Source organism: Crinia signifera, chromosome 1 (genome assembly GCF_055691185.1).
Source record: "Crinia signifera chromosome 1, ASM5569118v1, whole genome shotgun sequence".
NCBI classification, from domain to species: Eukaryota; Metazoa; Chordata; class Amphibia; order Anura; family Myobatrachidae; genus Crinia; species Crinia signifera.
The window spans coordinates 347,276,995-347,349,083 of record NC_139217.1 but is presented as its reverse complement, the minus strand read 5'-3'; the positions used below and the strand labels follow the sequence as shown (position 1 = coordinate 347,349,083).

At 42.8% G+C, this 72,089-nt stretch overlaps 1 protein-coding gene across 1 annotated transcript; it reads left to right on the top strand.

Moving 5' to 3' along the window:
• Positions 1–16,773: 16,773 nt before the first annotated feature.
• On the top strand, positions 16,774–69,974 carry PITPNB (phosphatidylinositol transfer protein beta). The gene is made up of 11 exons (XM_083146743.1): positions 16,774–16,916; positions 38,909–38,939; positions 41,199–41,344; positions 42,908–42,999; positions 44,704–44,711; positions 50,068–50,142; positions 52,019–52,102; positions 59,933–60,010; positions 63,856–63,966; positions 65,058–65,180; positions 68,262–69,974. Exons 1-11 carry the CDS (start codon positions 16,897–16,899, stop codon positions 68,310–68,312), a joined length of 819 nt encoding a protein of 272 aa, XP_083002869.1. The 5' UTR covers positions 16,774–16,896; the 3' UTR covers positions 68,313–69,974.
• Positions 69,975–72,089: the final 2,115 nt, after the last annotated feature.

Sequence of the window (72,089 nt, the reverse complement as noted above, 5' to 3'; positions counted from 1 at the left end):
CCTCGTTCAGCTTTACAGAAACACTGGGGGGATCCTGGGGCCAGCTCTCACCCACATTAGAGCTGTGAGCAAGGGGTGGGGAGAGACTGCGCCCGCGGGCCAGAAAGGAGTGTGGGTGGGGGAAATGTGTCCATGATCAGAGGGGGGGGGAGGGGGGGGGCAGGGAGACTGCCGCTGCGGGCCATGGAGCAGTGTTGGGAAGAGGAAGACTGCAGCCGTGTAGCAGCAGCTCAGCCAGTGAGCCAAGTGGAGCCGTAGGGGACGCGGCCGCGGTGGGACCGCAGTCATTTATGTGCGACTCCTAGTAGGCAGCGGCAAGTGACTGACAAGCGGCGCTGCTGCTGACATCGACGCCGCTGCCCGCTCCATACGGCCATCCGAACGCTCCGCTCAGCCATCCGATACCAGTGCTGCCACCTCAGGTCACGCTGTCTGACTGTGAGTAATAACACACAAGCAGCCTGGCTGTCTGCTGCCGCCCATAAAATGTGCCACCCCTAGGCCCGTGCCTCACGGGCCTAGTGTCAAATACGGGCCTGTCTATGGACCTTATTCTGATTGGATCGGGCGGACAGCCGTGCGTACGGACCGTCCGACCAGATCCCGCATTCTTTCGGTGAGCTTGAGTCCGTCCACAGAACATCTGCACACGGACGGTGTGAGAAGCCGACAATGGGGAGTGGCGTGCATATGAGTGTACGCTACTGTGCTTGTACGGTCCTCAGCTTTTTCGCTCGGCGACTCGATCCTGAGAGGAAGTGTACGTCCGAGCACGTTGTCGTACGCTTCACATATATGGTCCTGCAATTATTCCCTTCGGACTCACCTTCTGATATTTAACCAATTTGCCTAAGTGTTATTTTTTAATTGCTTTCAATTACCTCATTTGTATACCTTAATAAATGTATAATTGAACCCTCTTTACATGTATATTTCTTCTGTTCTATTGTGCTACTTTCTTCAATATCTAAGTGTACCCCCAAATGTATTTATTTTTATTACATTGATGTGGGTGTTTATGTGCATGATGGAAATAATGCCCATAATTATTATTTTCCTATTTATTTACATGTCTCGCTACCATAATGATATGTGTGATGTTTTACTCCACAAACAACTAACATTCATACATTGACATTATTTGTTATTTAACCCTAAAACTCACACATGCACACAACATTAATTCAATAACCTTCACTTTAAATGACATATAGAAGTTACATTACACATGTTACATGTACCTATGTCCACCTGCCCTCATAAACACTCTAACATGTTACTAGAAAAACCACAGACAACTTCTAACTTTTCTGAAACTTTTATTTGAAATAGAAAATTATTATTAATATAAAATTTAAATTAGGTCATGCAGGCGCCCATGGTGCATGGCAAGGTACAGGAATGCCCACTGCAGATCTGCCACTGTGTCGGCCAAGTTCTCCTGGTGCTGTAGAATTTCTGTTGGGAAACAAAAAAATGAATTTAGATTTTTATAAATTAAACTTTTTAATGAATACTAAGCTGTCAGTGAAATGTGTCGGCAACCCACAGTTGAAAAGAGGATAGAAGATGGACCTGTGTCACAACAGGTTTTTGTGGATCCACTATGGGTGGTTGCTCCGATACGGATGTGAGAGGTGGAAAAAGTACCGCCGGTCTGATATACTGTCTTCGCATAAGAGAAGCCCTCTAGGAGTTTGGTGGAACTCCCAACCAGAGGAGCGGAGTCTAACTGGGTGGCGGTTTTCACCAGTGATTCCCGCAAGGGAATTTGGACTCCGCTGCATCCACCCAGCAGGTCGCGGCCCTCTGATGGAAGCCTCCTTGGGGCACTTGAACACTGGCAGAGACCGGAAGGTAATGTTACCTTGGAAGAGCCGTATGGCGGGTCCTGGACAGTATAGCAGATTACTGGTGGCGTGCGAAGAAACAAACTCAGGAAACCCACTTGGCGATGTGGCGAAAACTCAGGATGCACTCTTGGCAATATAACGGAACCTAGGAATAACGGAACTCAGGAGGCACACTTGGCAATATAACGGAACTCAGGAATAACGGAACTCAGGTATACACACTGGGCAATATAACGAAACTCAAGACGCTCACTTGACTGGATAACGGAACTCAGGATACGCACTTGGTGGTATAACGGAACTTGAGTATAAAAGAACTCAGGAAGCTCACTCGGCAGTATACATGTAACTCAGGTACTAGGCTGCACTAGCAGACAGGAACACAACAGAGTAGTACTGCAGCAGGCTGTCAGCTGGTGACTAACCTAAGTCAGAAGAAGCATCAGCAGGGAGGGATAGGCATACGTGCCTTTTTTTTCCACCAGACTAGGAGCCGAGGGGACAGCAGGGACCAGTAGGGAGACCCGGCGGCAGAGCAGTGAGGTCAGCGCCCGTCTCGGTGAGTACGAGACACGGTGCAATGCCCTGCAGTAGCAGCGGGGTTTGACAACCTGCTGTGAATATGTAACAAACTACACACACAAACATATCACATGACTTCAAATAACTGCCCCTTGCCTTCTTAGCTGAATGTACTGTATGCAGCATTACATTGGAAAGGTTTGTGCTGTGTAAAACAGCTCAAACCTCGTAACTTTAGGTATGCAATGTAACAATGATTACATTTTTGATGCTTTACCAGTTTATCCTTCTCAAACTGTAGGACACTGGTGTCAAACTCATGGGCCTCCAGCTGATGTGGAAATGCATGTCCCAGCATGGCCTGCCACAGTATTAACAACCCAATATCTAAATGTATGTGGCCAGCTGGAGGCCCATGAGTTTAACACCACTGCTCTAGGATCTTGCAATGGATGTAATGTGTGTCTATCACTGAAGGGGTGCGGTATGGCTACACCAACGGACCCATTGTTCCTGGAGGAGGACACCCCACAGGTCATGGTGGGACTGGAGTGATGTGGAGGAACTAACAATGTTTTGGAGTTCACATATGTGGGTGTTGTGAATGTAAATGTGTATGTCAACATTAGGTATATTGTTTACTTACATCTGCCGTCGACATTCCGCATTTGTGGTGCTGTAGGTGGCCTGGTTGGGGATGGGGGACCAAGGAAGAATGGGAGTAGGGATGAAGGTAGTGGGGTATGTTGGGGACTGGTAGGGGTGGGGAGTAATAGGGGGGTTGGAAATGGGGTGGGTGGGGAGTTGGTGGGGGTAGGGGATGGGGTGGTGGTAGGGGAGTTGGTGAGGGTAGGGGATGGGGTGGGGGTAGGATAGTTTGTGGGGGTAGGGGAGTTGGTTGGGGTAGGGGATGGGGGTTGGGGAGTTGGTGGGTGCAGAGGAGTTGGTGGGGGTAGGGGAGTTGGTGGGTGCAGGGGAGTTGGTGGGGGCAAGGGATGGGGTGGGTGCAGGGGAGTTGGTGAGGGTAGAAGAGTTGGTGGGGGTAGGGCATGGGGTGGGGGAGGGTGAGATGGGGTGGGCAGCAGCAGGTTCAGCTGGCATATTTTCTTCCTACTCCTCCTGGTGGGCTTGTCTGGCCCGTATACGTGCCCTGGCGCGGGCTGCAATGTAAATGTTGATTGTAGTGTCATTGAAGGTGTTGAGATAGGGAATGGAAATTTTTTTTTTTACATTAATTCAAACAAGAAACACATTATATGGTATTTCTTTATTATTGTTGTAAATTACAAAAAACACATACATATACATACATACAATTTGACCAACATTTGCTAACTTTAGCATGTACATTCCATCTTAATAATATACATTACTTACATCGGTGAACATAGCGGCGGATCCTCAACAGCAAATCTGGCTGCCTTCTTCTGAGGTCTGACCACCTCCTCTCCAGTTGGACACTCTTATTTGGTATACACTTTATTAATCCATTCTGTATTAACAATATGTGTGCGTTTTAATTTATGCAACCCTGTATAATCTACACGTCCATACACATGCTTACACACCTTCCATGTAGTGTGCGTTGACTGTTTTGGTGTCCATTTCGGTAAAGTGTGCTTTGACATCACGAAACAAATATCATTGTAACAGTAATGCACTTGTTGATATCATTGTAACAGTAATGCACATAACCACATATATGAAACCTTTCATTACATTGGCATTTAGGAACTTCAGCACAGTGGGACATGGAGTTCACATAAAACTAAGGCTGATTGTGTTGTCCAATACACACGTGTAGTAAGGTCACGTAATGTAAGCAGTACTTACGCCCTACTGACGCCGTACTTACGCCCTACTGACGCCGTACTTACGCCGCACTTTTAGTGGGAATTTGTACAAATTTACCCATAAAAAAAAAAAACACAATAAAAAAGGGGGCAGAATGTTGCCTATATATAGCTCACCAGCTAGAATGAAAACTTACTGCTAACATGTCTGGCTCAGGGTCTGATGGATCTACCTCTGACAACGACCTTATTTTAGCAAAACTACAAACCATGACAGAAGCTACACAGAGGAAGGAAGAGGAGCGGAGGAGGAGGAGAGAGAGCCGCAGGCAAATGACTCAGCCAGCCCAAGGGTCAGGCTCACAGCCAGAGCCAGGCCCAAGTTCTGTGGCTCAAGCAGGGCCAAGCAACCAGGCAGAACAAGATGTGCCATTACTTGGAACATCTGAGACCCAGCAGATGCATTCTGAGGTGACTGGTCGCCCCAGCAAATGGCCTGCATCATCTAGGAGGAAGCGTGCAAGGCAGGATCCCAGCAAAAAAAGCAAGAACCTGCATGAATTACAGATTTTGGTACCCCGAGCATGGGAATGGATAGAGTTAACCACCAGGAGGCTGACCCCCTCTGCAAAGGACAAGATTTGGGGACAAATTACAGATGAAGTCAATAAGGTGGCACCACTGCAGAGGGATGTGAAGTCTGTGCGAAAAAGGCAAGTGTGTTGTTTTACCTGATATGTACTTATTTCTCTAAATATGTACACATTTTATGTACCATTTACTATAAAGGTGTGCTTGTTGATATGTTGTTACTTCATTGACACATGCGAGCACATTTATAGAGGGGAGTGCTTGGCTAGAGGTGACTTTATTTGGAACTAATTTATATAGATTTCACCATCTGTGCTAAGCCATGTATATAGCTGAAACCTTGACCATTGGGGTAATTTGAGGGCTGTGTTTGAGTTCCTGTGGTGTATGTGATGGTTCAACCATAATTGTGCTTCACAAATATATTACATCAAAAATGTGAGGCATGAATCCTCTTAATAAAACTTGTTCACACATGTTGATGTCGTTACCCTTCAATAGAGTAAATATGTGATAGTGTGATGGTTTTTTTATGGATACGAAAATGTGTGAGCTGTAAACTTATAAAGATTCATACCATACCAGGCACAATGATACATTTTCAATATTAATGCTGGTAGCAGAGGCCATGAGATATGTAGTAATTATACATTATTGTCTGTGGCTTTTTTAGGTGGCAGGACTAATCTGGCCTGAAGAGGAAACTGAGTGACAGGAGTATCCACAGCATGACCACCGGTAGTGGCCCTATGCCATCACACCTGGAGTTTACCCCCCTGGAGCATACTGCCTTAGAAGTTATCGATGAGGTAGAGATCAGGGGGGTATCTAACATGGATAGTGAACTCCCGGTGGAGGTTTTTGCTGCAGAGTTAGCAGGTAAATGTGGCAAATGCATTATTGTTGTTAACATACATTGTTTCTTGATGTGATGGTGACACACATAGCTGAGGTGGAGCCTCCAACGTCACCAGCAGCTTCCCCTCCAGGCCCACCCCAACAGCAGGGTCACAAACAGCCTGAGGAGGACATCGCAAGCCAGCTGCTGAATATGATCTTGCAGCAAGGGGTGGAGAGTGGCCAATGCAATGAGCGCCAAGTGGCATTTCTGGAGAAGGTGGATGCTGCCATGACTGATATGTCGCAGCAGTCCAGCCGCCAGAATGACATTCTGGCGGACCTTGCCAGCAGTACCAGGGCGCTTGTTGCGGGCCAGGCAGCCAATCCACCTGCTGTCCCACCCCATACTGCCAGAAGGGAGCCACCACCACCCCCTTCCTCAGCAGCTGAGCCTCCTCAGGCCATGGTCCGACGAGGACAAAGACCGGCTGCACCCAAGTCCCCAACATCCAAGGGGAAAAAAGGGTGGAAAAAATAATGTGGTGCCACCTTATTGACTTTGTGTGTGGTTTGCCCCCAAATCTTGTCCTTTGCTCTGGAGGGCCACTTCCTCTGTGAGAACTCTATTGATTCCCGTGCAAAGGGTACCAAATCCCAAATTTCACACTCTTGAAATGCAGGGTATTGTTTTGATGTTGTGGATCCTGGCTAGCATAATTCCTGGATGATGCAGATCCGATGCTGGTGTGGCCTTTGATTTCAGCATGCACCTGTTGGGTCTCACATGTTTCATTTAATGGCACATTTTGTTCTGTCTGGTTGTATTTTTTACTTTATTAGTACAAAGGAAACAAACTTCTCATTTTGTTGTGATGCTTAACAGCAATAAAATATTTTACAAAAACTTACATGAACGTGTTTAATGTGAAATGTTTTGTGTGCAGTGTTGAACATCAATAAATGATTTGTGTGTGTGTCACACACATAATTGTGTATGGTGTTGAAGTGGATGAAGTGATGGGTTAATCATGGTTGCCTACCTGACCCTCTCCATGAGGGAGAAAATGTTCTGTTCCTGGACTTCCCTGGTAATGGTTGATTGCCACCACCTGTGGTGAGCTAGTTAATTGAGAAGAAAGGTGTTTCACCACAGGTGGTGGCAAGCATACATTACCAGGTAAGTCCAGGAACAGAGCATTTTCTCCCTCATGGAGAGGGTCAGATAGGCAACCATGGGGTTAATGTGACATTTGTAAGAGAGGAATACAGATGTTTTCGTCACTTCCCAAACAGCAGTGATGGATGTTGATAGTGAGTGGTAGAGGTCAAGATGTGTGTTTCCACCAAGCATGAAAAATGGATAGTGTGAAACCGTCACCTAATAATGTTCAAAATTCCATCTGTCCAGATGTAGGAATCCTGCACCAGAGATAGGTGGTGTCAATCATGTCCTTCCTGCCATCCTACATACAGAGTTTGAAAAAGACAGTTAGGAGCAGATTGGCTGCTTACACATCAGTGCCCAAGTTATCAATTTGTAAGGTTGTTTCCCAGAATGTGTGCATGAGCAGCACGAATTTATTAAACATTGCAAGGAAAAAAGGTCTAAAAAACCACAGTGTTGTTGTTAGATGTGATAGAGGTGTATAATTAAATAATGTGAAGTGTATGTTTGTGTTGCATTGTGAAAGTTGACACATGTCGACTCCTATGATTTTTGTATCCTGTTGTCCTAACATGACAGGCACACTTGCTTTAAGGGTGTAGATGGTTAAAAGAAACCTAATTCCACATATTCCAACATGTGTCTTTGGACTAATAAACAATACAAATAATCCTACCTTGTAATGGTGACAAGTGTAGAAAGTGAACCTTCCAATGTATTTCAGGGCTGTGTATGGCTTGCAGGTACTCAAATGAGCTATTTCACTAAATTGCTTGCAGCATTGGTTAATATTGCGTTCAGGTGTAAGTAATTTAGGTGTGTTTCGCGTTAATTAGCAGACCCATTGCGGGCGGACTCAGGCAGATGGTCTAAGAGTGGTAAGGAGTCAGAAGCCTCCCGACCACTCTCCGAGTGAGGCGGATGCACCTCCGTGCAGTTTGAGTACACACCCCCGTGTACACCCAGGTATACACGCAGTTTTGCCCTCTTTTCTGGCCTCTCCCTGAAAAACGCCCACATTATGCCCACTTTGTCTGTATGTGAGCAGACAGGAGTTTTTGATCGTCAAGGTCCATTCGCGAGCAGTGTGCTGTCATCGCACATGCGCATTGCGAACAGTACACATGCGCAGAAGCAAAAAACAGCGTTCCGTCCAAATGCGGACAGAACCGATCCAACCAGAATAAGGCCCTATGTAACTATGATGCCTCAGTTTCTCTAGCTTCGAAAGAGAGATCCAAATCCCCAGCCCAAAAAGGGCATCTAGTGTCCTAGCTTCTAAAGAGGCACCCGTCTCTCCAACTCCTGTTGGAGTGTCCAGTGTTCAGATTCCAGAACTGACCAGTAGGGATACTGCATCTGCAAGCTCCAAAACAGATCTCCATTATTTCATCCCCAAGGGAGGTATCCAGGGCTAAACCAACAAATTTAGAGTTAAAAAACCATAAAGAAAGACATCAACATTTGTCAGTTATCTCCTCTGAGTGCATCCAGTACAGTCCAGCTTCCAGATGGGCTACCTGAACATTCTGATTTGGCTGTCTCTGGGCTCAACCCGGTTCTACCCATCAGTTCAGAGTTCCTTCCAGTCCCAGCAGGTTCAAGCACCTGTAGACATAATCTGGTTCCAGGCCCAAGTGGGGGCTCCCAGTCTCCAGCCCCAAGTGGGGGTTCTCAGTCTACAGAAATTTGGTCTGCATCTGGTCTCATCTGTGGGTCCAAAGTTCCAGCCAGTTCAAATGTCTCCAGATCCAGTCCAGTTCCAACCATCCATCTGGGGATTCCTTCGGTTCCAGTCGATTCCGCTGTCTCTGGATGCAATCTGGTCCTGTCCAAGGGTCCAAAGACTCCTACGGTTACAGCCAGTTCAATCGTCTCCAGGTCCAATCCAGTCCCAACCATAAGTCTGAAGATTCCTTCATTTCAAACCGATTCATCAGTCTCTGGACCTGATCTGGTCTCACCCGTAGGTCCATAGACTTCACCGATTCCAGTCGGCCCAAGTTTTTCGGGAATCAAGCCTGTGCCGGCTGTCAACTCAGAGACTTTATAAATTTTAACCAATTTAAATGACTGCAAGTACATTCCAGGTCCTTTTGATAGTCCGGGTCAAAAAATTATATCAGAGTGTACTAATACTGATTCATCATCTTCTAAGTTGTCTTCAAACTGCAAATTCAATTTGGAGCCATCCTTCCGCTGCCACCGATTCATGCTCTGTTTCATCAAGTTCAGTGTATAACTCAGGTGCTTTGACCCAAGTAGAGGCTACAAGCATTCTATCCAATCCAAAATATCTATGTACAGAGTTCTCCACCTTGTCCGTGAGCCCTTTTGCACATCCTCCGGTTACAAAAAAGAGTTGTTCTCGTCCATTGATAAAGCTACAGTGTGTGTCTAGATGGACAGTCAGTAGGTTGACATGAAAAGGTCTACAGGGACAAAATAGTGACAATCAAATATTTGACATTCAAAATGTAGACAGGGTCAATAGGTCAACAATCAAAAGGTCAACATGATACAAACCAGCCAGCAGTATTGTTACATGCAGAGACAGAGCCTCAGTTGATTTTGCGTTGAACAGACTCTGATCGGGAGTCACCAGCTCTGGAAGCTAGCCCCTGCCTGACGGGCTCAGAGGTACATCCAGTGCCATTTGCATTGTTTGATACTGATGGGACTGTTTGTGATGAAAGCACATCTTCTACCTTGTTATATTTACTGGAACCCTGTTTCTATCCTCCAACATATAAGAATGGCATATAAGGTGTAGACTTTAATCTAATGAGGCTTTTATACTCTATGGGCAGTATTCAATGCTGCTCACCCTATTCTATGTTCTGGTGGAATCCTTGCTGTCAGAGGATTCCCCCGAAAGGTGAGGTTCGAGTCTGCTGCATATAGGTGCGACCCTTGCCGTTTTGACAGCCGCACTTGCTGTTTCCACCTTGCTGGAAAAACCCTGCGAGGTGGAAACGGCGAGTGCAGGGGGGTCAGTTGAATTCTGACCTGCGAGCTGTGACGGCGAGCAATAGGCACTGCTCGCCTTCACAGCTCTCCATAGGGCATTGAATATACCCCAGTATATGAACAGGAGTATTATTATTATTATTTCTATGTATTTGTCAATTTTTTTATATTTGCTTATTATTTTATGGTATTAAATTATTTTATATTATGCTTACAGTGTCTAGGATGCATTGGTAGTGCTCCCATCCAGTAGATTGTAAGCTTTCTTATGTCAGTTTGTTACTACCCAGTTTGTTTTATCACTGTAGGAATTGGAAACAATTTATATATTTATCGTATTTATTTAGGTGCTAAATAAGTAAGAAGTCTGATTGGTTGCCCATAGCAACATCCCATGTGAAATAGAACTCCCATCTTAGTAAATTTCCCCCACTATATCTTAATTCCACACCTCAGACACTGCAGTAATTGTTGCAATATTATGGGGGAAATTTACTAAGGCAAATTTGTAAAAAATAGGTGTACTCGTATCCTGAAATACACCTATTTTTTACACATTTCTATTTTCGGAATTTAATATCCCAAAAATACGCAAATTCGTATTCGTATTCATGGCAGATTCGTATTTGTATTTACAAATACGAAAGGATACGCCATCGGAAGAACACGAATAGGAATCACCATTCAAAAGAATGGTGATTCCTAATATAATAAGCGGCCGTATTTAAATACGGCTGCTAATTAGTGTAAAACGACCATTAATTGCTGGCCAAATATGCCAGGAAAATAGACTTCAATTTCCTGGCGTATTTGGCTTTAACCTGCACGGATCAGTCAGATCCGTGCAGGCTTCACTGTGTAAAAAATAGATAAATAAATTTGGCCTGGAAAGCATACTGGGACTTGGAGAACCACAAGCATGCGGCCCATTAGTGGGCTTGCTGGGACTCTTAGTTCAACAAAACCAATGGTTAAATAAAAGCACAGTAGTAAAATAAAACTTTAATACACACAGAGCCCATACATACTGATACTTACCTTTCTTGAGCCCGTAGGTAGCCCTCGGACCCCAGGACACCGGACAAGGGCTACCTACGGGCTCATGAAAGGTATCAGTATGTATGGGCTCTGTGTGTATTAAAGTTTTATTTTAGTAGTGTCAGTGTGCTTTTATTTAACCATTGGTTTTGTTGTGGAACTAAGAGTCCCAGCAAGCCCATTAATGCTGGGACTTGTGGTTATTCAAGTCCCAGTATGCATTCCAGGCTTGCTGGGACTCATAGTTCCACAACAAAACCCAATGGTTTCTTCAGCCCGGTACCCACAGCCCAGGGGTACCGGGGACAGCACCAGGCTTCAGCCTAGCCAGGTAAATTCTGGAGGGAGGGACCCCTTCTTTGGGGGGTCCCCACTCCCCCAGGACCCCTGCCCAGGCTGACTGGTCGGTAGGGTTAATGTTTTGGCCGCGGGACCTTATTTAATAAGTGTCCCCCGGCTGTGACATTACCCTGCTGACTGGTTGGGCCTTGTTCTTAAAATACAGGGGGGGGACCCCTATTCATTTTGTCCCCCGTATTTTGGGAACCAGACCCAGCCCTGGAGCCTGGGGCTAGTTTTAAAAAAAATCAGCGGAGCCCTATGCAAAATTTTCCGTTTTTTTTTTTTTTAAAAGCGCCGGCTCTTTGAGCCTGGTGCTTGTTATATTTTTTTTATTTATTTATTTTACACAGTGAAGCCTGCACGGATCTGACTGATCCGTGCAGGCTGCCAATACAAGTAAAATACAAGTTCGTATCGGAATATATACGAATGGATACACCATGGGAAAATACGAATCAGTCAAATACGACTGATTAGTACATTTTCCTCCGGAATACGAATTTGTAGATGGCTAAAACAGCCGTATGCATTCGTATTAAGAATACAAATACGATTTTTCGTATTCTTAGTAAATTTCCCCCTATATGTCACAGTGCATACAGTGTATGCAAGCAGAAATTTGAAGAGCTGAGCAAATCCACATAACACTCCACATACCCCTTTTTACACCAAAATGCATGCTCCAACCCAGGTGCGACCCTGTGTTTGACCCCTTTTACACCGGCATCCCCACCTGGCATAATACCCGGCTGGTAATAGCTGCTGGGCTTCCCCCAGCCTCTGTTCGGGAGATGAATGGATACTGCACACAGACATCCATTCATCTCCTCCCCGGCTCCACTGCTGTCTGCATAGTATAGCAAACAGCAGTGGAGGCATATATGCACCCCTGCACAACCTCCAGACTGACTGCAGGACACTGCGGTCGAGAGGTATGGGCTCCCCATTGGTGTAAACGGGTCCTGGGTCGCACAACCCGGGTTTAACTATTTACACTGCCCCTGAACCTGGGTCTCTCCCGTGTTCAACTCAGAACATTTCCTGGGTTGAATTGCCGGGTAACAGGACCCAAGTAATTTTTTCTTAAACCCATTTACATCAAGCACTAACCTGGGTTGACTCAGTAATAACCCAGGTTATTGCTTTGGTGTAAAAGGGGTATTAGTAATAGTATTGCACATAGTATTTATGTATCCAGAGCGTCTGTGCTACAACGGCGGCTAAATATAGTCATCAGTCAAAATAGCAAACACTGTCTGTGGGGAGCAGAAGGTAACACAGCACTTACACAAACAGCTTGTCACATACATAACAATATAGTTTTTGTAGCTAAGCACCAGTAACAAAAATGTAGATGTACGTGTAAATACAGGAGTATAGCTCTACGGTGCCCTATAGCAAAGTTTCCAAGGGTGGTGGGGTTGGCTCTAACCAGAGGCGGTGGGCACTAACCAATGACGGGTTAAGATAAACCGCCCCCTAATTTACAGTTACAACCACATGCTAGAGCTCTAGGCTTGGTGGGGTAAGTTTAGAACGATGGGAGTTTTACTGAAAATGGGATTCTTATTTATTACCTTCTAGAACAGGCTTTCCCAACCACGGTCCTCAAGGCACACCAACAGTGCAGGTTTTAGTGATATCCAGGCTTGAGCACAGGTGACTTCTGATTAAACCATCTGTGCTGAAGTCTGGATATCACTAAAACCTGCACTGTTGGTGTGCCTTGAGGACCGTGGTTGGGAAAGATTAGAAGATAATAGATAGAATCTGATTGGTTGCCATGGGGAACATCTCATCTTAAATAGAACTCCCCTCTTAGAAATAAATGGCTACAACTGTACAGCTGAGTTCAGAAATACTTGAGATTAGATATTGGTCAGAATCACTAACTATCTGTAAATCGGGACAGGATTTATCTATACATATGGGACCTTATTCAGATCCGTTTGGTCCTACGTGCATTCGCAGAGATGACCGATGTTTTGCGCATGCACGTTTCTGCGTATGTGCAGACATAGGATGCGAGCACCCCTGGTGAACATTCAGTTTGCCGGGTGCACGCACCCTACACGGCGACTGGGGGGCAGAGAAAGGTGGGGGTGCCGGGCAGCCCTATTAGCATATAGGTAATCCCAGCGTTTCATGGGCGTTCTCAGGCTAATGAGGCCGTGACGGACATGTGGTGGGCGGGCAGCTGACATCACCGGATGCCAGCTGCCCGACCTGTCCTTGCACAGGGCGCTGGCAGTTTGGAGTCACTATACAGGTGTCTCTGCACTGCGAGCTCTGGAGAAATCATTTAAAGGTTGACAACCATCAAATGATTTCTCCCTGCCTGTGAATGGATGATTATGTAAATCATCCAATCACAGCCGTGTGGGGAGTTCAAGAGTACTTATTCTGGTTGACTCGCCAGGCTGCAAGTCCACCAAACCCCCAGCATTCTCATGGGAACGTCCATGAAATGTTGGGCTGCCCGACGCCCCCACCCTTCTCCGCCCCCATTCACTGCGTAGGGTGCGCCTGCACACAACATTGGTCCTCTGTGCGAATGTACGGAGGACCGAATAAACCAAAATAACCCCATACCGTATATTAAAAAATGGCAAGATGATTGATTCTAGTGCAAGTTCCAAAGATCAATCATATTTCTTTGCAATGTGGTAGTTCCAGTAGTTAGGGCCTGATTCAGAGTTGATTGCTGATCTGCAGATGACTGCGAGTAGATAGCTGCTGCCTACACAGAAAGATCACTGACAATGTCTAGGCCGACAGTCATAAGGTCGACATGGGGTTTTCCAATGTTTTTTGAGCCAACATGTGCCGACAGGCGGTATTTCATGCCCTACTATCCACTAGGGCGTGGTGGGAGAATAAAATAGTGTGCCCAACGCATTGCGAGCGCAGCAAGCGATGCGAGGGGATGCGGTGCACTTGAAACTGTCCAGGTCGACTGTGTTGACATTTAGGTAAAAAAAAACTTTTGACTGTCGACATAGACATTGTCGAACTAATGACATGTCAAACTAACGACCTGTTGAACTAATGACCATTCGACCTACAACCATGTCGACCTTTTCTCATGTTGACCTAATGACTGTCGACCATCATGCTGTAGACCAAATGATCCCAATCCAGCGAGTGGCGTAGAAGGTTGCTTCAACAAAATGTGGAGATGATTTTCATCAAAATGAATGATCATTTCTTCTGCGAAGACCAGCAATTGCCTCTAGAGACTAAAGAGGAACCTGTAATGGTGGATTCCAGCGGGGACAAATTGGTAAACTGTGAGGAGGAGGACATATTGCCTCTGTAGAGCCAGTTTATACAGGGAGAGATGATTTGTTTCACTTTTTGTGGGGGCCCAAACAAACCAATCATTTCAGCCGCAGTCATGTGGCAGAGCCTAGCGCAGAAAGTTTTGGTTTGTTAAAGTGTGCATGCCCTATTTACGCAACATAAGCGTGGGTGGAAGGGCCCACGGACAATTCCATCTTGCACCTTTTTTTTGTTTGCATTATGTGCTGGTATTGACCAGGGTTGAACACGGCTATGACCCGTGTCAAGTGCAGTGTGAACGGGTGCCTGGGTCGAGCGACCCGTGTCCCGTTCACAGTATGGAGGAGGCAGCACTCTCAGCTCCAAGTACTGCCTCCTTCATACTGTGACGCGCCGCCGCCCAGCTCCGCCCCATGTGACGTCACCGACTCGGCATTATGCAGTATCGGAACTTTCAGACCATAATGCCGTGTTGCTCTGGGGATGGGACCCGTGTCCTAATCCCGTGTGCGACACGCCATTTGCGGTCTGAAAGTAGTATGAGCATAGTCTTCCAGCAACCTTTTGGCCTAAAAACAACATTGCGAGGTATTCAGGATAGACTGGAAATTAATGTTATTGAGGTTAATAATAGGGTAGGAGCAAAAAAATAGTCGTTACTAAATAGCCTTGCACAGTCATTCTAAACGTATCCGCCTTGCAAAATCTGGGTGCAATCAGGACTGCACATCTCCCCGGTAGACCTACATCAGAATCCCGGCGGATAATAGCACGACAGTCGTAATTCCGATTTTCAGGGGCTAATCTCCCTTGTGGGGGTCTGCGACCCCCCATAGAGGGAGAATAGAACCTGTAGGGAGTGCGACTTACAGTACCAAGCCTGCAAAGGTCTTTGTAGTGCTCACCCCCCGTCGGAGAACTGACAGTCAGGATTCCGACGTCGGTTTAGTGACTGTTGCATTCTTTGTTTTATTTGGTGCCTACGGAGCCTCAGGTCGACCACAGGAAGGTCAACATTCATTAGTTCGACACGCTTAAATGATCAACATGGGTCATAAGGTCGACATAACTTTTTCACCTTTTTTTTTTGAACATACATATACCTACAGGTGGTATTTCATTACCTACCACCCACTAGGGCAGTGGTTCCCAAACTTTTTTTGAATCATGGCATCCTAGAGCTGGGGTAGCCAACTCCGGTCCTCGAGAGCTACCAACAGTGCATGTTTTGCAGGTCTCCTCACAGAATCACAAGTGAGCTAATTAGCCCCACCTATGGATCTTTTAAAATGTGTCAGTCAGTAATGATTGCAGCTGTGCAGCAGCTAGGTTGTCTGGAAAATGTAAACTGTTGGTAACTCTCAAGGACTGGAGTTGGCTACCACTGCCCTAGAGTATCAGAAATATTTTTGAGTACTTTTGAAAAAAATATTAATTCATATAAATTGTGTTTAGATGTAATCCTTAGGTTCCAGTTATGTGGTTTGGGACAAAATTTGCTTCTATTTGTCCACATAGCTTATAATTAACAGCCATAACCACTTGTTTTTGCCTACTACAGTGACCATATAAAATTTAAATTGGTCCTTGACCACCAACCCAGGGCACCCCTGCATGTGCTCCATGGCACAGTTTGGGAACACCTGCACTAGGTCGTAGGAGAATAAAAAAGTGTGCCCGAAGCATGGCAAGCGCAGCAAGTCATGCGAGGAGACCCAGTGCACCAATACGGCGTCCATGTTGACATTCAACACAAAAATCATGAAAAACTCATGTCGACATTTTGACTGTCGCCTTTTCCCATGTCTATCTAATTATTGTGTCGACATAATGACCCTGTGGACCTAAACCCATGTCAACCTTTTGGGGGTGTCAATCTTCAGTGGTCGACGTAATGAATGTAGACCTTCGTGTGGGCGACTAAATTATCCCAACCCTCGATTCGCAGTCCAAACGATATGATCAAATTAAAGGTCTTTCTCTGTAAATAAGGCGCCAGTGTGCTCCTGTTGTAAAGTAGCTGTGACCTGAGTCTCCACTCTCCGGCGTTACAGCCGGAACAGACAAGTACACGGTCAGTGACAAATGCTGCAAACGACACAGGTCAGGAGCCACCGACCTGACGCACAATAGTAACGGCCTTAGCAGCAGGCCAGCAGCCAGTAAGTACAGCGGGCAGGTGACCAGGTACACGACAGCTCCGGAGGCGGAGGCCGGGAACACTCTAGCTGCACTGCAGCCACTCTCACTATACCCGGCACCTAGCAGCGCCCTATGACAGATGTCACACGGTCCCAGCCAATCAGAGCATCGGGTCACTGCCCACAGTATCGCCGGGAGTAGCGCACCTAACTCAGGCTGCAGCAGGTGACCAATCCGTGCTGTTGTGGGCGTGGTTAGGAGCGCTGGGGGCGTGACTTAGGCCGCCGTCCGCTCTCCCGGAAAGCGTCGAGTGACGTCGGTGCCGCACAGGAGCTGCGGCGGTGGCTGCGGGCGGAGGATGGTGCTAATCAAGGAATTGTGAGTGTGGGGGCTGAGCCGGCTGGGCCGCTGCCGGGTTGTACGTGGGGGTGACCGGGCACCGAGCGACTGGGGGGCAGTGACTGCTCAGCCTGGTACACTGCAGCCGGTGTATTGCCAGCTGGCATGGAGGACTCTGTAACGCTGTCACGCTGTCAGGGGATGTATAAGGGTACCTTTGTATACTGGGCCTCAGTGTTGTGGTCAGCTCTTAGCGTGGGGGGACCTGGCTGGAGCTGGGCCCCAGGCTGGGAGCTGCAGTGTAGACGTTTTGCCGGTTTTTCTGGCTCTGTTCCCTGGGGCAGTGGGAGGTTACATCATCTTGTCCTGGCTGCTGCTGAGATGTCTCTGATTTCATTTCTTACCCAATTAATATCATTACATGATATTATATGGAGGCATGTTACTTGGCATTACGTAGCATTATGCTCCATGCCAATACCTGGTGCTGCTCCCCATAGCAGTACCTATGCACTATTAACTGTACCTAGAATCTTGAACTAATCTGGGTGTCGAGCTCTCAGTTTTGTGTCTCTGGCCCTATGAAGCTCTCTTCTGAGTACAGTGGGATAGGCCTCCACTGGAGAATCCTTAAAAAAATAAGTGAAGACGTTCCTGTTCTCAAACATCTTACTAATACCCACTGTTACACTTGTTTGGGATGTTGTGCTCCGCTTAGCTCGCCACAACTTTACAAAAGGTAATAGATGGGGGTGTGGACACAGGACGGTGGTGTGAAAGTACCTTTTTAGTTGTCTGAGACAGCTCGCCATTAGCTGTGGTTAAGTAGCAGCTAACCTTACTGGTGTAGCGGTGGCTGCAAAGATGAGGAAGTACCTAAATAACATTATTATTACCTGGCGCCACTGTCCATGGCAGTACATGGAGCTGCTCCATGGTTGTATTACATGGCAGTATAAAGGTGCTGTGACTAGTGTTCCTGCACATCTCCCACTTTTTGGCTTATTATCTACTTAAACTTATTAACCTGTTTTGAATCCTAAACTTGCATTACCTTAAAGGCCCGTACACACTGGGTGACTTTATCGTGAAATCCGCCCGGTGTGTACAAAGCAGCGATGAGCGCTGCTGCGTGCTCCCGCATCATCATTGCCGGCCGCTGCTCACACGTAATGTGTAACTATCTGCTGTTCTCAGTACAATGTGTAAGTGTAATATTATACCCATGTATGCCATATATTGATATGGTTTTGTTTCTCTTTAGGTAAAAAAAATGGGTTGAATATTTCTAATTTTTGATCATGTAAACTTAGTATAATTTGGATTGTATTGTGTCACATCTCTGTTGCCGGAATTACTAAATACATTTGTACACATAAACCCAGTTTTCTTTGCAGTCCTTCTCCATGCCCTGTTCATTAGTTAGTTGTGTGGACATACTGTAGTTTTCTAATAAATGTTGGACACCAGTCAATATCCCTGAATGTAAGTGCAGATACACAAATAGTAATAACCATTCCAAGTATCTAGAACATGACCCAAATCATTAGATCATCTGTTTTCACAGGTAGTTATATATTAATCGTATACTGTAGAGGAGATGACAAATTTAGTTTCTAAATGACAGCGCCAGCCACTGGAGTTATAGACAGAGATGGACTGTTAGAGGATTAGGGCAGGGGTTCCCAAACTTTTTGAAATCACGGCACCCTGGAGTATCAGAATTATTTTCGTGGCACCCCTAGGCGAAAAGTTTCTTATTGATTACTTAAAAAAAATATATAAATTGTGTTTATATGTGATCCTTAAGTCCAGTTATGTTGTGAGGGACAGTATTCACTCTGGGTTGTTCACATATTTTATGATTGGAAGCCACAAGCACTGATTTTCCCATTTACATTGACCATAAATAAAATGAATTAGACCTAGACCACCATCCCAGGGCACCCCTGCAAGTGCTCTGAGGCACCCCAGGGTGCCACGGCACACAGTTTGGGAACCACTGGATTAGGGTAAGCCCTGAGGTGTCTCTTCCCACCACACAACTTGGACAGATAAATCTGTCTAAAGTAGTGGTCACACAATGACATTCAGGGTCACTTTCTATTTGATTTGGACTATAAAGTCCAAATCGAATAGAAAGTTAGTCTGAATAGCACATGTACAGCTGCATTCGATCCTGATGTGCAGCACTGGGATCGAAAGCAGAAATAGACTTTGCAGGCAGGCAAGTTGCAAGACTGTTTCTGCCCGATTGAAAGGAGGGCCATGATGCTGCTCAATGCAGCATGGCTCTCTGCTCCCCCCACCCGCACCATCCCACTCTCCCAGTTGATGCCGGAACCCCGCCAGCCATCGATATCAAATCAACCTTAGTTTAAATGATCGAGCTACCTCAGGACTTACCCACGTCCTCTAAACAGTATGTGTCCTTCTGTGGCTGGCTGTCGGTCGTACCTGTGAAAACAAATCCACTTTGAGTAAATGTACTATATGGTATTTTTTAAAGCCACACAATATATTGTTTGGATTGTGGGAGGAAACCAGAATACCTGTCAGAAAACCACACAAGCACTAGTGTTCATTCTGTGGTGGTGCTTATGTCACAGTGTGCTCTGTATTTCAGCACGCATATGCAGACCAAACCTGTGCTAGAAGCACCTCAGCAGAGAATGAGACCCCTGGCACGGAATAGGAACTGCATGGTTTTTGAAAGATGCAAGGTGCTAGAATGAACACTAAATGATGGGGAGAATATAAGTCCAATGAATTTGTCCATCCAGGGGGAAAAAAATGGAAGTTTGCTTTCACAATACTTTTGTGCCGTATGTAATGTTATGGCCAGATCAACTGCGGCTGTCCTAGTCAGTGGTTATTACAGCTGTAATATGGGGACTGTGCCGTGGTCATGCCATGTAAAAGCCTTAATGTGTTTGTCACTTTTACTGTAGTTAAAAATAGCTGTGTGGTAAATGTACCCCTCTCCTGACAATCTTAATAAACAATAGGAATCCCGCACTAAGGCCCGTATTGTTTGTCAGTGTCACCCTTTAGTACGAGTTCTATATAACTTGCCTCAGTGTTCTGGTCACAAATCCTCATTTAGGCCATTATTCTGGTTCACTCGCAAAGGAAATTTCCTTCTAAAATGGACAAAACCATGTGCACTGCAGGGGGGGCAGATGTAACATGTGCCGAGAGAATTAGATTTGGGTTAGTTATTTTGTTTCTGTGCAGAAAAAATACTGACTGCTCTATTTTTACACTGCAATATAGATCTCACTTTGAAGTAAATCCCCACCCAAATCTAATTATCTCTGCACAAGTTACATAAGGTGTGGATCGTTTGGTCTACAACAACTAGGTCGACACAAGCATTAGGTCGACACGGCAAGGTCGACAGTCAAAAGGTCGAAAGGGGAGTTTTCACTGTTTTATGACCCAAATGTCAACACTGTGGACCTGGACACAGTTTGAAGTGCATCGGGCACACTATTTTATTCTCCAACTGTGTCGAACTAGACCCGTGTCGACCTTGTTGCCTGTCGATCCAATTACCATATCCCTTTACATCTGCCCCACCTGCAGTGCTCATGGTTTTGTCCTTTTGAGAAGGAATTTGCCTTTGCGAGTGAACCAGAATAAGGGCCTAAGGGGCAGATTTATTAAACTCGGTGAAGTGATAAAGTGTCTGGTCACTTTATCACTTCACTGAGCTTAATAAATCTGCCCCTAAATGAGTATTTGTGACCATAACACTGAGGCAAGTTATATAGAAGTTGTACTAAAGGGTGACACTGAGACAAAGAATACGGGACACAATAATGGATTAAGGCGCCCATATATGCTTCTCTATAATTTCCTTATTTGTGCGTAATTCTCATTCATAACTTCATATCAGCAGCAGATCCTTCGAGGCTGTCACCTCCAAAACACACACATAAGCTTAAACCGCAGATGTAACTTACGCTTTCAGGCATCTAAAGTGAAAAGGTTCTGCTTTAAATGGGAGATTACACCAAACGTTACACCATGTGCTAACCTATAATTAGTACCCTACTTTTTCTTCCATCGCATGGAGGGGCTCCTTCAGAGTTAGCCAAATATCTACACATAAATGTCTAGTTTTAACATAAAACGCTCCGACCTATTCTGTGTTGCACAGGACCAGGTCAGCCTTTCCACGAAATAGGTTGTTTGAAGTTTTAACAATGCGAGCACATTGTACTGGCCTGACGGGTGGAACTAGAATTTTGAGTGCCCCATAGCAACATTTTTAAAGGGGCCCCCTAAAACTGTCGCTACAATGCCCCTTATGGTGGAGGGAGGGTAGGGGTAGAGTAAAGGGCTCAAGATAGAGAATGCCAGGGTGTGAGAAAGAGGGGTTGCAAGAGAGTAATAGTGTCAAGGAGAGAGAGAGTGTCAGAGAGAGTGTTAAGGGGCATACACACGGAGCAAATTTGTGCTATTTTCTAAGCAATCTGACTAGATTGCTTAGAAAGTAAGCACAGATCTCTGTGTGTATGCTCCGAGAGATTAAATATCTCTTGCTAACTAAGGCAGTCCATGCAGTCACAATCTAGTCAAATTGCTTAGCAAATGACTGCAAATCTGTCTGTGTGTACAGAATGAGAGATACTGATCGCAATCTCTCATTCTGAACCACTACCCTGCCTTTTTTTGCTTAAGCAAAATTGCTTAGCACAAATCTCTGAGTGTGTATGTGCTCTCCATTGGAGATCTTGACACCACAAAAATTGCTTAGCAAAATTGCTTAGCACAGATCTCTACGTTTGTATGCCCCTTTAGGAAGAGAAAGGGGGAGAGACAAGGAAATAGAAAGGGTGTCTGGGTGAGACAATGGCATATATTCAATGCCGTGGGCGAGCGGTGACTGCGAGTAGGACTTTTTGCTCGCAGTCACCGCTCACCCTGTCAGTATTCAACTGACACCCCTCATTCGCAAATTCCCCCTCGCTCCGTTTTTTGAGCGAGGGGGAATTTGCGAATGTGCCTCCAAAAGCTGCGAGAGCCGAGGCTAATTAAAGCGAGTTTGCTGCACTAGCCGCGGCTCTCGCAGTTTAGGGGAATCCTCGCAGTTCTGTGACTGCGAGGATTCCCCCGGAACGTTGCATAGTGCGAGCGGCCGGCGCGGGGGTTAAACTGCGAGGATCACTGGTTTTCTGTGATCCTCGCAGTTTAACCCCCTCGCCGGCCGCTCGCACCGGCATTGAATACTGCACTGTGAGTCAGGGGTAGAGAGAGATATAGTGTAAGGGACAGAGCAACAGATGACAGAAGGGGAGGGCTAGGTCACCGAGGGTACAAGTGCAAACTGACAGACGGTGCATCATATGGACGGACAGACAAAACACCATAGGGGGCATAGAATAACATATAGTCAAAAATCAAATCTAATGGACATTAAACGGTTTTCAGCTTCATTCGATGCCAATTTGATCCCGATGCGCGCTCGCATTTAATGTAAATCAAACAGTAAAATAGACTGCAGGAAAGACTATATAGTATGCATCTGTACTAAATAGTCCAAATTGAAACAGGATTGCAAGCAAAAGCGCACCATTTTAACACACTGTTAAGGTGCCCACACACAGTGCGTTTTTGTACTAGATCGCATCTGGTTCCAATCGCATGTGATACAGTAAAGCAGCGTGCGATTTGAACTAGATGCAATGCTGCACATAGTTTTGACTTGTGATATACGATGTGGGGGAGCGCACATTGCAAGCCAAAAGAAACCCAGTGTGATGTGATCTACATGTGATGCGTTTTAAACACACTGGGGGAAATTTACTAAAGGAAATTTGTAAAAAAAAAATAGGTGTATTTTTATCCAGAAATACACTTATTTTTGTCATTTACTATCCCGAAAATACGGCAATTCGTATTAATGTGCTATCAATACGAATACGAATTGCCGTGTTTTCGGGATAGTAAATGTCAAAAATAGGTGTATTTCTGGATACAAATACACCTATTTTTTACAAATTTCCTTTAGTAAATTTCCCCCACTGTATGCATGCGATCATCGCATAGTGTGTGGGCACCGTTATGAGTGATGGTAATGCAACACATTCCTCTATGTGTCTTGTGTACAGTTTACAGTACAAAGTCTGAACATGTTCTATATCAGTGTTACTGTGATTTGTAATAGTTCTATTGAGTCCAGGATAACCTGTCCTATACTGGACAGTATGTTGGCTGGTTCCCCTATGTAAGTATGCTGCTCATCACCACTTCAAATTAAAGTACATGCAGGTTCATTATATAGGCAGGATCAATATGTCAGCAGACAGGTGTGCTTACTGAAAGGAGAACTCCCTGATTTGCACCAATATCGAAAATAGGTCAATACTTGTAATTAGGGTGGCCAATCCCGGGATCGGGATCGGCGGGATCCCGGGATTTGGCCCCCAAAACGCCGGGATTTCAATCCCGGGATTGGAATTTCCAATCCCGGGATTTCGGGATTAAACTGCGCATGCGCAGTTTAATGCCGGGCAGCGTCTGAGCACTCAGACGCTGCCCGGCTTCTCCCAATCCCCGCAGTGCGCAGCGTGACGAGGTCACGCTGCGAGGTCACGCTAAGCAGGGCACAGCCGCACGTCCACGGCTGCCCGCCCGCCCGTCCAGCGCTCCCGGCCACCTGCCCGCCCACCCACCCAGCGCTGACGGCCGGCAGCACTCACGGCCGGCCACCCGCCCGCTCACCCACCCAGCGCTCACGGGGACCCAGCGGCAGCGGTCCCTGCCACCCACCCGCCCACCCAGCGGTACCTGCCAAAGGTACCTGCCACCCACCCGCCCACCTAGCGGTCCCTGCCACACACCCGCCCTCCCACCCAGCGCTCCCTGCCACCCACCCGCCCTCCCACCCAGCGGTCCCTGCCACCCACCCGCCCAGCGCTTGGGCGGCCAGGGTGTTTTTTATTATTAGGGAAGCCAATCCCGGGAATCCCGGGATTGAGCATTTTTCAATCCCGAATCCCGGGATTGAAAAAATGCCCCGGGATTGGCATCCCTACTTGTAATATACTGTATATTCGAATCTTCCTTTTTATTGGAACAATACAAAACCAAAATACCTATTTGGTCCATTTACTAAATTCGTAACGAGTGTTTTGTATTCCCTTTGCTGCTACTCTTTTGCCATTTCTTTGTACGTCATATTCTTACATCAGTAAAGGCGCATACACATGGTGTGATTTTGATTATGCAATTTCCCTTGAACCCCTGCATGCTGCACATGTGAATGATCAGCGTTCACTTATATTTTAATTGTTAATGTCTAAGTAAAAGTCAGTCTACATGTAAATCCAACGTGTCAATATTTTTTTTAATCATATCTCACGGGTAATGTTAATTATTCCATGTACAAAAAGTATGTATTTAACATAACAATAACACAGAAGAAATAATGATGAAGGAAAAAAAAAAAAATGGAAAATGATTACAAATCAGTTCAGAAAGTCTGTTCATTAGCTGCTTTGTTAATTAATTTATGAAGCTGATTCTATGTGCCACTCTATAATGCGCTTTCCATGTAAATGAAATGTAAAAACTCTGATTTGCTTCTAAAATCTGTAATGTGCGTTTGCTGGTGATGTGTGCTAAGTGATCTGCGCTAACTACTGTGTTTACTATGCAGTTACAAGGCGATCTGATTAAATATCTGAGCCAGCAATGGCACATCGTCATCGCTGTTGTGGTGTTCACACGGCACAATTTGTGCTTCATTAAAAATGAAGCACAAATTGTGCCGTGTGTACACCACACAGCAATGACGGTACGTGCCATTGCTGGCTCAGATATTTAATCAGATCGCAATCTAGACAGCTTAGAAATGAGGCAAAAATCACCCAGATGCATGTTGAGCAAACAAGATGCCTGGTGCTAGCAGGCTCACAGGACCTAGCGTACCAAGTGGGACGCTGTGGCGCAAGAGTCACAATTGTGTATAAGGAGACACCAGGTTTTCATACTAAGATCACACACACTCAAAGATGTCCGTGCTGGTGAATACCTCTCAAACAATCCAGCAATAAACTCCTCATGCACCACTGAGGGTTTATAGTAGCAGAGTCCAATAATGTGGCTGCAGCGGGATAACTAGTGCAAGATTATATGCACATACCCATTTGTTTACATTTCTAACCCCACCACAAGCGATTGGTGAGCTGGTTCCTTATAATCAGGATGAGCAGTTGCAAGGCCATGAAGTGTGACGAAACATGTTGGGGCGTGACTTGTGACCCTTGCCTACCGTAAACCAGTGCTCTCTCCCCCAGCGGCTTCACTGACTCCGGAGTCCTGCACACTGCAGTGTAGCGCTTTAATGGACCTGTGCTGACAGACCGGTCAGCCTGGTGGAGCTGTTTTGCCTGGTAATTCTGCAAATTCACGCCATGTGGTAGCCAGCCCACAGTGTATAGTGGCTTGGTACGAGCAAATATTTTCCTGTATTATGGATCTGATTCTGTTTAGTCCATTATTAAAAACTTTTAATGCATCATGAAGCACCCCTTCTTCTCTCTACATCTAATCTATATGATATTATATGTGATCCATCCGGTATCCTGATAACATAGATATTATGCCCTTTTAAGTTCAACCTTTTACAGGACCCGTTGGGTGGAACATAGATCTATGTTCTATCCTCAATTCCGTTTTACACTTTGTTCCATCTATGGGCTAAATAGTAATTAGTTGTTCCCCTAAATGTGTTTTTATTTTAAAGTTTATGTCCAACCTTATTTTAAATGTATTCAATGTGTCTGCCATCACCACATTTTTTGGAAGTGTTCCATACCTTTACTGCCCTAAAAAACCCTTTCCTTAAGGGTACTGAATCTTCTCTTCTCTAGTCTGAACACATGCCTATGTGTCCTAGTTTCCAACATCAAAGCAAAAAGGTTGCCTCATAGTGCAGAATATTACCCCCAGATATAGTTGTACATGGTTAAGCATGTCTCCACTTAAATGTCTCTTTTCTTTCCTAATTTGGCCAGTCTGTCTTCGTAGCTTAGACTCCATCCCTTTTTATTAGCTTGGTTGCCCTTCTCTGGACTTTTCCAGTTCCATAATGTCCTTTTTGTAGTGTGGGGCCCAGAAAATGCACTCCAAATTCTAGGTGAGGTGTAACCAGTGACTTGTAGAGTGGCATAATTACGTTGTCTTCCCAGGGTACCATGCCCCTTTTTATACAGGCTAATATCCTGTTGGCATTAGTTTGTTGTGACGTGGGGTCCTTTTTTCAATTCTGATTCACTCAATTCTACTCCATTTAGTTTATAAATCGCCAGGGCCGGCTCTACCATTAGGCATCTTTAGGCAGCTGCCTAGGGCGCCAGGATCTGGGGGGGCACCACCAAGTCTACCTATCAAAAAAGTCAAGGATGTCTATGAGGATCCTTGTTGTACTTAATGCAGGTGTCTGCTGTGGAATTTCTAAGACCTCACCTCCATACTTTCCCTTGAGGCATACTTCCATACTTTGCTGCCCCCTTTCTCCTTGTACTCTATTGTGGATGTCAAAGGGGGGCCTCCAGGGGATGTGGCCACTTTTTCCAGGCTGCAGGGTGGACCACCCATTTTTTGGGTGCCTCTCTGCTATTCTGGAATGTTAGGCAAGTATGCCTTAAGTGGTTGGTATTGGTGGCCGTATTGGGGTGGGGGCGCAGTAGGTTGAAGTTTTGCCTTGAGTGCTGAGAAGCCTTACACCGGCCCTGTAAATTGTACACTGGTTATGTCTTCCAAGGTGCATAACCTTCCATTGATCTATGTTGAACCTCATTTTCTATGTATTGGTCCATTCATCAAGTTTATTAAGGTCCCTCTGTAGAATGGAGACATCCTTAACCATTCTGGTAGATAGATTGTGAGTATCACTTGTCCTGCGCAACTTCTCAGGCTGCCTTTGGATTGTCACTAAAGGTCTCCCTCAGACCTTAAGAATATGGCAAGAAAAAAGTAAGTGTGACAATTTTCAGGCGCCAGAGGTAAGATAAAAATATGTAAAATTTATTTCGACAAAATATCACAGATTCACATAAAAACGGTTCACATAAATGATAGTAAATTGAGATGAATCCTTACCCCTAAGGGTATTTGGAGCCAGCAAGGGATGGAAAAAGTCTTTGCCCTGGAAGAAGAGCACTTGTTGCTCGAAACGCGTTGGCGGCAGTGACTGATTGGACCATAAGACTGAACCTAACCTGTGCTAAGATATTTGGGGCCACAGCAGGGTGCACATCCGGACTGCATCCCTGCCCTTTTTCCATCCCTTGCTGGCTCCAAATACCCTTAGGGGTAAGGATTCATCTCAATTTACTATCATTTATGTGAACCGTTTTTATGTGAATCTGTGATATTTTGTCGAAATAAATTTGACATATTTTTATCTTACCTCTGGCGCCTGAAAATTGTCACACTTACTTTTTTCTTGCCATATCCTTAACCATTCTAACCACCCTGCGTAGTTTTGTTACTTTCGCAAAGTTTGAGACTGCTTAGTATTTCATCCTCTATATCATTAATGAATATGTTAAACAGAAGAAGCCCTAACTCCGAACTCTGCAGTACTCCAACTTAAAAATGTTCAGTTTTCCATGACCCTCTGCTCTCTTATCATGCAGCCAGTCTCTAACCGAGTAACAAACTTTAACCCCTAATCCCAAATCCTCCAGCTTCTTATGTGGGACAGTGGCAAATGCCTTTGCAAAGTCCAGGAAGACCCATCTACAGCTTTGCCAATGTCTAGGTTTGTGCTAGTTTGGCATGAACGATTCTTTACAAACCCATGATTGTAATTTCCCCACCAACGACGTAAAGCTCACTGGTCTGAAAATTCGCTGGGTCATCTCTTTACTTTTATAAATATCAGTACTACTTTTGCAATTCTCCAGTCCTTTGGCACTGTACTAGATGAATAAGTTTTATCAAAAATGTAATGCAGAGTGCTTGCTATCTCATCCTTTAGGAGGTCATTCTGGTTGGCTCGCTAAGCAGTGTTTGCTGCTTTGCGAGCCTGGTAAAGCTGCCCGCCGGGCGTATGAATGCAAGCCCCACACCGCACAGCAAATGGATGTTTTGCACAAACATCCAATCGCAGGCTAGCGTGTGAGTCCAACATCAAATGATTTCTCTAGTGATTTCTCTGCTGACTTAGATATGCGGTGTCCTGCTCAGATAACTGGGTGGGCAACTGACATCCGGTTACGTCAGCCGCCTGCCTCCGGAAGGCAGGTACCCGCCCACGTTCCCATGGGGACACCCAGTACTTTCATGGGTACGGCCAGAAAAGGCATGCTCACACTTCCCACATTGATCGCCACCGAGACTATGCAAGTCTCTGAAGGCACCCTCATAGAAGCTCTGCACATGTGTATAAGCGACTATGCACATGCGCAGAGCTTCAACATTGAATGCACAGGGACGTTCGTTCATCAGGATGACCTCATTAGTTCCATCAGAACCCAGATGTTTTATTTGGTAAAGCCTCTTAAGCTGTGTACACACGGTGCAGATATATTGCTCAGTTTCTCCTTTTCATCAGTGACCAGAGATGGTCGCTGATGAGAAGGAACCTCTGCCGGACGGTGCCGCAGAGGTAATCAGCTGGCGATTAGAATGGGGCTGAAAACGGGAGCGCGCACCCGGCGATTTATCGCAGGGGCACACTCTCATCACTGGCAATATGGTCGCCAGCAACCATATTCCCAGCGATTTAAGCCCCTATCGCCCCTGTGTGTACTCAGCTTTAAGGATCTCATCTGAGGTGAATTCTTTGTTTACTTCTAACGGGCTCATCCCTTTTGAGGTGCTTGTAGATTCCAGTGACTGCACTTCCCTAGTAAAAATAGAATAAAAAAATGAATTTAATAGTTCTGCTTTATCCTTGTCCTCAATGATACTTGCTCAAAAATCTTATGTGATCTTTTTTTAAGCTATTGATGCATTTAAAAAAATTTTTTTTTTGTGTGTGTGTTTTCTTCGGCTACTAGCTTTTCAGTTTCCCTTTTGACTGTTTTGATTTCCGTGTTACAAATTTAACTCTTTGTACTTTGAACATGCCACCTTGTCCCCTGTAGCCTTGTATAGTTTAAACGCTCTCTTCTTATTGTTAATTGCTTCCCTTACTTTCTTGTTTAGCCGTGATGGGTTTATCTTGCTGTTGTTACCCCTATTTCCCATTGGGATAAATGTATTAGTTAATTTATCTAACAGTTTTTTTAAAAGTATCCCACACTTTCTGTTTTTTCCACTCAGTTAGAATATCCCACTCCTATATCTTTTGTAGACTCCATAAACAAATCAATCTAGTTGACGTTCTTGAAATTATGTATTTTTAGATGGCCCCTTTTATATTATTTACAAAAGCTTATTTCAAGTGAAACCATGTTGTGGTCACTGTTTCCCAGATGTTCTATTGCATCGTATTTGATATAAATTATTATTATAAATTATTTGTTAACACTAGGCCCAATATGGCCCCTTTTACGAGTAGGTACTTCTACTGACTGTGTAATATTTGTCCTTCAGTGCATTTAGAAATCCTCCACTTTTGTTGAAGTGCTCTCATTAGTCCAGTCTATTTCTGGATAGTTAGAATCCTCCAAAATTTGTACCTGCCCCTGTTCTGCAGATTTTTTTTTAATTTGTTCTTAAAGAAGGACTTTGTCTTTCTTTAATTTCAGGTGGTTGTAGCTTACCCCTATTAGCAATTGGTTTGTTCTTTTTCTGTTCCCAGCTATCTCTGCCCATATGGCCTCTGTATTGTCCCCATGGCCATTTCCTTAAAGCATGGTTTTAGGTTTCATCTGACATAAAGGCGCACCCCCCCCTCTATTTTCCCTATCTTATCTGAAAAGAATACATCCCTCCATATATAAAGCCGATTTGCGTGGCTTGTTGCACCATGTCTCAGTTAAATATTATGTCTTGGTTGTCCCTTGAGGCTATTAATTCTAGCTCACCCATCTTGCCTGCAAGCTTTTCAATTTATTGTCCTTATTTTCCATTAGCAAGGTTTCTTTGATTAATTTTGTGTTAATGATTTCTTACTAATTCTAATTTTTCTCCTGAACCCCTCCCATCTCCACCCTCCATTCACTTACTTACCAGTTCCTCACTACTCAGTCCTTCCAGCCAAAAGTTTTGTCTGTATCCCCCTCTCCCCTATGTCTAATTTAAATGCTCCTCCAACCTTCTAACAACCCTGTCCCCCAGCATGGCCGCCCTCTTCCTGTTCAGGTGCAGTCTGTCTATGCTGTAAGGACAGCCCCTGCCTGAGAAGTCCAGCCAGTGCTCCTACCTTCACTATTCCCTTAGCCACACATTTATTTCATCATGTTCCCGGTGTGGTACATGTCATATTTCTGAGAAAATTACCCAGACTCAAGTAAGGGATTTCACTACTAAAACTTTGTCCATCGTAGCCTCATCCAGCCCTGCAAATCTACTGGGATTAGTTGTCAGCGTTTTCTTACTCTTTCCTCTAGTGCCTCAACCCCCCCCCCCCCCCCTTCTGATCAGGTTTTCCCGGCTGTATGTTTTCTGGTGTTGGGATCCTGATCCTTTTTCCTGTTCCGGCTTCTGTGGTCTTATGGCAGTCTGGATGTCTGCTTTGGAATATTGATTTCTGGTATCCTGAAAACCTATTTATGTAAATATGTTTACAATGTGTGGATAGCATTAAGACATATCATTTTCAAAACTAGACCTGAATTAAATGTGGGAACCCTTGTTTTTACTTGAGACAAGTTTCAGGCATTAGTTCACGATGACCATGCAATGACTTCAAAAGGGGTATATTCAAAACAAGATACTCCCTTCTTTCAACTGAGGGTGCCAGCAGGGTAGGTAACTTTAAAGTGTGTTTTTGACAGACAATAACAATAAGGGGCCACATCTTTTCAGAGGGGCTCCGGTTGCTCAGATTAGTGTACCTCTGTGTTTATAAAAACCTAGTTGGATGAGATTCTTGGCAAACAGCATAAGTGAATTGCAAACACTATATACTGTAGTACATCGTATGTTGCTAGCAACCATCTCCTATACGATGTTGTGTTTGGCTGAAAGTTTATTGTTTTGGAGATATTCTGAAGGCCAGTAAATTTAGTTTATGCTATATTTGTGCAGTGATCTACTTTTACCATTTGTATATTTTTGAGGGGAATTAATGCATATCCCTTCAAAAATCTTTTTTGGCACTAAACTTTCATTTCTCTTGAAAGTTCAAGCTGATTTCCAGGAACTCTATTTTACTACGGAACTGATACATAAATTCTAGAACCACAAGGCAATGTCAGCTTAGGCTGAGGTAAACAGTGTTCTGAAATGAATAAGTCTTGTTTTGCATCATTGTATGATGTTCATTCTGGACCGAAGTACAGAAACAAACATGTACTTACTGTCAAGGCTGCCATAAGGGGATGCGGAATACCGGGTCTGTATAGATCGGGGCCAGGACTGAAACTGAAATTAATGCGAATGTAGGGATGTGGCTAAGACAGTGAGTAATGTGGAGAGGGGATTTACTAAAACAAACAGAACTGTAGGGGGAGGTTCACAGAGACAGAGAAGAATGTGTGGGTGTCACTGAGAGATAGAGGGAAATATGGCTATGGGCTAGTGTGTGAAACTGTGTGGCAGCAGGTGGTTGGTTACTTATGTTTTCAGTCCCAGGCCCCACAATTTCTGGGGTTGGGATCGTTTGGTCTACAGCAAGTTGGTTGATGAGCGTTAGGTCGACATGGGTCTAGGTCGACAAGGGTCTAGGTCGACACAAGCAATATGTCGACATGGGTCTAGGTCAACACAAGCAATAGGTCGACATGGGTCTAGGTCGACAGTCAAAAGGTGGACACATGGTTTTTCGCTGTATTTTTTTTTTTTTGACCCGAATGTCGACATGGACACAGTTTCCAGTGTAACATGGACACCATATTGGTGTACCGCTTGGGTATGTATGCATGTGTGTAAAATCTGTGTTGAGGTTCTCTCCTTATCATTTAAGGCAGGGTTGGCCAGACTTTTACAACCGGGGATCTACTTTTTGTACACTTACTGGATATCTACCAGCATCTCCCCGTGTGTAAAATATAACCCCGTCCCTTACACATTGTGCAGCACATAATGAGACAAACTTCTCATTACAGTACACCACACATGATGAGGTAAAATTCACATGGTGACATAGGGAATGTGCCTGAAATGCACATGTGTTCTCTCCCACTACCTCACTTCCCAAAACCTAGGTCTCCCACTGGGGCAGATGTATTATCATGCCCTTTTTGACTTTAACCCCTTCCTGACAGAGCCAGTTTTTGCCTTCCTGACAGAGCCCTTTTTTTCAAATCTGACATGTATCACTTAAGTGGGGATAACTTTTTTTTGCTTTTACTTATCCCAGTGATTTTGAGATTGTTTTTTCATGACACATTGTACTTCAAATTAGTGGTAAATTTTGGTCGATACAGTCTGTGTTTTTTTGTGAAAAATACCAAAATGTCGTAAAAAAATGGAAAATTTAGCAATTTGCAAAATGTTAAATTTTCTGCTTGTGAGACAAATAATCATACCACTCAAAATAGTTAATAACTAACATAGACCATATGTCTACTTTATGTTTCCATCATTATTTCAACTTCCTTTTAATTTTTTTGGACACTAGGAGGCTTACAATATGAATAGCAAATTCTCAAATTTTCAAGAAAATTTCAAACACTGATTTTTTTTAGGGACCAGTTCAGTTCTGATGTGACTTTGAGGGACTTGTATGTGAGACACCCCCATAAATGATGCCATTTCAAAAACTGCACCCCTCACAGTATTCAAAACAGCATTTTGGAAGTTTGTTAACCCTTTAGGTGTTTCACAGGAATTAAAACAAAGTGTAGGTGAAATTTCAAAATTTCATTTTTTTTGCAGATTTGCAATTTTAATACATTTTTCTAAAGAACACAGTAGATTTTACTAGAGAAATGTGACTAAAAATTGATTCCCCCAATTCTTTTGTTTTCATAAATATCCTATATGTGGCCCTAGTGTGCACGTTGACCAAACCACAGGCTTCATAATAGAAGGAGCACCTACTTGATTTTGGAGCCTCCTTTTTATGAGATTATTTTTTAGGCACCATGTAGGTTTCTAGGCACTATAAGATGCTAAAATTTAGGAACCCCCCCACAAGTGACCCCATTTTGCAAACTACACCCCTCAGGGAATTCATCTAGGGGTATAGTGTACATTTCAAACCCCCAGGGGTTTCACCAATTTTGATACAACTGGGCTGTGCAAATGAAAAATTACATTTTTTACACAAAAATGCAGTTCTGGCTCAAAATTTTTCATTTTCACAAGGAATGAAGGAGAAAAAGCACCCCAAAATCTGTGCCCCAATTTCTCCCGAGTACGGCAATGTCTCACGTGTGACCAAAAAATACCATTTGGATGCATGGCAGGACTCAGAAGGGAAGGAGTGATTTTTGGATTTTGCAGCTCAGATTCTGGTGGAATGTTGGTGGGTGCTATGTCGCATTAGCAAGACCCCCAAAGCACCAATACAGTGGAAGCCCCCCACAAGTGACCCCATTTTGCAAACTACACCCCTCAGGGAATTCATCTAGGGGTATAGTGTACATTTCAAACCCCCAGGGGTTTCACCAATTTTGATACAACTGGGCAGTGAAAATGAAAAATTACATTTTTTTACACAAAAATGCAGTTCTGGCTCAAAATTTTTCATTTTCAGAAGGTATGAAGGAGAAAAAGCACCCCAAAATCTGTGCCCCAATTTCTCCCGAGTATGGCAATGCCTCATATGTGACCAAAAAATACCAGTTGGGTGCATGGCAGGACTCAGAAGGGAAGGAGTGATTTTTGGATTTTGCAGCTCAGATTCTGGTGGAATGTTGGTGGGTGCTATGTGGCATTAGCAAGACCCCCAAAGCACGGTGAAATGATGAACCTAATAATCCATAGATGTGTGGTATATTTTAAAACACTCCTTTATACATAGGCCGGGTTTGTCGGGGCAAGTTTCACAGTGGAAAATAGTTTCCTTTCTTATTCCCTTTTTATAGCAAACTTTGCACCTTTTTTGTGTCCTGCCCTTTCTTGCAGTGGAGGGGATTTCGTTAGGAAAATGCTGCCCTGGTACAATACGGGGGCCAGTACTAGAAGTACTGGGGCCCTCTGCCTGCTGGTTCCCAAATATTAGGCCCTTTATGACTTCCTCTTGAAAGTGCATAAATGTCCCCCTCTGGCTGGTAGAACGGAATAGCACGTAAGCGTTATACAGTGCCATCTGGATGATATACACGGCCAGCTTCTTGTACCAGATTTTTGTTTTCCGCAGGGCACTGTACGGCTTCAGTACCTGATCTGAAAGATCCACTCCGCCCATGTACCTATTGTAATCCAGGATACAATTAGGTTTTGAGGTGTGGGTACTGGTACCTCGTACAGGGACGGAGGTGGTACTGTCTCCATGAATTGTTGTCAGTATAAGGACATCCCTCTTGTCCTTATATTTGACCAACAACATATTTTCGGTGCATATTCCCCTGCTTTCACCCCTTCTCATTACTTGGGCAATGTGCGTTTTTGGGAGGCCTCTTTGGTTCTTACGCACAGTACCGCAAGCTGCTGTACCTCTTGAACCAAGGGCCTTAAACAGGGGGATGCTAGTGTAAAAGTTATCCACATAGAGGTGATAACCTTTATCCAGGAAGGGGTGCACTAAATCCCAGACAATTTTTCCACTAACACCTACGAGGGAGGGGGGGCATTCTGGCGGTTCAATTCTTGAATCCTTCCCTTCATATACCCTAAACCTGTGGGTGTACCCTGAGGTGCTTTCACACAGCTTATACATTTTTATGCCATACCTTGCCCTCTTACTGGGAAGGTACTGGCGGAATTTAACCCTTCCTTTAAAATGTATAAGGGACTCGTCGATACAAATAAATTTTTCAGGGATGTACATCTCTTCAAATTTGGCACTGAAATGATCAATGACCGGCCTGACTTTGAATAGCCGGTCAAAGGTGGGATCATCTCTGGGTGGGCACTTTGCATTATCATTGTAATGCAAAAATTTAAGGATCATCTCAAAACGAGCCCGAGTCATGGCCATACGGTAAAATGGGGTGCTGTACAGAACATCTGTACTCCAATATTGCCTAATTTCTGGCTTTTTTACTATGCCCATATGAAACACCAGACCCCAAAACGTCATCATCTCTACTGCATCTACAGGGGTCCACCTAGCAAATGATGACGTGGGGTTTTGAGCAATGAACTGCTGGGCATATAAATTAGTTTGGTCCACCATTAAATTTATAAAATCATCAGAGAAAAATAATTTGAAAAAGTCAATTTCTCTGAGACCTGTGGAATCAAATTGGATTCCTGGCATGGCCAAAAACTCAGGAACCTGGGGCTCAAAATTGTCTGGTGGTGGGGTCCATACGAGATCAATTATTGGGGGGGGGGGGTCTCAGCTGCTCTACGGGGGCGTCTTTGAGGGGGTCCCTCATCACCAGAGGAGGAAGAGGAGCTTAAGACGAAGCCTTCAAATTCCCCGCTTGCATCACTGGCTGTGTCAGAGTCAGAGGCAAGCATGGCATATGCCTCCTCCGCTGAATACATTCTTCTGGATGACTGGGATGACATTTGGGATGCCATTTTTATTTTTGTGTTTCTGGTAGTGAAATGTTTCAACATGTGTATAGTGTAGGGGGGGGGTACAAACTTTATTTCAACCCAGGGGGGTATGTAGTGTGTAGTGTGTATGTAGTGCAGAAAAAAAAAATACTTTATACAGGAATTTGATCCCAATAAAAAAAAAAAAAATTGAAGGGGTTAAAAAAAAAAAAAAAAAAGGTCCTGCGCCAAAAATTGAGCACAGATGTTGGTCAGTAACGTCCGTCACTGAACAGCGCTCAAAGGCAACAGGAATTTGATCAAAAAATAAAATAAAAATAGATCAACCCTGTGCCGAAAAAGCTGATCAGTGATGTACGTCACTAATCAGCGCACAGTGGCCACAGGACACCCACAAAATCACAGTGTGTGTAAAAAAAAAAAAATTAAAAAAAGACCCCACAGCACCCTCAAAAAAAAAAAAAAAGGTGATCAGTGATGCGACACTGATTACCAGTGAGAGGCAGCAGGTGCACCTGGCAGCAACTGACAGGTGTATATATATATATATATATATATATAAAAAAAAAAACCCTCTGCACCCCCAAAAAGTTGCTGATCACCTCAGATATAGTGATCAGCACAAAAGGCGGGGGCAGCAGACACAAAATATAGCACTCTCTATCACTCTGTCACTATCTCTCTCTATCTCTCTATCTCTCACTATCTATCACTCTATGACACTGCAGCAGCAGCACTGACAGTAATATATATAAAAAATAACCCCTGCACCCCCAAAAAGTTGCTGGGGGTGCACAAAAGGGGGACAGCAGACACAAAATATAGCACTCTCTGTCACTATCTCTCTCTATCTCTCTCTATCTCTCACTATCTATCACTCTATGACACTGCAGCAGCAGCACTGACAGGTATTTATATAAAAATAAAACCCTGCGCCCCCAAAAAGTTGCTGATCAGTTAATTTATACTGATCAGCACAAAAGGGGGGGCAGCAGTCAGTTATATAAAAAATATATAGCACAATCTGTCACTATCTCTCTCTATCTCTCTCTATCTCTCTCTATCTCTCTCTATCTCTCTCTATCTCTCTCTATCTCTCTATCTCTCTATCTCTCTCTATCTCTCTATCTATAACTTTATCACACTGCAGCAGCACAAAATATAGCACTCTCTGTCACTAGCCCTCTCTCTCTCTCTCTCTCTCTCTCTCTCTCTCTCTCTCTCTCTCTCTCTCTCTCTCTCTCTCTCTCTCTCTCTCTCTCTCTCTCTCTCTCTCTCTCTCTCTCTCTATACTCGATGACACTGCAGCAGCACAACACAGCACAGGAAGTCACAGCAAGAAGTAGCAAGATCCAGGCAGTGATCAGGTAAGTATTTGGCAAGGTTCAGGTCAGTATACTGCGGCAGCTAGGCACGGTGACCGCACTGCACGCAATTCCAGACCGGAATGGCGTCTGCAGTGCAGTCACCGTTAGTTTAAACCCCCCTCCATGGCTGTGATTGGTCCGTCGGTCCGACGAACCAATCACGGCCTTTGGGGGCAGGCGGGGTGAGGTGGGGTGACACCAGTGTCACCCTTACACCCCGCGGTGATTGGTGCTGTACTTTACAGCACCAATCACCTCCGATCCCTGTGTCACCGGCGAACGTTATTCGCCGGTGACACAGAAAACGCTGTAATTGGCTGTTCACACTGAACAGCCAATCACAGCGATCGCCAACGGGGGGGCGGCATCGCAGCCCCCCCTGGGCATGCAGGGACATGTCTGCTGTCAGGGACAGCAGACATCGTCCCTCTGTCACTGCGTCTCTAGACGCAGTGACAGTTTGAAGCCATGACGTATATATGTCATGTGTCGGGAAGTACATCCCGGCCATGACGTATATATACGTCAAATGTCGGGAAGGGGTTAAAATAATGGGTTCCGCTTCTCCTGCATAATGAGGAGAAGTGGGCACTCGTAGCAGCCAAATGTATTAACCCCATAGCAGCTGATAAGGAGCGCGTTAGTGGCTCTCCTTATCGGTGCCCCCTCAGGCCTGCGCTCTCCCCTCAGCTGGCTGTCTGGGCATGCACGAGATCCCACGTTTATCATGAGATCTCGTGCTCAGCCAGCAGCAAGGCTAGCTTTGTCCCCGCAGTGGGGATAGGACAACGCTAGCTGTCAATGCTAATTACTGGGGGGGATTGCAGGGGACAGCCCTGCCGAGCGTTACTCAGCAGGCTGTCCTTAGTGCTTGTTTATATATCTGCCCCACTGTTTGGTCTCCTGCGATCCTTCATGTTTCTGAAGAGACAATATATAACAAACATATAACTAGCACGCTGAACTGACTTGCCTCCACAAAACCTCTCAATGCACGTGTTGGCCAAGGCACCCAATGGTCTTCATCTCGCTGATTGTGGCTCCTGAGATATAAATATTATTGAAGTTAATGAACAGCTGGGTACACACCTAAAGATTTATCTGTCTGGTGGGAACAAAAATCCGGTAAAGTATTGAAGCAAATTACTATTAGCTTCCAAATGTTGGAAATGGACAAAAATGGCTGTTCAGACAGATTAGTTAAACCAAAAAGGTTGATCTAATTTATCTGAATGTCCATTGTTTTCTGATATTTGGGAACAAATGGTTGATTGCCATATGCTCCCATACATTACCAGATTTTTGTTTCCACCAGACAGATTGGACAGATAAATCTGTAGGTGTGCACCCAGCATAAGGGACCTTTAATTTGATATACTAAAAGGACTGTATTGTTTGCTGATGTGCACAATAAAAATGCATTTATGGCTGGGAACACTTATTATATTATGACCCTATACTCCTGTGTCCTATATCTATAAATGTCCAAACACTTTGCTCTGACAGGTGCTAATCTCTATTGGACATATGTTATTTCTTGGGTTTTCTTCGTCACCTCTGCCCCCACTAGCTTTTATCAACAAATGCTCAATAAATACTGTCTGCACTTTGGTGTTATGCATGTTGACCCACGGAAATCTTGTATTGTGAGATCTGTAATATTTCTGACGCGATCACCCATTTGGTGTATTTGCGTCGCCTAAGATAATATAAAAAAACCAGCATGTGTGCGGTTCTCTTACATTGAACTCTTGATACAGACCTGCCCCTCTTTTTTTAGATGGGGATACATGCTGCAGTATCTGGAAAATGGGCAGATTGTGTGAGGGACACCTGAACCAGACCAGATTCTAATAGTAATGTGACCATGATTGCAGTTAGAAATGCAAACATTTGGCATTTATACATTTTTCTACTACAAAATAAATTCTTCACCTATGTTGTGTGTTCTAAAATTATTTTTTTCCCTTTCAGCCGAGTAGTTTTGCCATGCTCCATTGAAGAGGTATGTAGTCTGTCATCTTTATTGTGTTTTTTTTAACCTTTATATTGTCAATCTGCCATGTCAAGTCTATGTATATAGGGTTCGTTCTAGCACACTGCACCTTTCAATTTCCGTGCAGTTCCCCTTTCCTGCCTGGGGTGTTGTTGTCTGATTTTGGTGCTTTTAGTACAGTCTGTTCTGTTATGAGATACAGGCCACAATGTGATAAATGCATACAGCACACGGTGACACCCCAGGCAGGGAAGAGGAACTGCACAGATTTTGGAAGGTGCAGGGTGCTAGAATGAACACTGTTTTTATTATTTTGTAAGCATTGCTAATAGTTTGGCTATTACAGTGTGTGCTCAGTATGTTTAAACTAAGACAGCAGAACTATGACATTCAGGGTAATCTGGTGCATCCTGCTCAGTTTGGATAACTTTAGGGTTAATGCCAGTGTTAAACAATGTTTGGCCAACGTTAAATATTTTAAGATTATCATCCCTTTGAAGTGGTTCAGAGGTGTTCTAAACGTGCATATCGTACCTGCCGCTAGGATACAGAAATGACATGCTCCAGATCATATTTTTTCAAAGCTAAAGCTCCCAAAAGTGTAGCCCATATCAGCCAATTCAATTATGTCTAACTTCTAGAACGCAAAAAAGAAACGATGGCTAGACAGTGGTTGCTATGGGCAACAGCACAACTTTTTAGAAACATTAGTAAACTTATACCACCTGTGTCTTCAGTTATTTTTTAGCAAGGACAGAAGATTTCTCACATTTCGAAGTGGTATACACATTATTTGGTTATTTTGTATTACTTGATGAGGAAAGAGAATATAATTCCATAAACTCCATGGGCCTTATTCTACTTCACTTTTTCTGACAAAATCCTTCTTAGATGGACAAAACCATGTGCACTGCAGGGGGGCAGATGTAAAATGTGCAGAGATAATTAGATTTGGGTGAGTTATTTTGTTTCTGTGCAGGGTAAATACTGTCTGCTTTATTTTTACACTGCAATATAGTTCTCACTTTGAAGTAAAACCCCACCCAAATCTAATCCTTTCTGCACAAGTAACATCTGCCCCACCTGCAGTGCACATGCTTTTGTCCATCTAAGAAGGAATTTGTTAGAGTGAACCAAAATAACCCCCCCCCCCCATGTTCCCAGAGACCCGCTCATGTGCAGTAGATTAACACATGCATTCCCAACCACGGTCCTTAAGGCACACCAACAGTGCAGGTTTTAGTGATATCCAGGCTTCAGCACAGATGGTTTACTCAGAATCCCTCAGATACTAATTAAGTCACCTGTGCTCAAGCTTGGATAGCTAGAAAACCTGCACTGTTGGTGTGCCTTGAGGACTGTGGTTGGAAATGCCTGCTCTAACACAATGACCGAGCCTATGCATCGCTTGAGAGCAAGGGGCCCAAAGGCCCCCTCCTCTCTTAAAGCACCTCTGCAAAGCCCTCACCCAATCCTCTCCTATTTACATCTCTGACCTCCTCTCCCACCATACTCCTTGCTATCTCCCATCTGTATCCATCCTGTTTGTCCCTCCCCTTTTGACTAAGGCCCATACACACTGGGAGAGTTTGAGCTCAAAGTAGCTCACTTTTCCCACTTTGAGCTTTAAATCGACAAGTGTGTATGGGCAATGAGCACTGATGCAAGCTCCCACATCATCACCAGCCACTGCCATCCATCGGCCTATTTTACAGGTAGAGTGAACCACTTTCCATAGTCCCAGCGTGATAATCGCTCAGTGTGTATGCTCCTTTAGCTCTCGCAAGCAGGGCCCTCTTCTCTCATGTGCTTTTCCTTCCTGCACTGGTACCACACTCTCCTCCCTTCTACCTACAATGGCACCTTACCCTTGGATTCTGCTGCCCTGTATTTCAGTATTATGACTGCTAATAAAGCTATAATTAAAAAAAAAAAAAAGATTTGGTTTTGTGCATACTGTTTCTGTTTTTTTTTGTAAGGCACTGTGGCCCCCAATGTGCCATATAAATAAAGGATAATAAAAGCACCTCATATGTACAGTATACAGAAGTTAGGGGGGTAATTTTTGAGTAGTGCCAACAGTGGGCATACACATACATGTGCAAGTTGCAGGCTTGGATGTATTTTTAGTAGCACCGCAGCAGTGATCTCTTCTGCAATGTCTGCAAGAGCAGACAGATTGCTCTTTAGGGGTTTCCAGGCCTACTGTAGTATTGGGTGATCAGGCAAATAAATGCAACCTAACTTCATTTATTATGGTGTTTTCAGTATCAAGTTGGTCAACTTTATTCTGTTGCTGAAGCTAGCAAGAATGAAACTGGTGGTGGGGAAGGAATAGAAGTCTTGAAGAATGAGCCATATGAAAAAGATGGTGAAAAGGGCCAATATACACACAAAATCTACCATCTGAAAAGGTAAAGCTTTCCCCTCATTCTGTGACATTAGTGGCATTTACTGTAAATAATGTGTGTGTATCACTAAATATCCTTGTCAGGATTTCATAACAATCCCCACCAGTCCTGTATCTGATCACACTGCATACTGCGCTTATTTTTTTCAATTTACTATTTTTTGGTAATACTCAAAATAACTAAAATGTATAGATCACATTTTATTTAAGTGCCCATAAACTGTACAATTATTGTGTGCAATTTGGACTAGATCACATCGCACAAGTTATGCAATGAGATGCAATCTAGTACTGAAAGTATGTGCGGCACATACTTTTTGAGTGGCGAGATGAGATGAGTGAAGGGAGCACGCATCTCATCGCATCCAATTAGCCCCCGATAACTTTTCTTCCCAATATAACAGGACGATTTATGACCCAATTCTTTACAGGGAATAAATGTCCCACTTTTGGGCAATAGCACATGGGATCCGGAATAGCTGTTGATACCATGTGTTATTGAGGTTCCCAGGGCTGCTTATTGTAAATGACCCCTGAAAACTGCTGTGCTAACTTACTACAGCTAATGACATGACATTTACCCTTTGAGTGCCAACATCTCTGTGTAAGATATCTGCAAAAAATGCCAGCATTACTCACATTTGTTAAATTCAAATAAATGTTGTGTAAACAAAGATTCTACTTCTTATATATGATAAACATTGCCGGTCGTTATGATGAATGAAAATGTTTGCTTGGCAATTTTCACACCTATTTTGACAAATTCACTTGCCACTCAAAGGGTTAAGTAACTGTTCTTGTCTCAAGAAAGATTAAATATAATAAGCTAAGGCTTGGCAAATTGCAGACCTTCTAACTAAAGACTTATAATGCCCCGTACACTCTAGCCGATATGTGGCCACGGGGCAGGGTGCCGGCATCCGAAAGCATAAACACTTGTCGGTGCCGAGGGCAGCCCTCGTTAATGATGTGCTCTGCCTTCGGTACTTGTACAGATGATGGTGAGGGTTGTTAATGACCCATGGGCGCACGAGTCATTTGTCATCCATTGCGTACAAATTGGGCAATATTATGAATGATATTGCTCAGAAATGCCAAAATTAGCTATATCATTCATTAAATCACTCGTTGTGTACGCATCTTAACTAGAGGGAAATTTAGAATATTAGGTTTTAAAGTATATGATTTTCAAAGCCATTGTGTTGTCATGGTGCTTTATTTAGATCCCACAAAAGTAAAGAAAGTTACTATGTTTGGCTGCACCCGTTTCCACCAATTACAGTAGATTTAACATCGCTATTGTCCCAGTGCACATCTGTTGTGTAGGAGGTAAATGTAGCCGTGTCACTGGCCGGGATGTGCCAATCCAGAGCAGCCCATTGCTGAAAAGCCACTAATCAAATTGCTCCATAATTTAGCCAGTTTTAGGCTGCCACCACTTTTTATTTTAATTGGACAGATTCCTAGATCATTTAGTCAATCTTTAAATGTCAGATAAATACTGTAATGTTTGTGTGTAATATAAAATGGCATATTCCATAACTAATAAGCATATTATTTTTTCTAGTAAAGTCCCTGGCTTTGTAAAGATGTTTGCTCCAGAGGGATCCTTGGTATTCCACGAGAAAGCCTGGAACGCTTATCCTTACTGTAGAACAAGTAAGCTGTGTTTTATGTTATCTTGATTATTTATCGTGGGAAATCCTATTCTACTTTTCCTGCCAAAAATTAAATCTGGACCGCCATCACATGCTGACTAGTGGATTTCCTGTCACGGTATGTCTCGGCACAGCAAGATAACTATCCCTGGCCCACCTATTCTATTGTCCATTACCAAATGACCGTTATTACTAGGATTCTGTTATATAGCGCTAATGTATTCTACCAGAGTCGGACAACAAGCTGTAATACTCTACAATTAGAAACACTTGTTGTTGCTGTGCTTGTTAAGCATACGGCCTGATTCAGGCCGCGTATATTTGCAGCCTAATGAGCAGGTAAACGTCCGCCGAACCATGCCGCCAGCCAAAATGCGTTGGCATACACATCCGCTCACATGCGGCTGAACTGGAGAGAAATCATTCGATGGTCGCTCACCATCAAATTATTTCTCCACGGTGTGCAACAAGTCAGCCTGGACTTACTTTTCAAGTGTCCACTTCCTGCCAAATTCAGGGCGGACACTCACTATATGTGTGGTCGGTCGCCTGTCCCAAGCAGCCAGGGGCACATCTGCGTTCTCAGGGGTACACCCAGCCTTTCTTTGGATGCACCCATAAAACACTTGGCGTTCCCCTTCTTCCCACCCATGCCCGCCTTTTGCCCATCCATCCTGGAATGGACGTTTATTTGCACATGCGCAAACCCCAAACATTGGCCGGGGTCACCTCCATAGTCTAAGATTGTGTTAGACCATGTAAACCTACCTTGATATTGGGTGCTCTGTGTAAATCTGCTGGAGTCTACAGGGAGATCCTGTGTGTGGCGTTACATGCTCAGAAGCGGGTAACAGCAGCATGTCTGGAACACTGTATATGTAGCTGCTAGGAACACAGCTGGAAGTGAGTTTCCGGCACACAGTGGGAAATGGGGATGATAGTTAAAACATGCGTAAATAATTAATTATGGACTTACGCCTGTTAACCTAATCACCATTACAAATGATACTGATGTCTTAAAAACCCTAGGGGTATATTTTACTAAAGGTCGATTCTAATTGATTTTAATTTTAGTAAATGTGTGGTTTAGCCCTGGAAGCCAAACACAAAGATCGATTTTTATTGATCTGTAATCGGTTAAATTAGATCAAAATTGACCTTTTAGTAAATATATCCCCTGATTTACTAACTCATAAACATGTATGTACGTACATTTAACATAGAAATGTGAAGGTGACTATATTGTGGGCAAATCTGAGCTAAGCCACAGAACAGGAATACCGTAAAGGGTACCTGCGGCTATGAGGCCTTATTTTTAGCTTTGAATATAAAATGTGTAGTTCCAGCCTCGATGTCTGAGATTAGCCACATTAATTTGCAGTGCCATGCCTGATGTAGCCGTAATGTCAGTACTAGCCCCAAGGCTAGCAGCCAATTCAGTGGGGCGTGAGCAGAAATCCTTAATAAGTGCAGCCTTTTGCTGGTCGTAGGAAGTAATTGCATAATTCTCAGACATTTAACAAATAAATTGAATTGCCCACTTTATTTCATTGTCCTTCAGTGTGTAAAGGCATATTTTATATAAAAATGTATTAAATATACTGAATTATTTCCAATAATAGTATATATTTTCTGTGCTATGTATGAACCTTCTAAATGTCTTCTCTCATTTTTTCCATGTACTTTCCTATTCATTGTGGATCAGTTGTAACGGTGAGTTTTGTATATTTCATCTGTTTTCCTGTCTTTATAGCTCAGTTACACTTTGTATACTGTTTTGCTGCAACTTATTTCAATGTAAACTGTCTGATTACCTGTACTGGATCAATAAGCTTTAGTGATGTAAAGCTTGAAATCAAGGTATATCATTTCATTCCATTTTCTGCCATTAATGGAACCTTGCAACCATTGAAATTTAAGAGACAACTCTGTATTTTCTTTTTAGGAAAATGCTGTGAAAATCGAAACTTACAATACCCTGGTTGTATAGTGGAGGGGCTCTAACTACTTGTAGTGAGAGGGTGCTACCTTGCTGAGTTTGTAGTGCCACACACAAATAAAAAAAAAAAATGCTGGTGCACTAGTCAAACATTAAAAACATTAATTTGCACTTAAATCTTTTTTTTTTTTTTTTTGCTTGATGTGTGGTAAACCCTAAACTAATAACTTGTGTAAGCACCTTTTGCCTCAATCCAAGGTTAAATGTAAACTTTGCAAGTTTTCCCTGTCTTCTCAAATTTCCAGCTCCATTAAATTGTGTGGGGAACCCCTGGGTACAGGTCCCATTAGGTCATTCTACAGTTTTTCTATGGATTTAAGTTCTGGGCTCTGTCTAGGCCATTCTAAAAAGTTCCATTTTCTTTTTCTGAAGTAATTTGTTGGTCACTGTAAATCAGCGCTTTGGCCATTTGAAATGCAATATTCATCTTCATCCTTTTGAGGAGAAGCTAGCAGATTACTTGCTGAATAATATGGCTATTTTAATAATAATATGGCTATATGTATACTGTCCTCTATCCTTACTAGAGCTCCTGTCCTGGATGAAGAGAAGCAGTACCCAAAGCATAATGGGTGCCGGATGACACTCCAACAGTCAGTATCCCGACTGCCGGTGCTCCGACAGGAGGGATCCCGACTCACATGGGCTATTCTCCCTTGTGCGGGTCCACGACCCCCATAGAGGGTGAGTAGAACCTATAGCGAGCGACTGGGCCTGCAGCATGGCGACCACAGTGAACCCGCAAGGGGCTTCATTGCGCTCGCCCCCTGTCAGAGCACCGGCAGTCGGGATCCCCACGGTCTCAGCCCCATACCACACCCAGCATAATACTAAGTACCATATGTCACAGTAGGTATGATATTCTTTGGATGATGAACTGTTATGTATGCCACAAATACCTTTAGGAACAAACAGATTAACCTTGGTCTTGCCAGACCCTAAACATTTCTTTCATTCATGTGGTTGATGACTGATTTTGTGCCGTCCTATCCCGTTGCCCAGACATGTGCAGAATACAGGAGATTGTTGTAACATGCAGGGACTGACCTGTTTCTGACAGAAATTCCTGCTGCTCCATTAGTGTTGCTGTAGGCTACCTGATGTGTTTTCTCCTTGTCCTGCCATTATTTTTGAATTAACTTAAGGTTTTTTTTTTTTTGTGGATCCGGAATGCCATTTGTTCTCCACTTACTGATAATAGTTTTTCACTTTTGGTGGTTGCAAGCTCACATAAAAAGTAGACAAAGGTCCGCCAAGGTTTCAGGCTTTAGGTCACAAAAGCCAAGCGGACGCGGAATACATGTTAAGTAATCTGCTTCCCCTTGCGGGGCTCGCTGCGCTCGCCACACTATCTAAAGTCAACTCCACGCCGACGTGGATAGTGGGGGTATGAAAAGGTCCGAGGATGCATACCGCCACCCCTCGCGGGCTCACTGTGCTCGCCACGCTTCGGGTTGGCGTTGACAATGGGGGTGCATTTAACATTGTAAGCACCCATCAGGGTGCTTGTACAATTAAAAATCGCATCACATGGCGCTATATTGCATGTGATGCGATGGAAATCGGGGACGCCGCGCTAGGAAACAAGTACCCCCAAAACAAATAAAAATAAAAACCCAAAATCGGATTTTACATAAAAAGTGGCAACCTTGGACGATATGGTCGAACGTTTTACACAGAGGTGTTACCATAGATCTGTTTTACTGAAGGCAACTTCGAGAGTCTTGAATATGTCAAGTCATGAGTGTTTGAACAAACCCCCGGACGAAACTGATAAAGCCAAGGTTTTACCATGGATCAATCGTTATACTAACTCTAGTGTTCACACCAATAGGTACATTAAGAAAATGTGGCCTACGATCAGTACTGATCGCGAGCTACCGGCGCCTTATGCCAGCCTATTCCCGTAGTCCCAGTATACGGGACCGTTTGGTCAAATTGGACTTCACAGACTTGTTAAAGCCTTTGGTGCACACACATTTTTTGTCTAAAGCACCAAGCTGTTACCTTTGCACAGGGTGCATGACTTGCGGTTCCCTGTTAACGGGAAACCATTTTTTGCATCCGTACAGCGGTAAGAAATTTTATATCAAACACGTATTGTATTGTACCTCTAAATTTATTGTCTACATATCTATTGCCCCTGTGGATATATTTACGTAGGCAAGACCGAAACAACTTTTAGGGAACGCATGGCTAATCACAGAACCACCATCAGTGCTGCATTGCAGACTGGTAGGGGTGATCAGCCAGTTCCACGACACTTCGGTGAGGCCGTGGCCATGTGACATTCCGTGTTGTGGAACTTGCTGATCACCCATACCAGTCTGCAATGCAGCAATAGGGGTAAAATGCTACTAAGGTGTGAGCCAGCGCTTTTTGGCTGAAAAAATGTCCAGTTTTTGGAGTGATAACTTACCGGACCCGTGTGTCATTCCGGATCCGTGGGCTATTTATCAGGAATTACACTTTGGTTGCCTTAAGCTGTTTACACACGCTTAGATTTTTCCCTGTTTTCGATTCGATTTTGCTTATAGAAGCAAAATCGAATCCACATCGAATGGTTTTTAGGACACTTTCGATCTGCATTCGATTCGATGCGCGCTACCGTTTTCTCAAAATCGAATAGAAAAATCTACTGTGCAGCCAAGGAAATCTCGAATTCGATCCAGTAAATCGAATGAGCACATTGTGAAATCGAATCGAATGCAAAAGTACAGATCTAATGCCAGATCTAATAGAAAATCGAATCTAAAGCAAATCTAAGCGTGTGTACAGGGCTTTAGGCTGAGTTAATGGGGCTAATTAGATAACCTCTGGTGAATCACTTAGCTGTGGGAATTTACTGAACCTAATTGGCAATCGTCCATAAAGTTTTATTTGGAAAGCTTATGTGGAATGTAAGGGAGGTGCTTCCTTGGAAATCCCAAGAAAAGATGCTCAGCAGACAATGTTTAATCCTTCAATAGATTTTCTCTCCAGTACTATCTGACGCATGTCACTGCCTACAGTGATGTAGGCTTGGAAATTATATTCTAAACAAAATATCTGGAGTTATTCATAGGCACACTGAAGGCCCATACACAATGGGCAATTTTGAGCTGAAAACAGCTCCGTTTTGTCATTGAGCTGCTTTCAGCTCAAAATCCACCCAGTGTGTGCGAGGCAGCTATGAGTGGTCATGTGTGCTCCTGCATCAGCGCCAGCCACCGCTGCTCATCAGCGATGGTGTGGACGGCTTTCCTTAGCGTCCTGCTATGGAAAGCTGTTCACCCCCTGTGAAAATCACCTGGCCAGGGGGAAAATTGCTCAGTGTGTATGCACTAAGCAATTTTCAGGCCAGCAATTTTCACATCATCGCTGGGCAAAGTGTGTATGGACCTTTACACTGAGCAGTGTGTACAATAATGTGGTTGTTTGGTGTGTTTGTTCATACCCATCATTATCAGAGTCTTGAATGAGGTACGGTTTGTACATCAAAGGATTAATGGTGTTCTAATTGATTTTCTGGTTGACATGTGACCATTCATCTCCGGTAAACGCTGGCATTTTGAAAACTCTATGGTATTGTAGGTGCATCCTCATGCAGAGCTGGATGGATACCTCTGATCTGTCCAAATGTACCTACGAGTGTGTAACCAAGACAGGCCCTTGCGTTCAGCATAGTGATTCGCTACTCTGCTCATCATACCGAACTGCAATGTTTTTTTTTTAAAGAAAGTAAATAAAAATGTTGTTGCCCCTGCAGCCCCAATGTTACTCGCTGTAGTGCTTATACTAGTCAGTTGGAGCATATATTACATCCAAAAATGTCCAGGTCCTTTGTAGGCTGCCTGTGCAAGCAGCATCCACAGTTCTTTCCCTTCTCTGAAAGATTGCAGAATTTAAGGCTGTGGGGAAGGGATAAGTTGTGACCTCCTAACCTAGACAATGGAAGAAAGCTGCACCTTGTAAGCAGTGTATGGCAAAGGGGTAAATGCTTGTAAAGAGTGGGGGAGTTCCCAATAGCAACCAAGCGGCTTCCACCTATAATTTTATAGCATGTACTTGAAAAATACTAACTAGAAGCTGATTGATTGCAAAGTGTAACTTCTCTCTTTAGTAGGCTTGATACATTTCCCCCTACTGTAAATCCCAAGAACATTAGTGGAGTTGTCATGCATTGTAGGTCTCTGGTGTAGATTAGGGTTAGCTGCAAATAAGATCTCTCACAAGATGACTCTGGTGTTAGAGATGGTGAGCCATGTTTTGTTCAGTTACATGTTTGTGTACATTTTGTGTATTTTGGGGGGGGGGGGGGGGGAGTTTGGCATTTTCTCAGATACAACAGTGGATGTAGATGCTCAATACTCGGATCACCAGATATCCACCATAAAGCCTTTTATGCAATGTTATATTTTTTTAGTAACTTCATGGTAGTTACCGTTTTGGGTATGTGTATATCTGATATCTGTCATAACTGTTTAATATGTAATTTAAGGCCCATACACACTTGCCAACTTTGAGCTGAAAGCCGCTCAAAACAGCAAGTTTGAGCGGCTTTCAGCTCAAAGCCGACCAGTGTGTATGCCCTGACTGGTAATACCAGCAGATGGATGGCTTTCCCAGCGATGATGCAGAAACGCTCACCGCCAGGCCATACACACTGGGCGGCTTTGAGCTGAAAGCTGCTCAAACTTGCTGTTTTGAGGAAAGCTTTGCATAGCACTGTGCTATGCAAAGCAGTCCCCCCCCCCCCCCCCCCCCCAGCAATGATACCAATCATCGCTGGGCATAGTCTCCCAGTGTGTATGGACCTTTAGATGAATTCTTTTCAGACGCTTCATTTCTTGTCTTTCTCTTACAATGTCAAATGTCTACAATAATATATGGGTTAATCACAAAACATAAGCAACCCCATCTTCTACATAAACGACTAGCTGTGGATGATAAGGGTAATGCTGATAATCATTTATTAATCATATTGTTTGTATACATTTACTAACCTAAACCTCACAGATTAACATGAACTATCCCCTCAATGCCGGTTAGCCAGATCCTTCCTTATACTGTAGTGTGTTGTTCTTTCAGAATGAATATATGAAAGAGGACTTCTTCATTAAGATTGAGACCTGGCACAAACCAGATATGGGGACTCAGGATAATGTAAGTCATTTGTATATTTCAGCACAGAAACGGGAAGGGAAAAAATAAACAATATAACTTTTTTTTTAAATAAAATCGGAGGCGCTTGTTGGACTTAAAAGCAAGTCAAGACAAATCGCCTTTTCAATGTAGTTTATTCTGTTTAAGATTGAATAGTCTTTGTAACCCACCAGAAGGACATTCTGCAACAGAGGTGACTCCGTAAAGCTGACTATATACTTCTTATTGGAGTGAAACTCTAGTAATCAATAGGAACAATCGACAGTTGACAAATTGTTGTGCTGCCCCTGAGCTCTCTATTTAGTTGATTAATGTCATAGTCTGCTGTTTGTCTCCCACAATTCTGGATTCCAAGAAATGGAGTAAAGAAAGCGTATTATAGATTTTAACTTTTTTAATGACATAAATATAAAGGGAAATAGAACTAGTGTTCTTTATTATACACCTGCAGTCCCTGCTACTTTGAGTTTGTGACCTTAGCAATGCACACATACTTTTAAGTTGATTACATATTATGTTCACTTGTCTATGGTTCGCACTTGTGTATTTATGGAACTTAGAAAAAGTCTATGTACTTATGTAATATCTGGGCCCCCGTTTTTCTTATGAGACCGCGGGGCTCGCTGCGCTCACCACGCTTCGGGCACGGTGGCTCACTGCGCTCGCCACACTATATAAAATCAACTCCATGCGTAGTTGGATAGTAGGGGTATGAAAAAATGGGGTGCATTTAACATGGGAGCCCAGATAATACATAAGTACCAAAGTCTATCATATATAGCTATTAATTTGGGGAGAACTAAGCCAAACAATTTACTATTTTTTCTGAATTATCTAAGCATGCTGTGATATCAATTTATTTATGAACCCTCAGCAGTGAGAGAGCTGGGAAGGTAATTTCACTTATACCAAAAAAATTTCAGCTACAGAAAAGTCCTAACCGCAAGACAAAATATATAAAATATTGGACCTTAAGGTTCCACCTGTGGGCACTAGCGTTATTGCTACTCTTGTGTTCAACAATGCATTTATTTCATTATTATTTTTTCTTTAACTAAACTTTTCCCTGCTGGGATTTTGTCTTCTCATGAAACATTTTAGTGTACTTTCCAGATCCGGTTCTATAAAATATACAAGTGTTTTCTATTTAAAGCTGTACATATGTCCAAACTCTGCACAATCTCCTATTGCATCAAACATTGTTCTCTCTATTATCCACTCCATGCTGGATTATTTAGTACTTTTTTCCCTACTTGCTTTGTTGTAGTCTGGTGAGTACTCTGCCCCCTCCTGGCTGTTCAATCAGAATCTCTCAGGGGTAGCCAACTCCAGTCCTCGAGCGCTACCAACAGTGAAGTATTAAGCTCCACCTGTGGATCTTTTAAAATGAGTCAGTCAGCAATGAATGAATGGTGAGGTGAGCAGGAAAATGTGAACTGTTGGTAGCTCTCGAGGACTGGAGTTGGCTACCTGTGTCATAGATTCTCTGCTAACAGAGATGTCCGAGCATAGCTGCTAATACCTTTCTGCTGTTGTCAATTTGTCCCTGTGCATGTGCCTTACGTCCAAAACTAAAAGCTGTTAACCTTTTATAAATTTGCAGCCTGTGAGAAATTACAAGGAGCAGGATCTCCATGGCCCATAACGGAGTTGGCAATCTGTAGTAATCAAAAAGCATAGTTGATTTCTTTTTATGTATGCATGTGTATAGCGTTAGAGGCAGATATTACTACTTCCATGTACTCTCTTGTCAAGTATGTGTGTTTTTTTTTTTTTTTTTTTGTTTAATGTATTTTAAATGTTTCAATTTTTTGTGTTATCTTCTAATTTACAAATATTTGACAAGTTACTGTATATTGTTTGTTTTCCCCCTTAGGTGCATTGTCTAGATCCCAATATGTGGAAGACGGTTGAAGTTGTCAATATTGATATTGCAGATCGAAGCCAAGTAGAACCAGCAGTAAGTGGATCACAATGTGTAGAATATAGATCGAATGTTGATGTTCTAATACTTTTTACATTCCACTGTTCTAAATAATGCTGCCATGGCCGATTTGGACATTATGAAAGGAATTCTCCTAGCCATGCTCCTGTCCTCTTCTGCACATCTCTGCATCTTCTACATCGCATTGAGGTTCATGGTCACTGATCTTGTTCCTAACACAGGATATGGTGGAGATGGGGTCAAAATAGTAATTGTACGTGATTTTTTTTTGTAACTTCCACAGGTCTCCTGTATTTCATGTGAAGTTAATATCAGGCTTTCTAACATATGATTTTTCCCTGTTAAATGTAATGTAATAATCCCATTTTAACCCCTTCACTGGTAATCCCAAGAATTTTCTGGGCTGAAAATTTGAAAGTGGAAAATTATCGGGATTGCCATTGTTTAGCACTGGACAGCACTGCTGAGTTGATCGCTGAACTATTATTATTATTATAATTTTATTTATAAGGCGCCACAAGTGTTTCGCAGCGCCGTACAAAGGAACAGTACAGGGAGACAAAGCTTGGCATAACATTGAATAAATAACAAAAATACAGTACAAATAAAGAGCACCACAGTTTAATACACATTACAGCTTAAATGTAAGTAGTGAGGACCCAATCAACATACAACTAGAGGCTTGAGGCCAATGATGGAGATGAGTATGAAGATGGTCACTGAGTGTTGAAGTAAAGGAGAGCTGTGAGTGAAATGTGAAGAGAAGTGGGCTTTGACAACAGGAGGGAAGAGGGCCCTACTCAGCTGGCTTCAGTGCTGCTCGGCTCCCTCTGCTCCGCGGCGCCTCCTGCCCCGTCCGGCTTTTGTATTACAGCCTGCGCCGCTGGTTGCCGCATGCAGGAACGGGGTGTAGGGCGGGGCAGCGGCTGACATAGTGTTCAGCGGTGCTGCCTGGACTCTACACACAGCGTGGTGGGGTTTTTTTTGTTTTTTTTTTAGGTAGCGCTCCCCTAAAAAACTCGCCAAGTGGGGAGCGCTACCTTACAAAAAAAATAAATAAACACCACTGAAGGGGTTAATATGAGACGTGCAATGCACAAGAGGCTAGTAAATTAGCATATTAAACACATTTTGCAGATTAAACTGTATTAGAACTTGTAGGATAGAAAACATTGTATGCTGCATGAAATGTGTTTTATATTTGCAGTACTGTATTGTGGTAAGTGCAGTAAAATTTTTGCTCTGACTAATTACACCGCTTCGTTATAGGTGCTGGGCATGCCCCTAACCAGCACATACCCATCAGTGACGCTGAGGTGTACCCGCTTCCCACCAGGCCATGCTTTCTTTCTATGTGCCCCTGTAACCTCTGTACCATTCCCGCATTGGATTCTAGGGGGGAACACTAGACATAGGAGAAAGGGATTATCATTTTCATTTCTGGATCCAACGGGATTAGACATAAAATTCTGGGGGGATATCCAATTAGCAGTGGTACTTTACCAATGCAAATAGGTTGGCTGAGGGCTATCCTATTGGCCCCTGTACTTGCGTCCTTATTACCTGATGTCAGCACCTGGGCACCCAAAGTATAATCCTAGGTAAGCAGCCATTGGAGGAGTGGTGACACATAAGAGCAGGAACTTATCCCGGATACCATGTGTTTTCGTGCAATTGTAGGTCCATTTCCAGACGATAGATCCTGCCTTTAATTAGATATAAAGATGATGACAGTTGGTCAAAAATCGTGATATAAGGCTATTATTATCATCCAAAAATGCATTGGGGCTAATTGTGGACTTCCTTTAGTCTGATAAGATTGATAAGATGTTGACTTCTGCAACCACCTAAAAGGCTCCACCATCCTTTGAATCCAAAAAGCCCACATATCAATCTAACTCAAGTTTCCTTTAGTACAGGACCGTATTTATACTGCATAGTCTTGGTCACTACTCCCTTCTGGAAAAGAGCTTTGGCGTAAATGGATTATTCTGGTATTACACCATCCAAGGAGATAGACTGCACAGACCTATGCTGTTTCCCACTAGCTATATATTACCCCTCTAAAAAGTGTATTTATTAAAGTTTGGTTCTGACTATTTGATTAGGTCTTAGCTACAGTATGATGCCACAGAAATACATTTTATTTTCACAGTGTAATGACACAGTGTTTGGAAAGAGACCAATTCAATTGTCAATGTGCTGTTAAATATATATGCATTGGGTTCCTTGTGGTTTTCTGATACTTTTGTAAGTTTATAAAAGTAATGCCTTTCTGGTTTTATGAAGTGAATGATCTTAAAGGTATACCCAAACTTTACCCATAGGGGGTGTGGTCCCTGTACAAGCTTCCCTCACTGCTTTTACCTTACCATGTGATAGTCTGCTTGGGGTGTATTCATTACTCTGATGGCGAGCAGTGCCAATAGCTCACCGTCAGAGTATTCAACTACCTCCCCTTCACTCGCTGTTTCCACCTCACTGGTTCTTTTCAGCGAGGTGGAAACAGCGAGTGTACCCATTAAAATGGCGGAGCTCACCACAAAATGCAACGGACTCGCTGATTTCTTCCAAACATTGAACACTGCGAGGGGGGTTTGATGTCGAGGATGGCTGAAAAAGAGCCATCCTTGCCATACAAACCCTTCTCGCCACTGCATTGAATACACCTCTTTGCCTATATGTATGTAGACATGTATGTATAACTTATAAATGAAATAAACACTTAAAATCACCCTTCACCTGCTATTCTCATTTTAAGAATCATGTCATATTATCTTTTTAGTTTAAGAAATTAAATTTGTTTTCTGTGCTTAAACCCTATATGGACGAGAGGCACTTTTATCTGAACTGACACATTAGCCCTGTTGCATTTTTAACCTACTTCAGAAGCTTAAACTGTTTGTACTACACAGTGATATGTAGTGGACACGCTTCTTCAAGGGCTGCAGAAACTGCACAGCAGAATTAGCCTCCAGAAATCCTCAGAGCTGAAGATTCAAGTGGGTTACAGCTGTCATCCCCCAGAGTATTTTAACAGAACTAATGAGATGAGAAGTGTACAGCTGGTGGCAAACAAAATAAACCACAAGCCATAGGCTCGCCTACAGTGGCTCCGCTCTCCCTGTGGGATCCTGAAGGAGATTGCATGTTAACGAAGCCAGAAGGCTGTCTCCTTCCACGCTGTTGCTCATTTGCAGCTGTAATTGGGAACTGCACATTGTATTTTCTATGCTGGATTGTCATACATTCTAGGATTTGTTCTTATTTTTCTGATAAGCTCACAGTTAATAGCTATGCTTACCGGATATTTCTGTAAAGATGGCAAGGATATCGGCTGTTGTATATTTCTTTGTATACAAAAAAAATTTAATTTGCATCAAAGTAACCACTACCCAGCCGGAAAGATTTTTTTTATTTAGAGTAAATAAGATGTTTCTCTTATGTTGTGCCAGCACTTGTTTTGGGCAATACTACATAGCAGTGGTTCCCAAACTTTCTTGAACCACGGCACCCTTGAGCAGTGGTTCTCAACCTTGGTCCTCAGGGACCCCCAACAGTGCACGTTTTCCAGGTCTCCTCACAAAATCACAGGTGAAATAATTAGCTTCACCTGTGATCTTTTAAAATGTGTCAGTGAAGAATTAGTGCACCTGCCAGGTGACCTGTAAAACGTGCACGGTTGGGGGGTCCCTGAGGACCGAGGTTGAGAACAAAGGCACCCTAGAGCATCAGCATTTGTTTTACTTGCACCCTATGCCATCAGTTTTCATTGAGAAATTCTGCAATTATTCCATGAAGTAAATTGTGCCTGTGTGGTTTTGCTTAGATTTAGTCATGTGGTGGACAGAGTTCTGCTTTTGTTTATCCTCCTGTTTTATGGTTAGCAGCCATTAAGCACTGGTTCCGCATATTGCATTTGGCCCAAAATAAGTTTAAGTCCTTGACCACCAGCTTCGTAACCCTGTAGTACCCCAGGGTACCATAACATCTGGTTTGGGAATGCTATAGCGTAATAAACCATGTATTTTCTATGTTATGGGGACAATGAATCTTAAAGCACTTTTTTTTTTTTGTAAACAGTGTTGGCTCATGATCAGTTTTACCACAACTGAAGATGAGCTACAAAATGTACTCTCCTTTAAGCTGGCCATACATCAGAAAGATCGATCTTAAGATCGATTGCACTCATGATTGTGTACAATTTCCCTTGAAATCCCCAGCAGTCCTTGGTGGTTTTTGGACACACAATCCATCATACAATCAGTCATACAATCCATCTGCTGCATGATTTTGTACACAAGATGTGCACACAATCTGCATACAATCCATCATACAATCAGTCATACAATCCATCTTATGATTGATTGTATGATTGTGTACACAAGATGTGCACACAATCTGCATACAATCCATCTTACAATCAATTGAGATTGTATGATTGGGTACAATATCTTTCTGATGTATGGCCAGCTTTAGCTTGTAGGTGTGAAGACCTCAAATATATGCTGTTTAGTAATTGTGATCACATTATATGCTGCTTAACTAAATCTGTCCTCTTCATGTTTTTTTTTTTTTTTTTTTTTAACACTTGGGGTGGTATAGGGTTCAATTGTTTTACATCCGATCTCCCATCTAAAATGACAGGAGATAGTAGGGCTGTATTCAATTGATCTATTTTGTTTTGCCCTCATTATAGTCAGGTTTAGCTACACATTTGCGCTTTTCAGCTCACCAACCCCGGACCTAACGACTTGAATGTTGGTGAAAAACCATTGAATACCACTTCATTGGAAAAACACTGGCAGGACATGTTGATGTTAATACAACATTGATTTAACATTGAAAAAGTACTGGTCTGGGAATAACTGCAAAAAAGAAAATCTGAAACCAAGGGGGAAATAATGGGGAAAAACAAAAGGGAAGACTAGCGCAAACATTACATTAACAAAGAAGTGAAACATACATAATACATTAAATACATAACTATAACATGGAAATACCAATATACTGTATGTAATAGTAATTGCATAGTGAAGAAAGAGACTTTTGAGTAGAGCCTCCTATTTAGCAGTTTAGTGGAAATCTATAGAAATTGCCCAAAAAGTGTACATAATGCTGTCAGGCAGGGGAGTTTAAGGTAATGTGCAGAACTTGAAGATACTAAGCTCTGCACTTGCACAAAATACGTCACAGTGCTGCGCCTCTCACATGGGCTAGGTGTGCAGAGGACCGCCTCTTGTCACTATCCAGTTGATATATGTACAGTAAAATGGCAGTCAGTAGTTGACACCAATTGGTTACCAGTGAAAGGTAGACTGTGCTTATGGTCAACAGGTTCAAAGGGTAGTCCTGGCAATGGTTGACACAAATGTTTATATTTTTTACATTTTAACTTAATCATTTACCATCCACGTGGACTATGGGAATAGTAACCTGTGCCAAGCTCTGCAGCAGTGTAGTGCCTGAAGTGTGGCGAGCCCACGAGGGAACATGTATCTGCTAATTTGGCTCAGATAAAGTGAAACCAAATGACATACACACTTGACTTGTTTATTAGGCGGACCCAGTGGCGTAGCTAAGTTTTGGGCGCCCCCCCTCCCGCCACCCATGAAACCCCCCCCAATCCCCCGCAGCCTTACCTATTGCGCTGGTCCCGGCGGCTCCGTTCTTCTGCTGAGGACCACCACAAAATGGCCGCCCCCATACAGCAGACAGTTTCAGAGAACAGTGTGCTATATGGGGCGGCCATTTTGTGGTGGTCCTCAGCAGAAGAACGGAGCCGCCGGGACCAGCGAGATAGTAAGTCTGCAGGGGAATGGGGGTGTAACTATAGCAGCCGGGACCAGCGAGATAGGTAAGTCTGCGGGGGAATGGGGGTGTAACTATAGCACCGCAGCCCCCGGTGCCCCCACATGCACAGCACCCCCCCGCGGTGGCGGGGGCTGCAGTGCTATAGTTACGCCGCTAAGCTGACCCCAGGAAGCTTGACATGCAAAAAGGAGACACATGTAAAGGTGGGATACGGTCATTGGGTCGACACTGGTCTAGGTCAACCGGTCATTAGGTCAAACAAGCAGTACAGTTGGAGCCCCTCTCAACTTTGTTCCTTAGGTCATGGCTAGCCATGGCTATCCTATTGTTCAAAGCAGCAATACAATACATAGAACAATACAGTAGGGGATTTGCAGAGTAATCATATTACTCAATCCTATTAAAGGGCTAAATGAGGAGGGCTCCATCTGTAGGTCGACATGGGCAAGGTCGACCTACAGCTACAGCTACGACCTCTCGCGAGATTTCCCCTGTATGAGACTCCCTGCACAGCCGCCGAGACACACAGACCGGCGACTCGTAACCTGCGGCAGCCGCCGAAACGTGGGATGATTTGCAAGTTTTTTTTTTTTTTTTTTTTTTAAATGGCCACCGAGGCATTATGCCTCAATGCAAATGGCCCTCAGACATCAAAAGGTTCCCCACCCCTGATCTAGACACTGTAGATTTATCAGCCGGAACCATATACAATCTATCTGGCTAAAATGTTAATTTTGTACTTGAATACCTGGCCCTACAGTATACCCTTTTGCCTTCCAGTAACATCTTACAGAAATGTGGATCAATTAAAAATGATTAAGGTCCTTAATGTAAAATAAAATCCTATATCTCTACTAATGCTTTTACAGTTTGAGTCTCCCATAACCAAAATGGATAGCCGCCTTATCTGTATTTTCATGCCATAATGAGATATCTTAGGGATCAGACCCAAGTCTAAACCTGAATTGCATGTATGTATCATGGTACTTGTGTACTTTCACGGCTCCCATCGCATGCCAAATGTAATGGAATGCGATTTTTGCAGTTTTTAAGCATTTTTGAAAAATCGCATGCGATTTTTAACAGAAATGCATACAAATGCATTGAAATTAGTATCAAACATGTTCAATGGCCCCCAAATGTCATTTTTGAGGCTGTACCACCCCCACTATCAACGTGAACCCGAAGCGTGGCGAGCGCAGCGGTACGCGTCCTACGACCTTTTCATACCCCCACTATCCACGTTGGCGTGGAGTTGAGAATAGAAAGTGTGGCGAGCCACTGAGCCCGAACCGTGGCGTGTCCCTTTAAACCTCCAGAAAGCAAAAATCTCACTATTTGTATAAATATTTTCAGTTATTTCATATTTGTGATCTGAAAGAATCCACGTGTATATATTTCTCAGCAAACTTTTTTATTTCTTCAAAAACTTTTTAAAAAATAGTAAAAGAAATATGAAAGCTTGCTTGGTGCAACATAGACAAAAAATGTGCAATGTTTGTACTAGATCGCATCTAGTTCAAAACGCAGGCTGTTGTAGCATATTGCATGTTTTGAACTAGATGCGATGCGAACTGGTAGAAAACGCATGGAGCATATTGCGCCGTGTGTGGGTAACTAGGCCAGATTTCTGTATTAACAAACAAAACCTCTTTTACTTTTTTGTTGTATCTGCTATACTGTACATATACCAACAGTAGCAGTGAACTATTTAAATGGTTTAATACAGTGTTCTAGAAGGTAAACACTATGCAATTATTTAGTAACATTCCATTTATTAAAAAAAGATTCCATGCCGTTTACACTACAAGAGATATGAAGGCCGCATAGCTATGGAATTTAATGCCTATTTTGATGCCTATATTTCAGTTAAACATGGTGTACTTGCACAAGTCAAGTAGTAAAACCTATAGTTCTTGGAATGACCCTTTATAAATACCCTGAATATGTTTAAATTTGCTTTTAGAATGGTTAATAGCAGTAATATATATTTTTTTTTTCTTCTAATGTTTCTTATGTTTTGTTTGGTAGGATTACAAAGCGGATGAAGACCCAGCAATATTTGAGTCTGTTAAAACAAAACGAGGGCCTCTTGGACCCAATTGGAAGGTAATTTATTAAGTCCGACAGTGGTTCATTTATAAGTGTAAAGGGGTGTACACTCTGAGAACTTGTACCAGGAGGTTTTGACTAGATAGTCAAAATATCCTAGAAGGTTAGCCAAAATCTCCCTATTTTTCTCCTGCTTAGTCAATATTGTCTAGCAGAAATTGCTTAGCATAGATTGACTGTGCAGGCAAGAAAATTTTGACTAGATCATAGACTATCATTGCTTAGACAAAATTGCTTAGTCAAAATCTCCAGTGCATCGATCCAAAATCTTTCCCAAAATTGCTTAGTCAAAATTGCTTATTCAAATTTGTCCATTAGTCAAAATCTCCCCGTGTGTACACCCCTTAACTCTAAAATGTTCATGAGCTATTTTGTTGCCAGATGATAAAGATTTCAACATAATTAACTGTAATGGATCTGCAATTGTGCCTCACGCCCACCTATACAGCTTTTCACATGACATTATGTACTGTAATTCATAATACGCATACACAGGAGGAAGTCTGGATGATTCACCCGTATTATAGGAACCATAGCTAGGGCACAGTGGTGAGAAGATAGTATGATATAAACACTCCTGGTGTGTGAATGTTCTGCTCGAAGTGGTTATTTTCATTGTTGTTTTTTAAATCTTTTTTTATCTTTTTCTTCTTTTGCCTTTCCTGCAATATTTGTAAATGAGCCCATTATATTCTGTAGTAATATGTACAGAGCTGTACAGTACACATTTAATATTGGACATACCTTTTTAAAAGAACGGTACATTTAATGCGTCATCTCTGGTGTGATGCGGTAACTAGTAGAAGATTTGAGTGGCGTACGGAATAATAAGCCATTATTGTTGGTATCCTGAGCATTTGCCATTGGATAGTTACTGTCCTCCTTTACAAAGTGAGATTATGCTGTTTTATTTAGGATTCTAAGCCCTCTAATCTATTTCCTTGCTCTAGATTTTCCCATGTCCATAACACTTTTTTAATGCTATTTTAATAGTATGCAATTCATTTGACCTTAAATTTCTGGACATAAAGACAGAAAAACATTCATGTGTGGCCTATGATTAGCTGCAGAGACTGTGGTGGATATGGTCACTAGGTAGACAAGCATTAGGTCGACAAGCAGATTATGTTGACATGGGGAAGGTCGACAGTCAAAAAGTTGACACAGGGATTTTGACTTCCTTTTTAAAAAAAAATTTTTTAACTGACTTGTGCCGGCAGGCGGTATTCCATGCTTTACCATCCACTGCGGCAGTGGTTCCCAACCCTAGTCCTCAAGTACCCCCAACAGTGCACGTTTTCCAGGTCACCCGGCAGGTGCATGCATTATTCAGGCACATTTGAAAAGATCACAGGTGGAGCTAATCATCTCACCTGTAATTCTGTGTGGAGACCTGCAAAACGTGCACTGTTGGGGGTACTTGAGGACCAGGGTTGGGAACCACTGCACTAGGGCATGGTGAGAGAATAAAATAGTGTGCCGAGCGCAGTGAGCAATGCGAGGGGACGCAGTGCACTTTTTTAATGTCCATGTTGCCTGTGTTGACATTCAAATAAAAAAAAAAGTGAAAAACCCCATGTCGACCTTTTGACCTTCCCCATGTCGAGCTAATGACCCGGTCTACCTAACCCCACGTCGACCTTCAGTCATGTTGACCTAGTTTCTATCCAATGATCCATACCCAGCTGTTGTGTCCTGGGCTGATGACCCTATAGAGATTTTTTTGGTTTAAAAGTATATTCTGTCAAAATGCATTTTTTACCGCATCTTTGGCATTGTCCATGGTCATTCATTGTCCTCCTACAATGTACCATTTCGGGTCTGATTTTTTTTTTTTTTTTGAAGCACCAGTAACATTTGTTATAAATCTTGGCATATCTTTATCCAGTGGTAAAGTACACCTAGTTAGGGCACATCTGGTATGTGATGTAACCAAGCTACACATTTGGGCCCAAACTGCTAACTCTGGAAGTCACCTCTATGTAACAGCATAGAATGTGTAAAGCTATTGGTACTCATGTATTATGCTTTACTGAACCTTATGGTTTTGCAATCTTGGTGTAAATTTATATTTTGAACCTCCTCACAATACATTTTTTTGAAGATTTTAGCCACAAAGCCATACAATGCATGAGCGCTGAAGTAGAACTCGTATATATAACCTTGCAAATGACTGTTAACTTTCCTATATTTATGTAAGAAGTAAATGCTGCATACATTTATATTTTGGGATTAGCAATAGATAATGGGAGTGTTACTCTTACCCAAATAGGAACATGGGTACTGTGTTGCAGTGTAATGCCACCTAGCTCTTCTCATTAAACACTGATGTTTGAGGATCTGTGGAAAATAAGAACACTGTTTATGTATATATGCGAACTCCTCTCCCTGCATGATGGAAACCGATGTTTAATCAGGCATAGAGGGCTGAGCATGCTCTGAATGACCTGACAATTCCATTTTCAACCACTAGAGGCTCACATGTGTTGTCTAAGATGGGCAAGAATAATAACAAGAATGATTGCCATTTTCTTTTTGGACCTATAAATAATTTTTTTTTGTAAATATTGCTTGCTTAGCCCCAGTGAGTCCTGCAGAACCTAAATTTGGTATCCAGCTAATCCCAGACTGTCTGCTAACCGTTTGTTTACAGTTCTATTCTGCAGGGAATATGGGGTGTATGTATTTGGCGCAGTGGATATGAGTATGTCACAGTCTTTAGAGTTGTTTGCGATAATGGAATATTAGATACTAGGTGGTTGTGGTAGTAGATAATTCATAAGGGAAATGTTGAGTAAAGTGTAGGGTGGCGTAAAGCAGCAGGCGTGGGAAATGGGGAGACCGTGACGGAGTGTTAGATTTTAGTTTGTAGTTTTTGCCATATTGCGCTTTAAGCACTATTGGAACATCTAACTTGCTATGGCTGATGGAAAAGCGGACACATTTAAGGAACAGTAAATGCCTTTTAAAGGTTCTAGTGTAAATAGTAAAGGACCTCAGTCTGCACGTTGCCCTGCTGCTCCCTGCCCCACACCATCCCTCCCGCTGCTTCGGGCTAGTAAGGTCAGTCCCTTTGCTCTATCTAGGGCAGGGCTGGGCAACACCGGCCCTCCAGATGTTGATTATCTACACATCCCAGCATGCCTTGCATCAGTTTCAGCATGGCCACGTAGCAAAACGAATGCAAAGCATCCTGGAATGTGTAGTTCATTAACATCTGGAGGGCCGGTGTTGCCCAGCCCTGATCTAGGGGAACAGTTGTAGAAGTGTCTCGTGCCCAATCTCCCATTGCTCATATATGTAGGAGATGGGACACACCTTAAAAGATTATTCAATAGCTCCTTTTCTATTATGTGATTTTAGAAGGCACATTTGTTGCTTGACTTGCTTTTTCATGGTGAGATTTATTGCATTGTTTTACATGCATTATGGTTATTAGTGTTCATTCTGGCACCCGCCATCTTAGAAAACCCATACAGTTCCTGTTCCCTGCCTGGGGTGTCGCTGTCTGCTGTGGTGTTTTAGCACAGGTCTTGTTTGCATATTAGTACTGATATACAGACCACACTGTGCTAGAAGCACTCCTCAGCAGACAGCGACACCCCCGGCAGGGAAGAGGAACTGCATGGGTTTTCAAAGATAGCGGGTGCTAGAATGAGCACTAGTTATCACTTTTTGTTTTAATGAACAGAGCAGATGACTAATTTTTCTTTTTGTAAGTTGCAGAATTAATGTCTCCTATTTGTTGAATTTGATGCTTTGGCTTGATGAAACGTTCACCCTGAATCATAATAGAATTAAATCAATGTAGATTAACTGATGTTTATTTCACTTTCCTGCAGAAAGAATTGGCAAACTCTGAGTACTGTCCACGCATGTGTGCTTACAAACTAGTAACAATTAAATTTAGATGGTGGGGACTTCAAAACAAAATAGAACATTTTATTCAAAAGGTAAGAATCTACAAATGGGCAATCTGGTGGTTTTAGGCTCGTATCCTATGTTATAAATGGCTAATGCTGTTCTTGAATCTCGTAATGTGTTTTCCTCTCAGTGTGTTTTGCAGTCCTGCAGCCACTAGGTGGCACCCAACAGAGCAATTCAAGTGTTGCTCCATTCGGACAAGCACGGCACTCCGCTTTTACATTTACTGATGTATTGTAGACTAATCTATAAGGTGTGTAGTGCCTGTAAAAACTAGCCCCATTTGTTAAACAATTTGCAGGGCACTTTCTAGCTGTGTGTTCTACATTGACAAACACGTTTATATCAGTCTGCCGTGCAAATATCAAATCTTCCATGGACTCACCCAGAAATCCTCATCGTTAGGAAACTGGTGTCAAAGTCAGCAATTTATTTTTAGTGTATCAGACTTTCTAGTTCAAGGCAAAAGCTATGAGTTCAGTCTTTCTGATTAACTTACAGAAATCTGTTTGGTGAAAATCCTTAAAACACTTATCAGGACTTATTTAATTTTCTAGTCTTAGAATGTGTTAATGTATATGTGAATACATTTAATCTTTGGGTGTTGCACGCTAACTTTTATTGATATTATGCTAGTAGTGTGGAGCATCAGGAGGAACAGATTTAGTTTGTAGTCTTGCAACTTATTGTTGGAAGAGACATGGTTGTGAGTTCAAGTGACATGGAATTACGGAAGACAATATTTTCCCAAACTCTGCCATTACACACTCCAAGTTTAAGGATTGAGCACAGGTGGCTTTATTAAGTCAGACTGATACTAATTATCTGGACTTAAGCATGAATATTCTTAAAACCTGGACTGTAATTGCAATTTGGGAAAACTCTTGACTTGAAACTTTAATTAAAATACATAATTGGAGAATTCAATAAATTCTGTGTCACTTTCTTGGGTTTCTGTATGAATTCGAAGTCAACATAACCGTGGAAAGAAAGTATAGCTGATGTCCATAAAATAAATCAAAACTAGATGTGTCCCAAAATAGAAATTTGTAGAAGCAGCGTAAAATTTTATTACCAGTTTTTTTTTCTTTTCTTTTTTGTGTGTGTTTTTTTGTTTAAGCAAGAAAAACGAATATTCACAAACTTTCACCGTCAATTGTTCTGCTGGATTGACAAATGGATTGACCTAACAATGGAAGACATACGACGAATGGAGGATGAAACACAGAAAGAATTAGAAGCAGTAAGAATTTATTTCCCGCAATCATTTGTTGCATTGTATATGTACTGTACTGGTAACAATGGTAATGTTACTTACCAATGAATTAGATGCTTATTTTCCTTTTAAAGAGAACGGCATTTTGTAAACAAAGGACTTCACCATCCTGTACAAATGTTTTGAAATTACCCTGAAAACTGCCTTAAGAATCTTGCAGATTGGACTCTGTGTATTCAGGTTGATAAGTAGGAAATACATATTTTTGGAATACTAGTACAGGTAGAGGGTCTTTTTTTTTTTTTTTTTACCACTCTCCCCTTCCCCCTACAGCAGTCATTCCCAACCACGGTCCTCAAGGCACACCAACAGTGCAGGTTTTGTAGATATCCAGGCTTGAGCACAGGTGACTTAATTAGTATCTGAGGGATTCTGATTAAACCATCTGTGCTGAAGCCTGGATATCACTAAAACCTGCACTGTTGGTGTGCCTTGAGGACCGTGGTTGGGAATGCCTGCCCTACAGTATTATTTTTAATTTAGGTCTCCCACACCTGCGTAGCATGTGTCGGGGGGACTGCTGCTTCTTTTTCCCTGCTACAGCTGATATCTGCACTTTTCAGAGCTCGCCCAAATTGTGCTTGGGGGCAATTTTGAAGTTCCTCTGCCCACACTGTGATCCCTGACACGTGCTCCAGAATGCCAGTTGCATGGCATTCTGGGGTATGATAACAGCAGTTATGTCACCAGTCTTAAGGTCCATACACACTGTGGGATTATGCCTAGCGTGTATGGACAGCAGTGACCGCTGAGGGGAAAGCTGCTCAGTGCATACACACTGAGCGGCTTCCCCCCCTGCCTGGCGCCTTCAGCGGGGGCTTTTTGTAGCGCAGCACTATGCAAAGCCGTCCACAAAGTCTCTCAACTGCTGGTAATACACGCAGATGAACAGCTTTCATGGTGATGATGTGGGATCGCGCATCACCACTCATCGCTGGGCTGTACACACTGGTCGGCTTTGAGCTGAACGCTGCTCAAAACACCAAGTTTGACCAGCTTTCAGCTCAAAATCACCCAGTGTGTATGGGCCTCTAGACCACCACATCATTGCAGCAGGTCTGAATGTTGCGGGATGGATCTGCTAAGCTAACGCTGGGCAGTACGGTTGACCTACTACACCAGCGGTTCTCAAACTGTGGGTCCTGACCCCAAAGTGGGTCCCAACCTTCTCATCATGGGGTCATGACTCCATGTTGCTGACCATCAGGCTGATGACTTTGTAATCTCAGTCAGTGATTTAAAAATCTGTTGAATTGTCTGTTATTTTAGACTCCTCCCATCACTTTGTGCCTCCACAATGCTGCCATGTATGTGCTGTCTGCTGACTACACATGTCCTGTGATGAACTTCTGCAGTAACTTACTGGGGTCCTGTCATTATTTTTATTGTCTAATGGGGTCCCAGAGCAAAATAGATTGAGGACCCCTGCACTACACGGATTGCAGATTTAATATTTCAGAGAAAATAGATGAAGTATAGATGAAGTATACTACATACTGTACGATTCTGCAGCAAACACCAATACCAAGTGAGATTTAATTAATACATGCAAGAGCATAGATTACCAATAGAAATGTCCATAAGTACTCTGTATATTCTGTTTACAGCTTGCTGTAAGAGAGTCTAAATGGATCTGAGACCTTTCCTTGGCCAACCTTAACCCTTTTTGTGTTTTAATGTTTTGCGTTATATTTTTTAGTTGCTTTCAATTTCATTTTACATTTAGATACGCAAGAAGGGTACTGTTCGAGGCACAACTGCAGCAGACTCCTAAGCAAGTGACCCTAGTTTCAGGGGCAGTATTGAGGTGTGTAAGTAAGTAGCAGGATTAAAATCAGGTGATGGGCCTTTTCTTCAGATAAAACCAAAATCTATGGTGCCATTTGACTCCTTTGCCTTCTTTCCATGGGCTGTACATTTCTGTGTAATTTCAAAACTTGCTTAAACTTGCCTTACTCTCTTTTCTTCACCTTACTTATTTGCGCGCTTTGTGTGACTAAGGATGCGGAGTGTTATGAAGTTAGCGGTAGCCTACTCCAGTATAAACGTATTGTTTTCTCTATTCGCATTCTGTGGGCACTCACCATTGTTACATCAACTGAATGCAACATAGTGGATCATTTTAGGGACCATAATGATTATTTGCACTATGTTATACTGCTGAACAGATGTCTTCATACATATAGCCTCCTTACATCAAGCAGCGTAAGATACTTGGCACCAGTTGTTATTGTTAAGGGGGGGGGGAGGGGTATTCAATCCGGGATTCCAACTGTCTTAATATCCTGACAGTCAAAATCCCAGGCCTTTTTCGGTTCTTCTGACAGTAGCTCGACAGCCGGAATTCAATATACAATGTTTGAAAGTTTGTGGATTGTCAAAAATGTGGCAGTTTTGTCGCAAAATGATTCCACAATCAATGGCTGTTTCCAACAATGCAAACTCTCCTCCACAGGGAGCAGACGAGTCCCAGCCAAGATTGCAAGTCTCGGCTGGGATTGAATATCTTAACTGCCGATATTTTTACTGTCAGAAATATCGTTAGACATTGAATATCCCCCTAAGACTGATGCACATGGAGAGTGTGATGGAGTCTGTATATGGAGCACCATTAATGTTATATGGGAAAGAAACTACAACTACAGTTTAACACTTGGTATACAGACTGAGAGAGACACAGATATACAAGTGTCACATATCAAATTAATCCTCAGTCCTTGTGCATCTTAATCGCATTATATTCCACCAAGACACATTTTTTACAAAATGCCCCCAAACTAAGTCCCACAGCACCTGCAGCAGTGATGTGTGCAGCAGTGATGTGTGCAGCAGTGATGTATGCGAACATCTCTAATATCAATTCACTATTGTTTTAATGCAGAGAGAACGATTGTGGCCTGTGAATGATTCAAGCACTGTTTAATGCTGTTATATTGGTTGTGCATATAATCCTACAAAATCTATATATTTTATAGTTTATATCTAAAGCAACATATTTACTATTTGTATTCATGGGATTTATTATTATTTTTTTTTTGTTTAATTTAGCTACGCAACCAAGGTCAAGTGAGAGGAACAAGTGCTGCCAATGATGAATGAAGATAGACCTGACCAAATCGCATGCAAAGTTTTGTCATTTACATTTGTGTTTATATACCTGTATGTTTATAGCTATATAAACACTATCCGAGCATTAACTTCTTAAGTGTACTGTACCTGATCTGAGCAAAAAATGTAAAGGAGAATGTGTACTGTACTGAAATTGTTTACAAACCTTACTGAATGTCGCTAGAAGTGTAAAATAATGGGCTCCTGATTCCTTAACTGTTCTCCACTGTCACACCTTGCAAATAAATGTTTTTCATTCATTCTGTCTAAACATAAAACTGTATTTGAAATGCATCTGTCAGCTGTGTGGAATAGGGGCGGCCATTTTGTAATCTGATCCAATATTCACCACAATGCAGCTGAGGACATGGTCTCAGAGTTGCTACCATGCATTCTCCTGAATTTTGAATCAGCCCAGATAACAATGGCGGCATGCACATTTTCTTTTTAATATTGTTAAAGTTCTATTTCTGATGCTTTGAGTTGTATCATAAAATCCGTTCAGAGATCATATGTTGTCCGGCCATTTTAAAGTGGAGTCTAAACCTATTGTTGGCTTGAGAGCAAAATTGAGGAGAAGGATGCAAATTACTTCTCTCAACAAGGTTCTATACAGATCCATGGAGTTGGGTGCTGCAGTCTGCATAGGGGCAAGACAGTGATGACATTTTGTGGAATGTATGTAAAATGGCTGCTTTTCCCAGCACGGTGTTCTACATAGAACATAATGAGACCATAATACTTTTTGGACAAGATCTTAGGGTGTAAGTTTTTTTGTTTTGTAGCTTATAAATAACATTTCTAGGAGTCTTGTACACAAAGTTGAATGGAAGAAGTTGCTCATTTTGAAAGTTGCAGTTTGGAATCTATGCAAACTGTTTCCTTTATACATTATTTATGCTTCAGTCAGGTGCTCTTTTATGTTTAAACTGTTCAAATGCACATGTAATTTAAAGAAATATATATAACAAAAAGTTAGGTTTTAAAAACAAGCGTGAAAGGATGTTTAAATAATGTAAACAGTTTAATTGTAGATACTTTCGCAATACATATACTTTTTTTTTTTTTTTTTTAATGGAGCATGTTAAATGCTTAGTACTTGTTATGCTTATTAAATTTAAATCAAAGTGAAACTATTTTAGAATGACAAAGATTTTTTTACAAATTGTTCCGATAGAAATGCAACCTTAATGTTATATAGTCCATCTAGTCTGGGGGTCACACTTGCCTTTACCCTCTCTGGACTCACGGTCGCACTTAGAATTGCCATTTTACCAGTCTGCCTCTAGTGGTATTTGTCCTTCATCCGGTAAGAGCTCATGTCTGGCTAATATTATGCCTATTTTGCTGCAGTAAATTGCCTATTTTCTATTTCTGGTTATTACAGAAAGATGTAAATGTATCTGTCTTGAAGTCTGTTATATAATCACGATCCAAATACTATTTCCCCTCAAGTTGGGACTAAAGAGTGAAATGCAACAAAAAGTTGACATGTTTCAGTACACCTTTTTAAATTCAGGGGAACTTCTAATTGAATGTAAAATGTCTAGATTTGCAGTCTGGTGTGTAAAGAGTATGCCATTTAAGTAAACAATAAATTTGATCACCAAAAAAGACTTTGTTATTATGTCAATAAAGACTGATTGTTTTTTATTTCAAATTCATTTACTTTACAAAACTAGAAAATTAAAACCAAAGGTGGAATTCAATCATGGGTGAAGTGGGCAAATTGCTGTTGCCTGTAAAGTAAGTTTGTTACTGTTGCCAGCACAATCCCCTCCTCCTCCTCCTCCTCCTCCTCCTCCTCCTCCTCCTTCCTTCCTTCCTTCCTTCCTTCCTTCCTTCCTTCCTTCCTTCCTTCCTTCCTTCCTTCCTTCCTTTTCTTGACCTAAAAGTACTTTTACGTAAAGGTGTCAGGCGGGTTTGGCAGTTAATTAAAAAAAAAAAAATGTTTTTAGATTTAAGGGAGCTATTTCGGTACTTATGTAATATCTGGGCTCCCGTTTTTCTTATGAGACCGCGTCCCCTCGCGGGGCTCGCTGCGCTCGCCACGCTTCGGGCACGGTGGCTCGCTGCGCTCGCCACACTATATAAAATCAACTCAATGCATAGTTGGATAGTAGGGGTATGAAAAAATGGGGTGCATTTAACATGGGAGCCCAGATAATACATAAGTACCGCTATTTCTATAGCCAACAAAATGTGTTATGTGATGGAACCAATTTTTGAATATGCTCCTGAAGGCCAAGACCATGCTGGAAAATCGAGTTTAAGACTATGGTCAGGCTTTTGGCCACAACATATATGAAGTAAGGGGATAAACCAATTACGAAGATGTTTAAAAACCAAGTGAAGAACAGCATTAACCACAGGTGAACTCTTTCTCTCTGTATAAGGAGTTTACATTTATAGGACATCCTTGAATCTAATAGAAACTGTCCAGACAAGAAAAAGTCTGTATTAAACTGCATTAGAAGCATAATACAAGAGTTTGCGGTCACTGAGTAGACAATGTGACTAATGGTCGACACCTTGAAATGGTTGAAATACGCAAACTTGACATTGACAAAAGGTCGACAAAAGCTTCTGGTAGACATGATTTTTCAAGTTTTTTTTTTTTTTTTTTTTTAAAGGGGGTGTTTCATACTTTACTATCCAATTTGGCATAGATTGGGAATATAATAGTGTGCCGAGCACAGCGAGACCCAGTGCCCAAAGCATGTGAGCGCAGCGGGTATATGTCAACATAGGCAACAAAAATGTGAAAAAACTCATGTTGACCTTTATACAGTGTCAACCATTTTAAGGTGTGAACCTAGGCACATTGTATCCCATTTATACCGTAACCTTTCTGAGTGTGCCGTAGAAACAGAAAGAGGATGCCAAGGGGTGTATAGAAGACTAGATTGCTTCTTTAGAGCAAACAAATATAACATTTATGTTTCTAGCACAAATTAGTCAATTAAAGCGATTGTGCAGTGGTTGTGGATTAATGCAAATTTGCACCTAGATTCAGTTTTGGTAATTGAATAGTGATGGACTCTTTCAGCTACCTCCTAGCTGTCAACTTTCCCAAATGGCCGGTAGCAGTAACTGATACCTTATGCTATTAAATAAGCTGGAACAGGAGAAAAAAGGGACTGCTATGTGGGGAGCGCACTGAAAAAAAAGAATCATAACATATAACCTTTGTTATTTTATCATTAATATTCCCAAATTTACTATAATGGAATTGTGGTTGCAGCGAAAAATAGAGGTTAAGAACATTTACGTACAAACATATACACACAATGTACAATACCAAATGGGTGTCTGAGGTTCCCAGAGCGCTAATAATAGGGATTTTTCTCTCTCAGATTTAGGCGAATATGACCCAAAAATAAAGGAAAAAATACAATAGTGTAATATTGTTTACAATATATGATAACACATATAGGCGGTGGAAGATAAACTCGTACCAAAGGGATATGTCTACGTTTTTAAGGCAGACAATAGCGTTTGATTGAGGGGGAGTCTCCAACTCTACCACTGGATTCTTTTTCTCTGGTATATCCGATTGGATGGCAATACACTCCAAAGGATAAGAAACAAATTATGGTGCAATACGTTTTATTAAGATAGTCTAAAAACCAGGTAACATCAGGGGATAATAACAGAGGACTCTCACCATGACTTTTGGTCTACAGTTGGAAATGTAGACAATAGAGCATAATACAGATGTAACAACAGGCGTCCCCGGATGCTAATCGTCACAGCAGAGTTCCCTGA

Excerpts from the sequence above, each read along its gene's own strand:
- PITPNB (XM_083146743.1), top strand. The coding sequence starts at position 16,897 with ATGGTGCTAATCAAGGAATT. Across the intron at positions 41,345-42,907 it reads AAAATCTACCATCTGAAAAG|TAAAGTCCCTGGCTTTGTAA; the intron begins GTAAAGCTTTCC and ends TATTTTTTCTAG. Across the intron at positions 65,181-68,261 it reads CACAGAAAGAATTAGAAGCA|CTACGCAACCAAGGTCAAGT; the intron begins GTAAGAATTTAT and ends TGTTTAATTTAG.